General features: G+C 39.4%; 3 protein-coding genes across 3 annotated transcripts; all 3 read left to right on the plus strand.

Annotated features, from left to right (window-relative positions):
- The first annotated feature begins 13,368 nt into the window (after positions 1-13,368).
- On the plus strand, positions 13,369-14,756 carry LOC104213293 (heavy metal-associated isoprenylated plant protein 44-like). Its single transcript, XM_009762768.2, has 3 exons — positions 13,369-13,527; positions 14,049-14,121; positions 14,222-14,756. Exons 1-3 carry the CDS (start codon positions 13,516-13,518, stop codon positions 14,419-14,421), a joined length of 285 nt encoding a protein of 94 aa, XP_009761070.1. The 5' UTR covers positions 13,369-13,515; the 3' UTR covers positions 14,422-14,756.
- An 8,069-nt stretch (positions 14,757-22,825) lies between these two features.
- On the plus strand, positions 22,826-23,242 carry LOC138890609 (uncharacterized). The gene has a single exon (XM_070174010.1). It carries the CDS (start codon positions 22,826-22,828, stop codon positions 23,240-23,242), a length of 417 nt encoding a protein of 138 aa, XP_070030111.1.
- Positions 23,243-23,706: 464 nt separating this feature from the next.
- Positions 23,707-24,465, plus strand: LOC138890610 (MAR-binding filament-like protein 1). Its single transcript, XM_070174011.1, has one exon. It carries the CDS (start codon positions 23,707-23,709, stop codon positions 24,463-24,465), a length of 759 nt encoding a protein of 252 aa, XP_070030112.1.
- Positions 24,466-72,089: the final 47,624 nt, after the last annotated feature.

Consider the following 72,089-nt stretch of genomic DNA (forward strand, 5'->3'; position numbering starts at 1 on the left):
ATATATATATAGTATTCCCTTTTGTCCAACGGTCCTTAATCAGAATACCTTAATCTGCTGATTGTACTTTTAGGTCGTTCCCCTTAAATGTCACGACATATGCTTCACCGTACAAACTTTCTGATAGTTCGATCCCGACAGCAGCCGAGATACTCGTTGTTATGATGTCTTATGAATACGACCACGGCTTAGTCGATCCCTCACTATTCCTTTTAATGTTGATCCACGTGTAGTCATATTTCGACCCATACAGTATGGTTGCATTCCAACTCTCAAGTTTAGGCAAGTAATCACAAAGTCAAGAAGTATTAAGCAATAAAGCACTACATGAACAATGAGTCAATTAACTGAGAGAAAGCGTCATAGACATGCTATTCAATCTTTCACGGCATCAATTATCATTAAAACATGTAAGGAAGGTAATTTGCATGCTACGACCTAACTATGTTAGCATCAAACAAGTTAAAAGGCCTATAGGACACTCAAATTTTCTTCCCTAGATTTTCTAAAAAATAAAAAAAAATAATAAAACAAACTACCCGGTTCAAGTTACATCCCTTAAAAAAGAATCGATGGCAAAAGAAAAATCAAGGGGGATTATTATCTACTTACGACTAACTAACAATAATAAAAAAATATTTTTAGAATTCTTTTTATTGGACCTTAATCCCTCAAGAAAGTTGTCTAAGAGATTCATCGTTAGGAAAAGTTCAATTTTTTTTAAAGTTAGTTAAACTAACACAACTAAAATATCATAGAAAATCACCCAAACAATCTCATAACCCCACACTTAAAATTGTATGTTGTCCCCAATGCAAATCATAAATAACAAGAAGGTGACAGAAACTCCCCAGTAGGCCAAACGTCGAAGCATCAGCAACTCATGGGATACTCAGACTTCTCCCAAGCTTGGTCCTTCGTGCGTATACCTCACACTTAGTATCAACCATCTAGTTTACTTTTGCTTTCTTCCAATGGATTTATTTTCCATGGTCCTACAAAATAAAATAAAAAATACACTACAAAAATAACACAATTAAAAAAATAAACAAATAAAAAAACTAAATAAAAATAAAAAGCAGTAAAGTTGGGTTGACTCCCAACAAGCGCCTAATTTAATGTCGCGGCACGACGTGAATCACTTTCTGCCTTCACTTCGAACTTATGAATTGGATCCCAAGTTTTGATTCTGCTTTATGATCATGCTATTGGGATGGTGTAAATTCTTGCAAGCTAAAAATTAAATAATTCCTTATGTACTTTTTGGCTTTAAATTGAGGAGTATCATCTTGCCTAGACGGCCTTGAAAATTTCAAAATATATGGCTCGTCTACCTCTTCCCTTGTCTCCTTTCTACGCTCGTAAGGATCCATTCTCATTTCACCATCCAAACACAATGTAGAGGAGTGTTTGCAATGAGGTCCAATACGCTTAAATACCTGAACTTCGAGATGTTCAACATCCTCTACACTAATGACACTAGAGTCAAATAAATATTTTTCCTCAATGTCCTCGGTTGACTCTAGTATCACGTCTTCAACATCGACATCATCAAATTCTAGTTGGTTGGTTTGGTCGTATTCTACTCTCAACTCCTCCATTATAATGACAATTTCTGTCGCTAATTCATGCTCTTCTTGGCTACTATCCATAATGTCAGCTTGTTGTGCTTTACAAGGATCAACTAGTTGACTCACTTGAGCCTCCAAGTTGCGAAAAGTTGCCTCTTGCCTTTGTATCTCTAGTGGTTTCTCATCATATTATACCATAAAGCACTTCAACATATCCATGATCTCCATCAGGTCAGCATTCCCAGGTTCTTTGTTCCTATTAACTTCACAAGAAAAAGTAAAACCATCATCATAAGGAGTTGGGGGAGGATAAGGAAGATCAAAAGCAGAATTACCAACACTGAAACTTCCATAATTCCTAGATGTCATGTTTCTAAAATCAACAAGTAAAACAAAAATAAAAAAATCAAATACAAGAAAATAAAAATAAAAGTTCAAACTTGCAACTAGTAATATGTGCACCTACAGCTACACCATTAGTTCCCTGGCAATGGCGCCAAAATTTGATCACACCCAACTGTGCCTCCTATATAGCGGTCGTTGCAAATATAATCCGATTTACAAGTCGGGAGTCGAATTCCACAGAGAACCAAGGTTTAGCTACAAATGTTCACTATCACTAAAAAGACGAGTTTGAACAAATTCTGAAGTTATAAAGATTGAGATTTTATTTCTAACTAATTAAAGTAGAATTATTAACTAAAGATACTAAGGGGTAGAGACAAGATTAAGGAGGCCTAGAGTTATGATCCCAATTATCGGAATTCTCTCCGCTATGTTTTCTATAATTTCGCCTAAGTATTTTCTATCGATCGTGAATACTTCGGGTGTCGTAATTCTCTTCCGAGCAACTATTACAATTTACTAGACATATTCTTCTGAGCTACGCTGGCTGACACTAATTCACCGCTCACTAAGATCGCACCAAGGTTTCGTTATTCTTAATCCCACCTTTAAACCCTCCGTATTGATTCCTCACATACATTAGGAGTGATGTTGTTCAACAACTACCTAAATATGTACCCTTTTCCAAGCAATACACACTAAATAGGTACAGTCAATTGATGTCCATTCAATCAACAACAATAAACACGTAGTTGAACAAGTAGAGAAATCCAACGGCTCAATTATATAAAATGCAACAGAAAAATCATCCTTCAAAAGGTTCCATCGAACCCTTGATTAGAAAGTTTAGCTACTCATAATCATACTAACAATCATGATATAATTGAAAGCATTAAAATACAGATTAAGGAAGAACGGAAGAGAAAACTCTTGTGATTCGTTGCTTCCAAGTGTTCTCGTAGCCTTCTTGCCTCTCCAATAATATCTCTCCCCTAAGAAATAGGTTTAGAACCTTTTTTATACATGTTAGGGGCGTGTAGGGTCGAAATTACCAAGTCCTAGCCGAATTAGGACGAAATCCATCCTTATCCGTCTTGCTTGGCGCATGGCGCCTACCAGGACACCGAATTTTTCACTATTCTGCCTTTGGCATTTTGGTTGGTGCCTGGCACCAACTTGGGCACCAAACTCATACTCCCTCCAAATTGTTCTGTTTTTACTTCACTTTGCATGCAAGCTTGCCAAATCACTTCAAATTGACTCCTACACATATAAATACCATTATTAAGCTCGCGTCACAAATATTTACACCAAATTAACAAGATTGAGTTATAGTGCAAGGCAAATTACATGCAAAAACATGGATTTTTAGCCTAACATCAGTTGCGAATTATAAGTCACATTCAGTAATTGGCATTAATAAATCGCATTCATAATTACCCATTATTTATCAAAACCATTTTCGCATCCTAAATTACGTTTTGAATTATTTTTGATATTCCATTAAAAACAACAAATCTATATGGAATTAAAGCCAACCCAAAATTGCAATAAGAGAGGTTGTTAGTTCAATGTTGTGATATCCCATCTTAATTAAAAAACTAATATAAATGATAGTTAACAAAAAAAATAACGATATTTTTATAATTATAAAGCGACATACTCTTGGATAGGTGTCACTACCAGATTGTAGGGCTGTTTACGGTTTGAAGGAATACCGATCCAAACCGAAAACCAAACCAAACCGATTAAGTAAATCGATATTTTTTTTAATTTGGATTGGTTTTGGTTTTAAATTTTAAAAATCGATAATATTTGGTTTGGTTTTGGTTCTATTATAAAAAAACCGAACCAAACCGATTAATTATATACAAAATTTTATTATTTATATACAATATAATATCTTTTTCTAAATAATTTTAAATATTTTATGCAATTTAATTGTTATTTTGAATTTTGGTTTATCCTACTTATATCTTAAAAAATTGCTTAAGCCCAAAACAATAGGAATGAGTCAATTTTCTTTTCCTTAAGACACTTTAATTCTCTAACCCTGCGCACATACTTTTGCCTAACAGAGAGTTAAAAAAAATCATACCATAAAGAGTAAGAAAGCAAACTAAAATTGCAGGACTACAGTAGCTAAAGCTTGAGAAAGCAAATTTTTAGTTGTTTTTTTTTCATTCTTTTCATATAAAGAGGTAAATAAACTTTCAATTTCGAAAGAAATTTATAAAAAAGTATAAATTTAGTAAATTATTTTCAAATTATTATCTAGTGTTGTTTCACTATTATCGACTTATTATTAGCTTACTAAGAACCGAAAAACCGAATCAAACCGAACCAAATCAATAACAACCAAACCGATGGTTTGTATTTAATTTGGTTTGGTTTTGGTTTTAAAATTTTAAAAACCAATTAAATTGGTTTGATTTTGATTTTAATAAAAAACTGATCAAACCGAACCGTGAACACCCCTACCGGATTGTTGTTGCCAGCTTATTTATTCTTACATTTATAACTAATCAAACTACTTCTCTTAACTATTTACCACATTTATTAAGAGGTTGATAAATTGTGCTTAAATATTTGAGCAACACTTTCCTTATGCTTTAATTTTTTAGGATAATTAAATTGTGCATAATTTTTTGCTTTTCTTAAAGTGTCATATATAAAAATTAAAAATTAAAAGAATCATTGATTGATATGACAAAAATTGAAATAACCCGTTTGAAAATTTGATTCAATCATGGCTTGTTGCTTGACTAATATAATCTATATCTATATTATATTAAAAGGAGAGTAGTGAAGCATGAGGTTAAACCAAGTGGCAAGTTAAAAAAAAGTCACTTGGTAATTTTAAGACAACATTAGTAGTAATTTTAAGACAACTTGGTGAATTTGAATTATAAATGAAAACATAATTAATGAAGTAATAGTTCAATAAAAATTATTTTTTAATTATAATACAAATCTCTATTAGTAGTATAATTTAGTTAACATTTTTTTGTATAATTATGGTAGGGACGAATTTTAATTAATTGATCAAGCTTTGTAACTGACCTTATTTTGGTACAATATACATTAATGTATGTATCTTTAATTAAAATTTTATATATAATTCAGTTATGGTAGGTATCCTTTTTTGAGAAAGAATCAATTAAACTTTTATTTTGTATCTTACACACTAATTTTAAGTTGAAATAATAATTCTTTATTTAGTACAAGCTTTGTATCTGACCTTATTTTGGTGCAATATACATTACTGTAGGTATCTTTTATTAAAATTTTGTGTATAATTCAATTATGACAGGTATCCTTTTTTGAGAAAGAATTAATTAAAATTTTATTTTGTATCTTACACATTAATTTTAAGTTGGAATAATAATTTTTTATTTAGTACAAGCTTTGTATCTGACCTTATTTGTGAACAATATATATTACTATAAGTATCTTTAATTAAATTTTGTGTATAATTCAGTTATGGTAGGAAAAATAATTAAATAGTAATATATATATATATATATATATATATATATATATATATATATATATATATATATATATATATAATGATGAGGTTATATTAATGTTTACAATTCAGACAAATAAATATTTTATACATAAATAAATATTTCTTAAAATAATAGTAAAAATATTGCTACAACAATTAGAGTTTTTACGAGTAATATTTGAATTGAGTATTGCTAGGTTAAGTTTGAAAGTATAAGATGATTTTTGAAAATGTGGTCCAATGAAAAAAATAGAAGAATAAGATATATTTGAATTTGAGATGGGATTTTTTTTTAATATGATAAGAAAAATCATATTTAAGAATATGAGCAATAGAGTCAAAGTTACTATTGAAATAATTTTTATTTATTATTTATATTATATTAAAAAGAATGTGATAAAAGTGGATATTAAATTCAAGTAAACCAATAAAAAGCATATGACAACGTTAATAATATTAAGTATTGAATATACAATACCAAAATAAGAAACAAACAGAGAAAAAATCAAAATTTCTATCATAAAGAACAAAAAAGGATAAAACTTATTTAAATTTGATATAAATTTTTTTTTTAAGTATGATACAAAAAAGGTCATGATGTGAATAAGGCCACATAACTGAAGTTTAATAGTTTAAAAAAATTAAAAAATATCAAAATATTAATAAATTAGAGATAATGCGAGGTTATTTATATTAAGAATTAGTTTAAAAATAAAGTAAATATATAATGCTTAAAAATATTATTAATGAATTTAAACTATTTAATAATTTTGAGTATTAATTTTAAATAAAATAATTTTTTTTTCAATATTAAAAAATCATACATCGATTTATATAATAATATTAAAGGATATAAATAGATTATGATATTAAATAAAGAGGCATGTTAATGAAAGCCACATAAGAAAATAAAATACTACATATTAGGTAACTTAATAGCAATAATCAAAAATTTAAAAATATTTAATATAAGAAATAAAAGGGAAAGACAATTTGAACTTGAGATTTAGATTAAAATTAAGGTGAAAACGCTCAAACTATGGATAGGACTACAAAATTAAAATTTTACAAGATAAAAAACTAAAAATTGGATAACAAATTAAAACTAAGGAAATACAAAATAAATATCTCGTGTGGGTAATTTTATGAACGAAAATTAAAGTCTAATTTGTATCCTAATGTTAAAAGAGAAAGAAATTTAATTACACGTGATACAAAAAACAGTTATAAGACAATTTAATAGATTTAAAATATAATAAGAAAAAACTTATCTATTAATATTTTAAACTAATTCAAAGTTATAACTTAAAATAAAACGTGATATTATATATTTTGTTTATTGGTAAAATATTAATGTAAAAAACTAAATAAAAATTCATAGTAGGGAAGAGGATGTATAAAGAGGAAAATAGAGATAGTGTGAGAATATTTATACTTTGAATTAATTAAGTATAAGGAAATTAAATAATTAAATAATACTCAAAAATATTATTGAAAGATTTAAATGAAAAAAGAGTTCCAAGTAATTAAGAGGATAAAAATACAAAAATAAATTAGCTTTTAGGAATAAAAAAATTTATATTTATATATATTTATCAAAAGGGCAATAAGCAAGATATCAAGTCAATTGGTAAGCTAATAAAAGATTACATGAATATAACATTATTAAGTAATAGATAATGCAATAACTAGAAGCAAAGATTAAAGAAAAAGTTATTTTGGGTGAAAATGTAGAAGGATAAGACTTATTCAAATTTGTCGGGGTCGATAGGTGGCAGTTGGCAAGGAACTTGATCCCCCCCAAAAAAAGGGGGAAGCCGCGGTCGAACTCTTATTCTGGAAATAAGTCGGGGCCCTTTTACCAAGTCTACCAGATAGAAGATGATAGAGGGCCAACTATCGTTGCCTTGCACAAGACGGTGCCCTTTCACTTCGAGTTCCTTCCTTCGTAGTCAAATCTGATGATACGCTTTGGCGATGTTACCTACCAAATAAAAGGCCTGCTAGGTGATCGAAATCGCTCAGGTCAGTGAGGACTCACTCACTCACCTACTCCTTATCTATTTAAGACTTTCTTCTATCTACTTAATTTAAAAGGCGACCCGCCGCGCCGGGCTATAAGATAAGATAGAGTTCTTGTACTACTTGATTGACTGGTAAGAAAGAGCTTCCGTAAGAACTGGAAGACTCTTGTATGTACGGTAACCCTCTCTTCCGCTACTGGTGGACTGTTGCACAGAAAGGGCGACAGAAGCAACCTTTCTTAGCGCGCTTTTCTAGCGCTTAGCTTCTGCTAAACATAAAGTGGTAGTAAGAATTTTGTTAAATAATATGCTCAAACAAGACATATCCCAAAAATTATGTTTACTATTATTTAATATTGACCATAAAATAAAATACAAATACTAAATCAAAGGAGTTGGATTGTTACGGATAAAAAATAAAAATATAAATAAAAAGAAACATGTTATCTGGAAGTTTTAAATTTTAAGGTAATTCCAAAAACTCAAATTATAATTTGATATTTGTGTTCGCGCATCGTGCGAGTACTAATACTAGTTATATTAAAAGGAGGGTAGTGAAGCATGAGGTTAAGCCAAGTGGCATATTGAGAAAATGCCACTTGACAATTTTAAGACAACATTAAAAATTTGAATTATAAATGGAAACATATCTATATCTATATTATATTAAAAGGAGAGTAGTGAAGCATGTGATTAAGCCAAGTGGCAAGCTAAAATGAAGCCACTTGGCAATTTTAAGACAACATTAATTATTAAAAATTATAAATAAAAATATAATTAATGGAAGTAGTTTAATGAATCTTATACATAATCTAAATAGATCTTAGACAAATATAATCTATACATGTATATTTGTATCTATATGTATATCTATATTTATATCTATATATTGATCCACTCATAGCTTTTTTTCTATATTAGCTAGAAATATGGAAGTGAAAAATTAATTAAACATTAAAAAACTATAATAGAAAAAAATAAAAAATACAGAAATACGTAAATTGAGATAATCTATGACTATTTATATTTTGGAGTATGTTAAAATATAAAATAAAATTAAAATTTATTTATGATATTAAAAATTTATTGAGTATAAAAATTAAATAAAGTCAAGCAGCAAAATAAGATCTTACTCAATCTATCTATATTATATTAAAAGGAGAGTAATGAAGCATGAAGTTAAGCCAAGTGGCGTATTGAGAAAAGGCCACTTGGCACTTTTATGAAATCTATTTGTTGGATTCTATTTGTATAACATTGAAAAAAATATTATTCGATATTCTTTTGTATCTAATTATTAATTGGATAAAAAATCTGTTGGGAAAGAAAGATGAAATCGAGCTATCCGTGAACATATATTACCATATCTAGATTATATTATATATAAGTTCATGGTTTCCGTCAAAAAATTATTATTTGATGTTCTTTTGTATCTAATTAATAATTAATTTTTTTGGTGGGAATGAAATATGAAATAGAGTTGTCCGTGAATATATATAACCATATTTGGAGTAATATTACATATGACAAATATTCTGTTGAAATATGAAATTAATACTTTGAGTTAATATGGGTAAGAGAAAAAGATATGAAATATTCTGCTGACATAAAAATGGAAAGAAAAAATTCTTTCCAAAAATGTGTTATGGACCAAAGTCCAAAAATAAGTAAAAGAAAAAGATCATTGTGACATGACAATATATGATTACTCACACTTGCCATACAAAATTACAGGATCATCGATTTCTAATACTATTAAGGATTTCTTTTATGGTAGACATCCTTTTTCGAGAAAGAATCAATTATAATTTTATTTTGGATCTTAATTTTAAGTTGAAATAATAAATCTATATTTAGTACAAGCTTTGTATCTGACCTTATTTGCGAACAATATATATTAATATAGGTATCATATACATTACTATAAGTATCTTTAATTAAATTTTGTGTATAATTCAAATATGGTACGTATTCTTTTTCAAGAAAGAATTAATTAAATAAATATTTTGTCTTACGTCTATATTATGCTAAAAATAGACTGAAAAATTTAAGAAAGAATTAATTAAACTAAAATGTTCTCTTTTTAATGATCAAAGTAGAATCTTTTGGTCGTACACACAAAAAAAAAGACATAATTTTCATTAAGCAGACCAATATACTATGATTATAGGTATCTTTAATTAAATTTTGTGTATAATTCAGTTATGGTAGGTATCCTTTTTTTTAGAAAGAATCAATTAAAATTTCGTTTTGTATCTTACACATTAATTTTAAGTTGAAATAATAATTCTATATTTAGTACAAGCTTTGTATCTGACCTTATTTACGAACAATATACATTATTATAGATATTTTTAATTAAATTTTGTGTATAATTCAGTTATTGTAGGTATTCTTTTTTAAGAGAGAAATAATTAAATAAACATTTTGTATCTTACATCTATATTATATTAAAGGAAATAATATTGAAAAATAAACAAGAGGACAAAGGAAAAAGACAAGAAAAATTAAGGCTTGGTGGTTAACAAATTTTAATTAACCACAAAAAAAATGTTGAAAATTAAAATAAGCCAAAAGCTAAAAAATGAAGATCCATATCATTTTTTGCGCACTCACTCATACAAATTGATTTACACATACCTTTTTAAAAATTAGGATTTCATATACTTAAAAATTGATTTACTAGATTGTCTTTCCTTAGGAATCTTTATTTAAACAACTTTTGCTTATGTTTGGCTTCTCTACATTACTTAGGGTTTAGCTTCCACACAAACTTCTGCAAAGTATAGCTCCAAACTATAACTATATCAGCGAAATATTAATGTCCAAAATGAGTTGGAATTTAAAGGGTCGTGTTGTTAGATTATGACACATTCCAGATCGCGAGAAACTAGAAAATTCTAATTTAATTGAATTAATTATTCAAGATGAAAAGGTACATACTCTTTTACATGTTATTTTTTTCGAGTTGTGATGTATTTTCTTCAACTTATGCGCCTTACTAACTTAAATTTCTTTTCAAATTTTTTATTTTAGGGAGATCGAATTCATACAACTATTGGGATTTTCGTACTTTCAATACAAGCATTAGGAAATGTAAGGTGTCTTACGCATAATTAGGTTTTCAATTTTCCAAAATGTTAGTGACAGGGGTTTACCAGAAATTCTTGAGTTTTTACTCATATTTTTTTTGTAGTGATAAACCTCAATACTGAGGACAACTTCTGAAAAATGCACTGCAATATGTAATGAGCATTTGCTACAAAAATGTTCCCTTAGGCACGTGCTACATATCAAGCAAATTGTATAGCATCATTATTTTTTGTGGAACATTCATATCAAACAAATTGTATAGTATCATTATTTTTTATGGAACATTTATTAGGAGATGGAATGAAAGTTTTACTGGAGTCTTAAAATATTTTTAATGTTTGGTTGTAAAGATGGTATTAGCACTAACATATTAAATTTTATGGTGTAGATCGTTCTTTTTAATTATTCGCGCATCGCGCGGGTACTAATACTAGTAGAAAATAAAAGGACTAAATGGTTATTTGATAGACCCAAATTTGGTTTCTTTTCCAGGAGAGTGAAGCAAATCTAACTCTTCACCATATTAACTCATTTCCACCCATCCTTCTTGTATGAAAGATAATTTCGCACTCAATATTAAATGTTGAGTATCAAATTGCACTTTCCTTGTTTGTATTTGTCACTACTCTATACTTAAACAAGTTTAATCCAACTAAGCCATATGTTATACTAATTTTTAATGCTCGTTAATTATATATTCATTGCATTGTTTCTTCTTAATTGTCATCCAAGTTAACATTTGAACTGAGCTATATACGATTATAAATTAAAATTTACAAATTACAATTATGGCTCTTAAAAGTTGTCAAACGAAGACTAATATGTTTGTTTCAAGATTGCTTGACCATAAAAACGAAAGGAAAGCAAATGAAGAGACAAGAAATCAAATCTTCAATTAAAAATGAGATTGAAAACGTATTTCATATTGAACAAAGCAAATGTTGAAATTCCCGAGGACATGGAATGTGATCAAGAAAGGGAAAAAAAAAAAACAAAGCTCATTGACCAAAAGAAATGAATTTTAAAACAAAAAAACCCAGAGATCAAGATTGGATTCCTATTTATAGAGTTAATTCCAAACAATCCTCACAAATTTACTTGATACTCCCTCTGGTCCAAAATAAGTGATTTTTTGGATGTTTTCACACATATTAAGAAATTCACCTTTTAACATTAATTTAGCAATGAAATTGACCATATTAACCTTTACTATTTCACATAAATACTCCTAACACATATTCCAACATTATTTACTCCAAGGACAATACAGGAAAAAAGTAATTAATTCATTCTTGAAATCTGGAAAAATCACTTATTTTGGACCATAAGAAAAATGCCAAAAAATCACTTATTTTGGACCGAAGGGAGTATTGAAAGACACAATGGGATCTTCCATTTTCCTGCACATATAACTTTTGTCCTGTCGCATTATGTCCAAACATGACCAATGGACATATTGTCTTTTCAAAGTCATGATGTTTAAGGTAGAACAATCACATGTTTTAAATTAAATAAGATTGATCTTGTTCGAAACTATGAACATGAATACTTCGATATTCCATTATTCCCATTACGTACATTTATTGTTTTGTAATCCAAACTAAAGTTGTGTATAATATTATGCAATCAAACTTGTCTCTTGTAGTTTATTTCCGAAGATCCGCTTGGCAGCTTTCATTTCCTCTTTTTTTTCTCTCCCCACAAAGAGAAATCACTGGTTAATTAAGAAAGATACTAACTCATAGTATTTCGTTTGCTTCGGTTCTATTATTTTTCTGGTTGTTGTCATTACTGATGTGATTGTGCTTTTCTTGAGCCGACAGTCTACCGAAAACAATATCTTTACCTTCACAAGATAAGATTAAGATTTGTATATATACTAGCATTCCTATACCCTACTCGTAGGAATACACGAATATGTTATTTTTATAACTCCCATTTCCAACCGAGAGGGGTTGCTCTGATGGTAAGCAACCCCCACTTCCAACCGAGAGGTTGTGAGTTCGAGTCTTCCCAAGAGCAAGGTGGGAAGTTCTTGGAGGGAAGGATGCCGGGGGTCTATTTGGAAACAGTCTCTCTACCCTAGGGTAGGGGTAAGGTCTGCGTACACACTACCCTCCCCAGACCCCACTAAGTGGGATTATATTGGGTTGTTGTTGTTGTTGTAACTCACATAACAAATTCTAAAGACAAAACCAAAAAAAGAGAGAAAGAGGAAAAGATAAGTTGGACTCGTCAAAGGCCAATCATTGGGAATGCTTCTTAACGCCCACATTGCTTTAGTGTAGGCAGATCAGAGGGGAGCTTTGAACTTCGAGCTTTTACTGCCATGTCATTTAATTTGTCGTATAATAATATTAGTAACAGTAGAAATTAAAAGCCTTGATGTGGAACTCGATTATACGAAAAAATTTATTTTGTGTCTCGTACAACTGACGCTAGTTGTATGAGGTAATTTTTTTGTCTCACAGTTTTATGGACCCAGATTTTTGTGGACCCAGAAGTATAAGATTGGGGTCCAAAAATTTGTAAGACAAAAAAGAGCCTCATACAACTAGTGTAAGTTGTACGAGACACAAAATAAAACTTGTCCGATTATACCAAGTGTGTGTGTATATCACATTTCTTGTTTCTTGGTTTTCCTTGTTTGAATCCTCATCGTTAACTTGCAATCTACTGATCCTTTTGATAAAGCAAATCAAAGAAAGCAGTTCATTCCCATCACCAAGATTCACTTTGCTCTATGTTTATTCCCTTCCCCCAACTTTTTCTTTCTTCCTTATTCACACATATATATAAGTTGCCTCTTGCAATGTCTTTTATCCATTATTATTCCTTTTACCATTTTCTAGCATACATATTCCTCATTGTGTCATCGATCAATATATATCATCCTTTCCTCTTTGTTACTTGTCTGTCCATTTATTTGCTTAATTAGCCACTCGATTGGTCCATCACCTCTCATACCATGAACATGGAGGTTTGTACACTAGCATATCTTTTTCCTCCTTTCTCTTTACATTGGATAGGTTGTTGTTATTGGTTTTAGATCATCAACAATAACAACAACCCGGTATAATCCCACTTAGTGGGGTCTGGGCAGGGTAGTGTGTACGCAGACCTTACCCCTACCTTGAGGTAGAGAGGCTGTTTCCAAATAGACCCTCGGCATCCTTTCCTCCAAGAACTCCCCACCTTGCTCTTGGGGAGACTCGAACTCACAACCTCTTGGTTGGAAGTGGAGGTTGCTTAGATGAACACATAAATATGAAGCGATCAACGTTGATTAACTTGTTTGGAATATTTGATACGTATATAGTTATGTATTGTTGCGTGTTTGATTATTTCTTGATAACAACAGCCAATACGTGTTATTTTATAATCATAAATTGTTCTCTTATTTTTTGCCACTTGTAACAATTGATCTAGCTAGTTCTTCATTTGATGCTATAATAAACTAATTAATTTGCATGAATATCTGGGTTTTTTCCCTTTTGCCAGACAGTTGAATTGAAAGTAGATATGGTTGGAATACATGAGAAAAGACTGCGTAAATGCCTGTCAAAATTAAGAGGTAATTAATCATTAATTATTCAGTTCATTAATTTCTCTCTTGATCAAATTTCCTACTATAAGGCAATTCAAATTGATATATCTGTGGGGAAAAATTCCAGGAATAGAGAAAGTGGAAGTGGATGGTAACAGTCAAAAAGTTGTGGTGATAGGGTATGCTCACAAGAACAAAATACTAAAAGCAATAAGACGAGGTGGTCTTAAAGCAGATTTCTGGTCTGCTCAAAATGAACTTCTTCAGGCTTACGCTGCTTCTGCTTCTTACTCTTCTTTTAGATTTAACAACTTCTCCTTCTTCTAGCTACCTATCATTTACACAATATTGCTCGGACTTTTCAAAAATGTTGCTGACGTAACATGTTGGATCCTCTAAATGTAATATTTACACAATATTACTCGGACTCTTTAAAAATGTTGCGGAGTGCAACATATCCGAACCTCCAAATATATTTTTAGAGAATTCGATAAAGGAACGATAATATTTTTGGAGAGTGCTAGCAACATAGATGTGTTGTTTTGTTCTTCTTCAATACTTACCATTTTGTTCTTTCTTTCTTTCTTTCTTTATATGTTCTTCCCCTTGGAAGCAGTGTATACAAAAATGAAATGGAAGAGTTTTGAATTTCTTTTGAGCAATGATGGAGCAGTTTTCAAGTATTTTATGTAATGGTCAATTAATCGTCTTTGGATTGCATTTAAGCAATAATATGTACTTCGTTTCGTTGTGTAAAAGTAAAAAAGATAAAGAAAGAATCTCGGGTCGTCAGAAAATAAAGAAAAAAGAATAAGAAATACCCCCCAATATAAAGTTTTTTTTTTGATTTCTCGTTCGGTGTTCGGTGTCCCGTACCCACATTGAAGCCCGACTATATCCGAATTCACGCCGCATAAGGCTCGAACTCTATACCTCTGGTTAAGTGAAGAGCAGTCTCATCCACTGCATCACATCCTTCGGTGGTACCCCAATATAGAGTGATTATATAAGAAAGAATAGAAATTGGTTGAACTCATGCTTTTTGGACGACAGATAAAATTGAATTTTTGCAAGTGGCGTTAACATCTAAAGAAGCAAATAAATGAATGGCATTAACAAGATTAATATTTATAAAACATAACTAACATTAGTATAATTGTCCTCGACAAGTTTTCTAAATTATGGCTGAATCCAATATTTTCTCCCTAAAATTGCTAATTTGGGAATGGGCATCGGTTGGTTCGGTTGATTGTGAATTTATTTATTCGGCATATCGGTTATCGGTTTTAAATATGCTAAACTGATAACCGAATCGATAAGATATCGGTTATCGGGTATCGTTTAGTCGGTTATCGATCCTTATCTGTTTACCCAATAAAAATAAAAAATATCCAAAAATTTCATATTTTATTATAGAAATTGTGATCATATTGTTAAGAGAAAGGAACTGAATATTTGCTCCTAAGAAAAGAGGGATTAAATTGCAACTTTAGAAAAAGAAAACTTTCCTTACATTTGAAAATCCTAATGAATGATCTAATTTTCAAAGTTATAAGTTAGTAGGAGTAAGGAACAAGACATTCAACAATCTAATCTTACTAACTTTCTCGCTGTGGGCGGGCATAATTCACATGAAAATAATAAAATCCTATTCTTATAAATACTCAAGAATTAGTGTTACAAAAGAAACAAATAGAAAAACTAAAAATCTATTGAACAATTAATTCTTTTAAAGTTTAGAACTAAAAATTTTTAATTGAAGAATTAAAATGAGAAATTCAGAAAAGTTTAAAACTTACTCTAAGAATTAGGGTTTGAAGATGAAGAGTAACTGCATAGAGATATTGAGAGAATGAAACAATGAAGCCATAAGGTGGCTTTATATACATAGTGAGTAAAATTATAATTTTGTTAAACCTTATTGGGCCATCGGTTAAACCATTAATAAAATTGGGCAAACTGAAACCTGAACCGATAACTTAATAGTCAAATAACATTAAATCGTTATCGAACTATTTACCCAATAACTCAATATCGATAACCAATAGTATTTTATCGGTTCGTGCTATCGGTTATACCCCTATAGCGTGGGGTAACCCCTTTTTAAAGTGGTATTTAGCTTTATTAAGTATTTTTAATGTGTGCAAAAATAGCCACTACTCTATTAAAATTAATATGAAAAGACGGTTTTACCCTATTTTATGAGTGTTGTGTAAATATTAAGGGCATTTTGTTCTAATATTTACACAACACTCATGAAGTTAAGGATATGATGTCTTAAAGTTTAACAACAGAAGGTGCAAATACAGGACATTTTGTCCTTAATATTTATACAACACTCATAAAGTTAAGGATACCACGTCCTTAATATTTACACAATAAGAAGTTAAGGACACTATGTCCTTAGCATTTACACTATATGTATGAAGTTAAGGATATGATGTCCTAAATATTTACACAGCACTCATGAAGTTAAGGACATCATGTCCTTAACATTTACACTGCACATATGAAGTTAAAGACATGATGTCCTAAAGTTTAAAACAGAAGGTGCTAATTCATGACACTTTGTCCTTAATATTTATACAACATTCATAAAGCTAAGGACACCATGTCTAGCATAGGGGTATTTTCGTCCGGGCAGGTAAAAATTATCAAAGCACTGGCTAAAGAGTAAATACATTTTAAATAGTGGTTTAAGAGTAAATACAGTTCTAATTAGCGGCTAACTGTGTGCTTCCCCCGATATATGCCCAGCCCTAATATGGTACAATAATATTATTCTTAGCCATAATATATATTAATTTTCAACGACACAGTTAATTACATATGCTTATTAGTTTAAGCGTTTAGGTTGCTTTAATATCAAAACTAGATCCGTTCAATTGTGATAGCTTCCTCCAGAAGAAATCTTAGATAGAGAAACTCTAACCCTTCTCTAAAAATACCTACATGGACACAACCACCACACCGCCAATTATACCACTGGACAAGAATAGTCAAATTAATGTAGAAGAAACAACACCACATTCCTATAAGGAAAAGCTACTTGACAAGCAGGCAAAAAGCCAAATGGAGTACTATGATGAGAATCACCCCAGTCATCAAAGATGATAAAGGAAAAAATATTGAAGGCTCAATCGTCTTCTCACAAGACAACAAGAACCACCTATATTAACCATGGCGCTTCTCAGTTATCATAAAGGTCTTTGGTCATAGAATGTCTTACCATTACCTTCGATCTAAACTAATTGATCTATAAAAATCATCCGAACAGTTAATCTTGATTGTCCTAGGATGGGACTTCTTCATTGTCAAATTCGGTCTAGAGGAAAATATGGGTAAGGCACTACACCTAGGGCCATGGTTCATCTCTGGGAATTTCCTATCAGTACGTAAATGGGAACCAAAATTTGTCCCACAAAAAACTACTCTCTCTCTTCCACATCCATATGGATTGTCCTACCCCAACTACCAACATAATTTTACTACAAAGAAATATTAAAACAATTTGGTAGGAAACTAGGCAAATTACTCAAAATTGATTCATGCACCTCTTCCACGTTGAGAGGAAGATATTCATGCATCTATGTCCAAGTACCTTAGAAACCCCAGTGGAAACATCAGTAATCATTAGTGACCGTAAGCAAGCAGTGAGTTATGAATGTGAAGGCACATTATGTATAACATTTGGAAGAATTAGTCCCATAACAAAAAGTTGTAATTTTAAAAAATTCCAACCATCGCTGTCACAAGAAGCCCCTGAAAATTCAGGGATAACACCAAGGAAGGGGAGGACAATAGATGGAAGATAGTCATCTTCCCTAGACGAAAGAAAAAAAGTCAACAAACGATGAAGGGAAGGAACAACGGAAACGAAAACAATCAGCCTCATGCACTAAAATCACAAAAGATCTAGGTAAAAATGTTCGATGCAAACTCTGGTAAGTTTCTGGAAACCAAAAATTTTAAATATAATTCTAAGTCCAATAATATGCAGTCCAAAAATTACAATAGGCCTAGTGGCCCTGTAAATAAATTAAATACCATCCCCACTCCCTAGTATCCCAACACATGAGGCCCCAGCCCAAGTACATCGCCAAATGCAAGACGGGAATTGGTCCTGATGGAGTTGACACCAAAAATCCAACTGAGCCCGTTAATGATGCCTACAAGGAAGCCCCTATCAATAGCCTAACCTCAGGCGCATACACTACTAAAATTGTGGCCTTGGGCCACCAAGCCAATACCAAATCAATTGGGGTCCATACCCAATCGGAAGCACCCAGCCCAAATAATTACCCTTACCTAAATACCTATGTGTCCCCTACTCCTCTCCTAGCAGAGTACTCTAATGGGGAAAACTCACCACACTCCATGAACACTCAAGTGCCTCACTTGAGAACCCACCCAATCTCAGGTGAAATGACACCTTCCGTCTACTCAAACAGATACCACATTAATTTTGAATCCATTTCTCCAGGTGTATTACCCGATGACCTTTCTACTGACCTAGATTTGACATCAAACTACGCCATTATGAGTCAGCTCATTAACATAACCCCCACCATTACCCAAAGAAGTAAACAAAAAAGCATAAAAATGGAAAAAAACCAGCTGCCACCCACCATTTTGATGTCGATTCCACTGCCACCGAACCACTCACCGACATCATGGCTGGAAGTGGTGCTTCAAGGACAAGGACTAGCCTACAATTTTACCCTGGAAAATCAACCAGTAACCCTAATTGTCCAAAACCCTGCACATCTGGCGAGGGTAACGGTGGAAGTCCTCAATAGGGCCTTGGCAGCCTTTGGCCCATGCCTATGGCAGGCGATGACAAGCAATGGTAACATGAAACCCAATCTGGACCCACTAATGCTCAACAATCTAATCTCCCAAGCGTTCCAATCAATCCCCTTCTTCCTAGGACCGAGAATGGAGGACCCAACAACGTCTCTAGTATTTGTGAGAGTCGAGCCCCAAACCTATCAAAATCCATCTCCTTCTGCTCCAGTAGAGAAGAACCAGTCACCACCGTTGGGAAACATCACAAGGGAAATCAACAAATCCCTAGACCTCCTGAAAAGCCCTCCGGAAATGGAAGGAACAACTTACGACCCCTTATGAATTGACTCTCTCCTATTGGACTCAGTCAGAACAATTGAGTTCAGTGTAGAGAGCGGCGAAGTGCTTGTGCTGCTATGTCCTAGAGCCATGACCAAGTATGGTCTGAGCCTAGTCTCTCACCACACCCAGGGTGTGACCGAACCACTCCTCAATTTGACCCTAGTCCTAAGCATGAAGAAAATGAACCCAAAGAGACTAACAAGGTTTCCTCAGGGAATGAAGAAGCCTTACAGAAACCAGTCCCCCAACCGCTAACCACCCCTGATGAACTACATCATATGGAATGTTAGGAGTGGAAATAGTGTGGGGTTCAGAAGACACTGCATCGACATGGTTCAGCTTCACAAGCCAGCTCTGCTGGTTTTATTAGAAACCAAGATGGCTGATCATAAAAAACTAACGGAGGAGCTACATTATGATATACTTATCCAGTCTCCGGCAGTTGGCTTGTCTGGTGGGATAGTAATGATATGGAAAGAAGACTGTGTCACTGTAGATGAGGTGTCCACTACCCCTCAGGGCATCCATGCCATGGTAAAGGTACTCCCATCTCACACCACTTGGTTATTTCAGCTATTTATACTAGCAACATTTTAGCTGATAGGAAATTGTTATGGGAAAGTCTGGTTACTATCTCTAAAAGCAATATTGAGAACTGGTTTGTAGGTGGAGACTTCAATGAAGTCTTAAAAGCTAGGGATAAATTTGGGGGTAACCCCATTAACTCAAGTCGTAGTAATCTATTTTGGAACTACCTTAATGAATGCAAACTAGTTGACTTAGGTTACAAAGGCAGTAAATTTACTTGGACTAACAAAAGATACAAAATTAGGAGTAGTTTATAGATAGGTGCTTTGCTAACGATTGCTGGATTTTCTAGTCCCCAGAGGCTACTATTAATCATCTCCCTAGGACCCACTCAGATCACTGCCCTGTTCAAATAATGCTAAAGGGGTACTCCTTCAATAATTCCAACAGACCTTTCAGATTTGAATCAATATGGACTTGCCACCCCTCCTTCCATTGTATCATTAATGAGTTCTTTACTAATAACTCCCCCAATCCAATCAACTGAAACATTTCAAAGAATTGTGACCCAATGGAGCATGCACACATTTGGCAACATCTTCCACAAAAAGAGAAGGATCCTAGCCAAAATTTCTAGAATCCAAAATTTACCAAATTACCATTTCAGCAATTACCTACTAAACTTAGAAAGTAACCTGACCAGAGAGCTTGACTCCATCCTCAAGAATAAAGAAGACTTCTAGAAACTCAAGTCAAGAGTTAATTGGCTAACTGAAGGTGATGCTAACACTAGATTCTTCCATACCTCCACTCTTAATAGGAGAAGAAGAAACATGATCATATCCTTCAAAGAGGAAAGTGGAAACTGGCTCTATGACCAAGGCGACATTAAGGCCTCTATAATACACTTCTTCAAGCGCCTCTTCACTTCCTCACACACTCAAGATCCCATTTCCACTACCAGTCATATGGACATGACCAATATCCTATCAGACTGTCAAAGAGACAGCTTGGATAGGTCCCTTGAGGTTAGTGAAATCAAAATGGTCATCTTCTCCTTTAAACCTTTCAAGGCACCAAGCCCGAATGTGCTCCACCTTTATTTTACCAAAGGTACTGGAGCATTGTGGGGAACTCAATAATTGATTTATGCAAACAATGCCTCAACACTCACTCCAAGGATGAGACCATGAATCAAACTCTCCTTTGTCTCATTCCCAAGTGTCCCCAAGCCACCATGCTCAAAAACTTCAGACCAATAGGGCTTTGTAACACCATCTACAAGACCTTCACTAAGATCATTGTCAATAGGATCAAGCCCTTTTTATATGCTGTAATTGGCCCTAGCCAGACTAGTTTCCTATCAAATAGAAGATCATATGATAATGCAATCATTGTTTAAGAATATATACTCATTTGGGGAAATGAAAGGAGCCAGGCTCATATGATTCTCAAAATTGACTTAGACAAGGCTTTTGACAGGCTGGAGTGGTCCTTTATTATGGACATATTGCATGCCTTCAACTTCCCTCCTGGGCTAACTAAGTTAATCTTTTCCTGCATTAGCTCATCTAACATCTCCATCCTAGTGAATAGGGGCAAAATATATACCTTCAAGCCCTATAGAGGCATTAGACAAGAGGACCCAATCTCCCCTTACCTGTTCATTCTGTGTATGGAAAGGCTCTCCAGGTCAATTGATAAAGTTGTCCAGGACAAAGAATGTGATGGGTTTTTACTTAACCTTATGTTTTGATGATCTAACAAACTTGTCGTGAAGAACCAGATAGAGAAACTGCTCCACAGGATACACATCTCATATGAACTGGTCGAAGCCTGAACATTAGCAAATGGATGAATGACCACATGGAGGAACACAACAGGGACCTGATGACCTAGTCCCTTAGGGTTCTCCGACAAAAGCACAAGTCAGTAATTGTACGCAATCAATATAAAGAGGAACACAATAGGGACCTGCTCCCTTAGGGTTCTCTGACCAAAGTACAAGTCAAGTGCACAGCCAGAATGCAGCAGCAGAAAGTGACCATCTGGCGAACACAACTAGGACCTGGTCCTAGTGTATGTCCAGACAGAAGTATTGGGACCTGGTCCGTTGGTATGTCCTGACATAAAGCACAAAGTCCAGCTGGAACGCAACTGCCTAGAAGTGGTTGTGCAGACAGTACAACAGTCACTTCTCACTGAGAAGAAGTACACAAAGAGTTGACATCACTATCTATTGTGATATCTTTTGTGATAAAACAACTTGGTGCAAGACACACCATCACTTGTGCATTCAGTGATATTCTATCAAGAAGAAGAATCATCGATCCGGCATTGAAATCACTGGTGTGTCAATAACAAGAAGACAACTCCACTAAGGATCAGTTTCTAAACGAAGTCTTATGTATATCCATAGTTGAGTTGTAATCTTGTTAATTGTTCTACATTGTAATTCCTAGTTTGCTTTCTTAGAAGCGTTGTTTTAGGAACAAACAAAATTCGTAAACTTTAAAGTTTATGTTGTGACTAGAAATAGTCATAAGTTAAATCCTCTGTAACTAGGAGAGTTAGAGAGTGGCTTGTGGTGGTTGCATCACAAGTTAGTTTAAAGTCTTTGCAATAGGGTTTTTGCAAAGTGGCTTGTAATAGGTAGATTACAAGTTAGTTGAGTTAAAAGCCTATAAGAGTAGGTCGTGGTTTTTTGATCTACATGTGTGGGATTTTTCCACGTAGAAAAATCTCTTGCCTTCTTTACTTTCAGCCTTTACAACATTCTACGTATCAGTCTCATACGGGACCAGGTACTCTATAGTTTGGTGGACTCATATAAGCTATCAATTGGTATCAGAGTGGGTTCCTCCTATCAGGCTAACACCTAGGAAGGATTCTAAATGGCTGCTCCACAAAGCTTTGAAGAAGGACAATCAACCTATAGACCTCCCATATTCAATGGTCAATACTATGGATGGTGGAAGACTTGGATGCATGATTTCATAATAGCTGAAGATTCAAAAGTGTGGGACATCATTTGTGATGGTCCACATGTTCCCATGAAGAAACTTGAAGAAACATGACCATTGGTGCCCAAAGGGAGAAGAGAGTACAGCGACATAATAGAAAAGATGTAGAAAAGAACTATCGTGCCAAGAAAAGCTTGATGTGTGGCATAGGACCTGATGAGTACAACAAAGTATCAGCCTCTGATACTGCCAAAAAAATATGGGAAGCCTTACAAACTACACACCAAGGAACCACTCAAGTCAAACAATACAAGATCGACATGCTCACCGCTGAATACGAGCACTTCAGGATGAAGGGTGATGAGTCCATACAAGATATGCACATCAGATTCACCTCCATCATAAATGAGCTTCACTCACTTGGAGATGTCATTCCCAGAAACAAGCTTGTAAGGAAAATTCTCAATGTTCTACCTGGGTCTTGGGAAAGTAAGCTAAATGCCATCACAGAACCTAAAGATCTATAGAGTCTGACCATGGATGAGTTGATTGGTAATCTGAAAATATACGAGATGAAAAGAAAGAAAGACAGTGAAAGAAGAGAGCCTAAGAAGGAAAAGAACCTGGTGCTTAAGGCTGAAAGGAGTGATTCAAGTGATGAAGAGAGTGACATGGCATATCTTACTAAGAGATTTCAAAAAATGGTTCGAAGAAATAGTGGCATACCAAAGTGGGACAGTTCAAGCAAAACAAGGAACAACGATCTCTGTCACAGATATGGAAAGCCAAGGCATTTCATCAAAGACTGCCCTCTCGCGAAACAGGAGCAGTACAAGCAAAATCCTGACAAAGCTGGAAAAAGGAACCTGATTCCAGAGAAAAGATTCAATCAAAAAAGTGTTGCAGACAATATCGTTAAGCAGCTCTTGCTGCTTGGGGAGACTCCTCAAGTGAATCCAAAAGGGAATCAGATGCAGAAAATAGTTCCATGATGGCAGTGGAAACTGAAGCAATGAAGTACGATTCACTGTTCGTGCTGATGGCTCAGTCAGATGATGACTATGAAGAAGATGAAGACGATGAGGTAAACTTCAGGGATGTTCAGAGAAATATGAAATCCTATTCCTCTAAGAAACTAAGGTCTTTATCAAATGTCCTAATTGACGCTTATTATAGTGTTGTAAATGATAAGGAGATCTTGACTGTAGAACTATGGGAGGCCGAACAATCTAGAGATGATCTAGTGGTCTGTGTAGTTGACTTAAATGAAACCATAACTAATCTTGAACTAGAGAAGGAGGCCCTAAATGAAAAAAGAACCAGTGTGGAGAATGAGAGAAACGATTTGATGGTAGTAGTAGTTGATCAAAAAGAAACAATAGAAGGTTTTAGCAATGAGAAACATTCCTTAGAAGAAAGAATTGCCTCCACTGAAGAGGAAAGAGATGACCTTCTAGTGATATGCGCTGATCTAGAGGAAACCATTGAGGGACATAATAGAGAACATAGGAATATAAGTCTTGGGAAAGGGAAGGAAGTAGCCAGTGAGTCGCACATCTTGCTGGAAAAAGAGTTAACTGCTGTAAAAACTAGTCTTTGCAGTGAACTCGAGAGGAATCAACAACTCCAATTTGAGTTGGAGAAAGTAAGAAATGATCTTGAGAAATCCTTGAAGTGGACTTGGTCCTCAAATGTTGTTACTACTATATATCTAAACAATAGTGGGAACAAGCATGGCATCGGGTTCTAAAGGGAGAAAACTCCTTACAATCCACACAACAAGTATGTCATCGTACCTGATAACTGGCTATGTACCCACTGTGGAAACAATGGGCATTTTAAAGAAAATTGTCAGGCCAGGGTTCAGTCTGCTCAGAAGAACAAAGCGTTTACTGAGAGAGAGACTAATAGCAAAGGACCAGGTACCACTTGCAAAAAGCGTATGTTGCCTGTATATACTAGGAAAGCCCTTATTAATCCTTTTTATAGTAACAAAGGACCCAAACTAGTTTGGGTTCCTAAATCTAACCCGTGATTTGCATGAGCAGGGAACAGTGAGAGGAAGCGGGCTGCTATGGATCATGGACAATGGATACGTAAAGCATGCAGCTAAAAACAACATGAATCTCTTCTCATTGACAGCCCTGCAAGAAGGGAATGTATCCTTAAGAAGGAAGTAAAGGGTACATTCTCAAGTGAATGAAAAGGTAGATAAGTTCTTTTGGCACTCAAGTGGGAATGTGCGCTATGTGAATGGCCTAAAGAGTGCAGTCACCAATCTGATAACTCGCCAAGTGGTCTCAGCTGACAAAGGAAACAAGAACATCCACTCCAACTAAGTGTGAATTCCCACAAGCTGGTGGTATGAGATAAGTAAAGTCACAACCTTGGCACGAAGGATTGGTATATGCAAACCTCTCACCTTCGAATAAATTAACTTAGCAGGACCTGGCCTATGGTTTGTCAGCTCAAGTGTCCCCAGACATGAGTTCACAAAAGGAATAAGGAGGGGGAGAAAGGATCAAGCACAATTTCCCAACAATCAAGGACTTCACAGTAAAGTGAACTGAAAGAAAGAACTGAACAGACAAGAATACCATGTCCTCGACAATAGGAAGGATTAGCCAGGAAAGCTCAATGAAAAGAGATGAGCAAAGGAATTCCTCAGGAATAAAATCCACGAAACAAGGCCAGAATGTCTCCAACAAAGGGCACACTGAATGATAGGGGGTGCTCATGGGGTCTACAACAAGACACTTCCTCTTGCCAAGAAAGAAATGATGACAAAATGAGTAAGATGAAGGGGACTAGTGAAATGCAATGCAACATCATTCTCCATGCCTTACAAAGAACCTGGTACGTCACTCCTTACCACTGAAGCTGAGAGAGGATCAAGGATGCAGCTCATGGCATGGCACAAGTAGCATAACACAAAGTGTGGGAAATCAAATTAATCTCCACATCTCCCTCTTTAATCAAAGTCAATCATTCTTTTATTCTAAGAGTTAGATAAACATGTTTTCTTTCTCTCTTCGCTCCTGAATAGAATCCAAAGTGCAAGTCCGTAAGAATCCTACTTGTAGGGTGTCCACAACGGAGTTGAAATGCCTTAGAGGAACTCAGGACCTGGTCTTGTGTTACCCCTCAGGTGACAGTTTTATTAATCTTGTTGGGGTATGAAAATGTTATCTATGCAGGTTTTTCTATGGAAAAGGAAAACACTTTTGGAATGGTTCTCTTATCATGATACATCCCTCATCCCTTGGGAAACAATGAAGATGAACTCAAATGGCTTCATCAACAATTGAAGAAGGTCTTCAAATCAAAAAAAAGGAAGAAGATCAAGCATATTGAAGAAACATAAGACACAATTCCAAAAATCTGCATCAAAGCCTCGAGTAGAGAACTCTGGATCAATCAAAAGTGAATATGGAGTTACAAGGGCCAAATAAAGAACCTGATCCTCCATCAGTTGGCTACGTAAGACAACACCAGGTAAAGACAGCTGAAGTGTTTTCTGACCAAGCCTAGCTCACATCAATACCGTTGCAGGTAAACACGCATATTGATCATAGAAGCTAAAGGCACAGGTGTGAAAGGTGAAGAGAGAGGAGCTACCAAAAACTTATTCAAAATTTGTTCTGGCATCAGGTTCATGCACCTCATGTTAGTAGTAATGTGCTTAAATTCTGGATGTCCTCATCAAACAAAATTTCTACAAAACTAATTCATCTGCCACATCATCTGTTTGTTCAAACGTCTGAGTGTCATGTCTTGTCCGTCACATCCTTTCATTCTCTCTACACGGTAACACTTTCCCACAAACCTGCCGCCGATTTCAGAATTATTCAGAGCCAATTTCGCTCTCCACTTATCATTAGCCCTTCCTCCAATAAAAATTTCTTTCTCTCTCACGGCAAGTCATGAACCTTCATCCCCTTTATAGAGCTAGGATCATCTTCTCATCTTTCTTTTTTTCTCTTTGCTCGTCTACCAAGCTTTCATCTAATGGCGATTAAAAAATCACCTCATTCTTCCACCATTAACACCGCTCCCACTTCACTATCACCTCTGAAACCATTCCGTGAACACCACTATTTCACGTCTTCTACCACCTTATCTACTCTTGATTCCTCCTCTACTCCTAGAGTTTTCGCATTTTTGATAAATCCTGTCTACCATTATTTTGGGAATCCTATGACAAGTCAAGCCTACAATCTCATCAAAGACCACACATGAAGTTTTACTCCTCAAATGTCAGGAGCCTCTAAAGATGATCCTGATCAGTATCTGAACTCTTCCATGTTGGACTCAACGACTCTCAATGAGTCACCAGAAAAAGAAGCAGCTCATAGCATCATGGCTATAGATGTTGAGAGATTGATGAATGAAGGAGAATATCTCTCGTCTGAATACTAGGGGGAAGAAATTCCATTCCTAGAAGATGTAAGAACCACAACACTCCTCGAGTCCTTAGCTCATGAGATATCCACAGAAAAGCCTTCTGATGAACCTGATTCTCTTCCATGCGAACTCACTTCTGAACCTCCTGTTCACTCCAAGCTGTTAGAATCTTCCTCCAAATCTCCCATCACCAGGTCACTGCACAAAGAAAGCCTTGAATCTTCACTGCTGAAAAGTAAGAGGAGTGTCATGATAAGGAAAAAGAGGAAAATGAATCCAAAGAATTTCATCAAGAGTGTGTTAGTAAACCGAATAGACATGGATGCTTCCATGGAACCTAGTTCCTTAGTACAAAAATACATGACAGTTGAGGGAACTATTGAGGAACTGAAAGGGTCATTCATGAAGAACAACAACAAGTTTAAACGGAGTCAAACAAAGCTAGCAGTGTTTGAAAACAGTACTATGGTGATGGCAAGCTGGAAAGGAAAGTTTGATGAAGGGTCTAGCTAACAAAAAGGGGAAATTACTGTAAAGGAACCTGGTTCAACATGGTCCATGACCTGTGATGGTGTTCTGTGGCAACAGAACTTAAGAACTCAAAAAGTGTTGTGGGGATGTACTTTTGATCTAGCAATCTCGGAGATGTCCGGCATGAGACAAATTCTGGAGATTGTGGAATTTCAACAATGGGAACACTTGTTTGAAGGGAGCAAGCCTATGGTGTACGAGGATGCAATACAAACCTTCTATGCATCTCTTTTCACAGTTGAGGGGGATCACATCTGTGCACTCGTAAATGGAGTGGACATTGTACTTGACGCTTCAACATTGGGAAGGATTCTCAAAATTCTGTGTGAAGGTGTGTCCTTAGTTAAGGATGTCTATGGAATAAAGTTTCAGAGAGCCATCATGAAAGAGCAAGCCATTCAATAGGGGGAACAGGTCTATAAGAAGGTGTTGCTTCCTGAGTACCAGCTTCTCTTTGAACTGGTTAATAAAGTTCTCTTACCCCGCTCTAAAAGACGTTCCATTGCCACAAAGTCAGATTTGGTTCTGATGTAAGCGCTTGATGAGTTTGTACCAATCAACTTACCAACAATCATGATAGATCACATGCAGAAGGTGGAAAATTTTAAGGGTGGCAATCATGGGTTACCTTATGGCTTTCTCATCACTCAAGTGTTCAGATTTTATAAAGTTCCCTTGGGAAATCCTAGAGTGGGCACACGCAAGCAAACCTTTTCTAAAACCACTCTAGAAGAATGTGAATGCATATAAAAAGTTGGTGTAAGCATCTCGACCATTTCTCAGCTAATAAATGCCCAAAATGTAGCCTATGAGGAAATACGAAGGCTGAGGGCTCGAAATGCCATTCTAGAAACTCAGCTTAGCCAAGCAGCTAAGGGACCTGCTTCTGTACATGAGGAGGTTGCCCAACTAAGAAAGGAAAATGATAGACTTAGAGCTAAACTACTTGAAGAACAACTGGCTACAAATGCTAGACTGGACCTGGCTCAAAACTATTGTTGTCTCTTTCTCCAAGCTTCCCTCCTCTAGTGTTCCCTAGGATCCTCTTAGTGTCAAGATATTTTTGCTCCAACATCCTGTGGTTGCTGTTTTACTTGTGTTTACTTGTTTTTTTTTGTGATGGCATGTTGAACTTAACCATTACTGCTCCTGACTTGCGTAGTCCAATGTAAACATTAATGAAACAGCTCCTCTTTCCTTGCATGTACAACACTGTGTTCCTCTGGCTTCTCTTTTCTGTCATGTTGTGTGCACATATGTGTCATGAGCTAGCTGTGTTAGACTTCTTTATGCTTATTACCTGCTTGTTCTCTTCTTCATAGTTGTTCTTTTTAATGATCCCAAAGGGGGAAATAAGGATAAGGTGGGATAACATGGTTACATGGTTGACGAAGATCTTTGATTAAGGGGGAACTTCTTCTGGTTAGAGCTGAGATTAAGGGAGAATTTGATTAAGGGGGAACTTCGTCTAGTTATCCCTATCTAGTTCTGCTCTAAACAAATACTGTCCATGCTTAAGTTTGTCATCATCAAAAAGGGAGAAATTGAAGGGTTTTTACTTAACCTTATGTTTTGATGATCTAACAAACTTATCGTGAAGAACTAGATAGAGAACCTGCTCCACAGGATACACATCTCATATGAACTAGTCGAAGCCTGAACATCAGCAAATGGATGAATGACCACATGGAGAAACACAACAGGGACCTGATGACCTGATCCCTTAGGGTTCTCTAACAAAAGCACAAGTTAGTAACTGTATGCAATCAATATAAAGAAGAACACAATATGGACCTACTCCCTTAGGGTTCTCTGACCAAAGTACAAGTCAAGTGCACAGCCGGAATGCAGCAGAAGAAAGTGACCATCTGGCAACTGTTACAGAAAGAGGGACACAACTAGGACATGGTCCTAGTGTATGTCCTGACAGAAGTATTAGGACCTGGTCCATCGGTATGTCTTGACATAAAGTACAAAGTCTAGATGGAATGCAATTGCCTAGAAGTGGCTGTGCAGACAATGCAGTAGTCACTTCTCACTGAGAAGAAGTACACCAAGAGTTGACACCACTATCTATTGTGATATCTTTTGTGATAAAACAACTTGGTGCAAGACAGACCATTACTTGTGCATTCAGTGATATTCTCTCAAGAAGAAAAAGCATCGATCCGGCATTAAAATCACTGGTGTGTCAAGAATAAGAAGACAACTCCACTAAGGATTAGTTTCTAAATGAAGTCTTATGTATATCCATAGTTGAGTTGTAATCTTGTTAATTGTTCTACAATGTAATTCCTAGTTTGCTTTCTTAGAAGCGCTATTTTAGGAACAAACAAAATTCGTAAACTTTAGAGTTTATGTTGTGACTAGAAATAGTCATAAGTTAAATCCTCTGTAACTAGGAGAGTTAAAGAGTGGCTTATGGTGGTTGCATCACAAGTTAGTTTAAAGTCTTTGTAATAGGGCTTTTGCAAAGTGGTTTGTAATAGGTAGATTACAAGTTAGTTGAGTTAAAAGCCTACAAGAGTAGGTCGTGGTTTTTTGATCCCCTTGTGTGGGATTTTTCAACGTAGAAAAATCTCTTGCCTTCTTTACTTTCAGCCTTTATAGTATTCTCCGTATCAGTCTCATACGGGATCATGTACTCTATAGTTTGTTGGACTCATATAAGCTATCAATTGGTATCAGAGCGGGTTCCTCCTATCAGGCTAACACCTAGTAAGGATCCTAAATGGCTGCTCCACCAAGCTTTGAAGAAGGACAATTAACCTATAGACCTCCCAGATTCAATGGTCAATACTATGGATGGTTGAAGACTCGGATGCATGATTTCATAATGGCTTAAGATTCAGAACTGTGGGACATCATTTGTGATGGTCCACATTTTCCCATAAAGAAACTTGAAGAAATAGGACCATTGGTGCCCAAAGGGAGAAGAAAGTACGTCGACATAACAGAAAGGCTATAGAAAAGAACTATCGTGCCAAGAAAAGCTTGATGTGTGGCATAGGACCTGATGAGTACAACAGAGTATCAACCTGTAATACTGCCAAAGAAATATGGGAAGCCTTACAAACTACACACGAAGGAACCACTCAAGTCAAACAATACAAGATCGACATGCTCACCACTGAATACGAGCTCTTCAGGATGAAGGATGATGAGTCCATACAAGATATGCACACCAATTTCACCTCCATAATAAATGAGCTTCACTCACTTGGAGATGTCATTCCCAGAAACAAGCTTGTAAGGAAAATTCTCACTGTTCTACCTGGGTCTTGGGAAAGTAAGGTAAATACCATCACAGAAGCTAAAAATCTACAGAGTCTGACCATGGATGAGTTGATTGATAATATGAAAACATACGAGATGAAAAGAAAGAAAAATAGTGAAAGAAGAGAGCCTAAAAAGGAAAAGAACCTGGTGCTTAAGGCTGAAAGGAGTGATTCAAGTGATGAAGAGAGTGACATGGCATATCTTACTAAGAGATTTCAAAAAATGGTTCGAAGAAATGGTGGCATACCAAAGTGGGGCAGTTCAAGCAAAACTACGGAACAACGTTCTCTATCACAGATATGGAAAGCCAAGGCATTTCATCAAAGACTTCCCTCTCGCGAAATAGGAGCAGTACAAGCAAAATCCTGACAAAGCTGGAAAAAGGAACCTAATTCCAGAGAAAAGATTCAATCGAAAAAGTGTTGCAGACAATATCGTTAAGCAGGCTTTGCTGCTTAGGGAGACTCCTCAAGTGAATCCGAAAGGGAATAAGATGCAGAAAATAGCTCCATGATGGCAGTGGAAACTGAAGCGACGAAGTACGATTCACTGTTCGCGTTGATGGTTCAGTCAGATGATGACGATGAAGACGATGAGGTAAACTTCAGGGATGTTCAGAGAAATCTGAAATCCTATTCCTCTAAGAAACTAAGGTCTTTATCAAATGTCCTAATTGATGCTTATTATAGTCTTGTAAATGATAAGGAGATCTTGACTGTAGAACTAGGGGAGGCCGAACAATCTAGAGATGATCTAGTGGTCTATGTAGTAGACTTAAATGAAACCATAGCTAATCTTGAACTAGAGAAGGAGCCCCTAAATGAAAAAATAACCAGTGTGGAGAATGAGAGAAACGATTTGATGGTAGTAGTTGTTGATCTAAAAGAAACAATAGAAAGTTTTAACAATGAGAAACATTCCTTAGAAGAAAAAATTGCCTCCACTAAAGAGGAAGGAGATGACCTTCTAGTGATATGCGCTAATCTAGAGGAAACCATTGAAGGAAGTAGCTAGTGAGTCGCACATCTTGCTGGAAAAAGGAGTTAACTGCTGTAAAAACTAGTCTTTGTAGTGAAGTCGAGAGGAATCAACAACTCCAATCTGAGTTGGAGAAAGTAAGAAATGATCTTGAGAAATCCTTGAAGTGGACCTGGTCCTCAAATGTTGTTACTACTATGTATCTAAATAATAGTGGGAACAAGCAGGGCATCGGGTTCCAAAGGGAGAAAACTCCTTACAACCCACACATCAAGTATGTCATTGTACCTGATAACTAGCTATGCACCTACTGTGGAAACAATGAGCATTTTAAAGAAAATTGTTAGGCCAGGGTTCAGTCTGCTCAAAAGAACAAAGCGTTTACTGAGAGAGTGACTACTAGCAAAGGACCAGGTACCACTTGCAAAAAGCATATGCTGCCTGCGTGGACTAGGAAAGCCCTCATTCATCCTTTTTATAGTAACAAGGGACCTAAACTAGTTTGGGTTCCTAAATCTAACCCTAGATTTGCATGAGCAGGGAACAGTGAGAGGAAAAAGCATATGCTGCCTGCGTGGACTAGGAAAGCCCTCATTCATCCTTTTTATAGTAACAAGGGACCTAAACTAGTTTGGGTTCCTAAATCTAACCCTAGATTTGCATGAGCAGGGAACAATGAGAGGAAGCGGGCTGCTATAGATCATGGACAATGGATACGTAAAGCATGCAGCTAAAAATAACATGAATCTCTTCTCACTGACAACCCTATAGGAAGGGAATGTATCCTTAAGAAGGAAGTAAAGGGTACATTCTCAAGTGAATGAAAAGGTAGATAAGTTCTTTTGGCAGTCAAGTGGGAATGTGCGCTATGTGAATGGCCTAAAGAGTGCAGTCACTAATCTGATAACTCGCAAAGTGGTCTCAGCTAACAAAGGAAACAAGAACATCCACTCCAACTAAGTGTGTATTCCCACAAGCTGGTGGTATGAGATGAGTAAAGTCACAACCTTGGCACGAAGGATTGGTATATGCAAACCTCTCACCTCCGAATAAATTAACTCAGCAGGACCTGGCCTATGGTTTGTCAGCTCAAGTGTCCCCAGACATGAGTTCACAAAAGGAAGAAGGAGGGGGAGAAAGGATCAAACACAATTTCCCAACAATCAAGGACTTCACAGTAAAGTGAACTAAAAGAAAGAACTGAACAGACAAGAATACCATGTCCTCGACAACAGGAAGGATTATCCAGGAACGCTCAATGAAAAGGGATGAGCAAAGGAATTCCTCTGGAATACAATCCACGAAACAAGGCCAGAATGTCTCCAACAAAGGGCACACTGAATAATAGGGGGTGCTCACGGGGTCTACAACAAGACACTTCCTCTTGCCAAGAAAGAAACGATGACACAATGAGTAAGATGAAGGGGACTGGCGAAATGCAATGCAACATCATTCTCCATGTCTTACAAAGAACCTGGTACGTCACTCCTTACCACTGAAGCTGAGAGAGGATCAAGGATGCAGCTCATGGCATGGCACAAGTAGCATAACACAAAGTGTGGGAAATCAAATTAATCTCCACATCTCCCTCTTTAATCAAAGTCAATCATTCTTTTATTCTAAGAGTTAGATAAACATGTTTTCTTTCTCTCTTCGCTCCTAAATAGAATCCAAAGTGCAAGTCCGTAAGAATCCTACTTGTAGGGTGTCCACAATGGAGTTGAAATACCTTAGAGGAACTCAGGACCTAGTCCTGTGTTACCCCTCAGGTGACAGTTTTATTAATCTTATTGGGGTATGAAAATGGTATCTATGCAGGTTTTTCTATGGAAAAGGAAAACACTTTTGGAAAGGTTCTCTTATCATGATACATCCCTCATACCTTGGGAAACAATGAAGCTGAACTCAAATGGCTTCATCAACAACTGAAGAAGGTCTTCAAATCAAAAAAAGGGAAGAAGATCAAGCTTATTGTAGAAACAGAAGACACAATTCCAAAAATCTGCATCAAAGCCTCGAGTAGAGAACTCTGGATCAATCAAAAGTGAATATGGAGTTACAAGGGCCAAATGAAGAACCTGATCCTCCATCAGTTGGCTATGTAAGACAGCACCAGGTAAAGACAGCTAAAGTGTTTTCTAACCAAGCCTAGCTCACATCAATACCGTTGCAGGTAAACACACATATCGATCATAGAAGCTAAAGGCATAGGTGTGAAAGGTGAAGAGAGAGGAGCTACCAAAAACTTATTCAAAATTTGTTCTGGCATCAGGTTCATGCACCTCATGTTAGTAGTAATGTGCTTAAATTTTGCATGTCCTCACCAAACAAAATTTTTACAAAACTAATTCATCTGCCACATTATCTGATTGTTCAAACGTCTGAGTGTCATGTCTTGTCCATCACATCCTTTCATCCTCTCTGCACGGTAACACTTTCCCACAAACCTGCCGCCGATTTCAGAATTATTCAAAACCTATTTCACTCTCCACACATCATTAGCCCTTCCTCCAATAAAAATTTCTTTCTCTCTCACGGCAAGTCATGAACCTTCATCCCCTTTGTAGAGCTAGGATCCTTTTCTCATCTTTCTTTTTCTCTTCTTTGCTCGTCTACCAAGCTTTCATCTAATGGCGATTAAAAAATCACCTCATTCTTCCACCATTAACACCGCTCCCACTTCACTATCACCTCTGAAACCATTCCCTGAACACCACTGTTTCACGTCTTCTACCACCTTATCTACTCTTTATTCCTCCTCTACTCCTAGAGTTTTCGCATTTTTGATAAATCCTGTCTACCATTATTTTGGGAATTCTATGACTAGTCAATCCTACGATCTCATCAAAGACCACACAGGAAGTTTTACTCCTAAAATGTCAGAAGCCCCTGAGGATGATCCTGATTAGTATCTGAACTCTTCCATGTCGGACTCAGCGACTCTCAAGGAGTCATCAGAAAAGGAAGCAGCTCATAGCATCATGGCTATAGCTACTGAGAGATTGATGAATGAAGGAGAATATCTCTCGTCTGAATATTAGGGGGAAGAAATTCCATTCCAAGAATATGTAAGAACCACAGCACTCCTCGAGTCTTTAGCTCATGAGATATCCTCAGAAAAGCCATCTGATGAACCTGATTCTCTTCCATGCAAACTCACTTCTGAACCTCCTGTTCACTCCAAGCTGTTAGAGTCTTCCTCCAAATCTCCCATCACCAGGTCATTGCAGGAAGAAAGCCTTGAATCTTCACTGCAGAAAAGTAAGAGGAGTGTCAAGACAAGGAAAAAGAGGAAAATGACTCCAAAGGATTTCATCAAGAGTGTGTCAGTAAACCGAATAGACATGGATACTTCCAGGGAACCTGGGTCCTTAGTACAAAAATCCATGATAGTTGAGGGAACTATTGAGGAACTGAAAGGGTCATTCATGAAGAACAACAGCAAGTTTAAACGAAGTCAAACAAAGCTAGCAGTGTTTGAAAACAGTACTATGGTGATGGCAAACTGGAAAGGAAAGTTTGATGAAGGGTCTAGCAAACAAAAAGGGGAAACTACTGTAAAGGAACCTGGTTCAACAAGGTCTATGATCTGTGATGGTGTTCTGTGGCAGCAGAAATTAAGAACTCAAAAAGTGTTGTGGGGACGTACTTTTGATCCAACAATCTTAGAGATGGCCGGCATGAGACAAATTCTGAAGATTGTGGAATTTCAACAATGGGAATACTTGTTTGAAGGGAGCATGCCTATGGTGTATGAGGATGCAATACAAACCTTCTATGCATCTCTTTTCACAGTTGAGGGGGATCACATCTGTGCACTCGTAAATGGAGCAGACATTGTACTCAACGCTTCAACATTGGGAAGGATTCTCAGAATTCTGTGTGAAGGTGTGTCCTCAGTTAAGGATGTCTATGGAATAAACTTTCAGAGAGCCATCATGAAAGAGAAAGCCATTCAATAGGGGGAACAGGTCCATAAGAAGGTGTTGCTTCCTGAGTACCAGCTTCTCTTTGAACTGGTTAATAAAGTTCTCTTACCCCGCTCTGAGAGACGTTCCATTGCCACAAAGTCAGATTTTGTCCTGATGGAAGTGCTTGATGAGTTTGTACCAATCAACTTACCAACAATCATGATAGATCACATGCAGAAGGTGGCAAATTTTAAGGGTGGCAATCATGGGTTACCTTATGGCTTTCTCATCACTCAAGTGTTCGGATTCTATAAAGTTCCCTTGGGAAATCCTAGAGTGGGCACACGCAAGAAAACCTTTTCTAAGACCACTCCAGAAGAATGTGAATGCATATAAAAAGTTGGTGGAAGCATCTCGACCATTTCTCAGCTGATAAACGTCCAAAACGTAGCCTATGAGGAAATACGAAGGCCGAGGGCTCAAAATGCCACTCTGGAAACTCAGCTTAGCCAAGCAGCTAAGGGACCTGATTCTATACATGAGGAGATTGTCCAATTGAGAAAGTAAAATGATAGACTTAGAGCTCAACTACTTGAAGAACAACTGGCTGTAAATGCTAGAATTGACCTGGTTCTCAAAACCATTGTTGTCTCTTCCGCCAAGCTTCCCTCCTCTAGTGTTCCCTAGGATCCTCTTAGTGTCAAGATATTTTTTCTCCAACATCCTGTGGCTACTATTTTACTTGTGTTTACTTGTTTTTTTTTGTGATGGCATGTTGAACTTAACCATTACTGCTCCTGACTTGCGCAGTCCAATGTAAACATTAATGAAATAGCTCCCCTTTCCTTGCATGTACAACACTGTGTTCCTCTGGCTTCTATTTTCTGTCATGTTGTGTGCACATATGTGGCATGAGCTAGCTGTGTTAGACTTCTTTATGCTTATTACCTTCTTGTGCTCTTCTTCATAGTTGTTCTTTTTAATGATGCCAAAAGGGGGAAATAAGGATAAGGTGGGATAACATGGTTACATGGTTGACGAAGATCTTTGATTAAGGGGGAACTTCTTCTGGTTATATCTGAGATTAAGGGGGAATTTGATTAAGGGGAAACTTCGTCTAGTTATCCCTATCTGGTTCTGCTCTAAACAAATACTATCCATTCTTAAGTTTGTCATCATCAAAAAGGGAGAAATTGATGGGTTTTTACTTAACCTTATGTTTTGATGATCTAACAAACTTGTCGTGAAGAACTAGAGAGAGAACCTGCTCCACAGGATACACATCTCATATGAACTAGTCGAAGCCTGAACATCAGCAAATGGATGAATGACCACATGGAGGAACACAACAAGGACCTGATGACCTGGTCCCTTAGGGTTCTCTGACAAAAGCACAAGTTAGTAACTGTATGCAATCAATATAAAAAGGAACACAACAGGGACCTGCTCCCTTAGGGTTCTCTGACCAATGTGCAAGTCAAGTGCACAGCCGGAATGCAGCAGAAGAAAGTGACCATCTGGCAACTGTTACAGAAAGAGGAACACAACTAGGACCTGGTTCTAGTGTATGTCCTGACAGAAGTATTAGGACCTGGTCGATTGGTATGTCCTGACATAAAGCACAAAGTCCAGCTGGAACGCAACTGCCCAGAAGTGGTTGTGCAGACAGTGCAACAGTCACTTCTCACTGAGAAGAATTACACCAAGAGTTGACACCACCATCTATTGTGATATATTTTGTGATAAAACAACCTGGTGCAAGTCACACCATCACTTGTGCACTCAGTGATATTCTCTCAAGAAGAAGCATCGATCCGGCATTGAAATCACTGGTGTGTCAAGAACAAGAAGACAACTCCACTAAGGATCAGTTTCTAAATGAAGTCTTATGTATATCCATAGTTGAGTTGTAATCTTGTTAATTGTTCGACATTGTAATTCCTAGTTTGCTTTCTTAGAAGCGTTGTTTTAGGAACAAACAAAATTCATAAACTTTAGAGTTTATGTTGTGACTAGAAAAAATCATAAGTTAAATCCTCTATAACTAGGAGAGTTAGAGAGTGACTTGTGGTGGTTGCATCACAAGTTAGTTTAAAGTCTTTGCAATAGGGTTTTTGTAAAGTGGCTTATAATAGGTAGATTACAAGTTAGTTGAGTTAAAAGCCTATAAGAGTAGGTCGTGGTTTTTTGATCCCCTTGTGTGGGATTTTTCTACGTAGAAAATCTCTTGCCTTCTTTACTTTCAGCCTTTACAACATTCTACGTATCAGTCTCATACGGGACCAGGTACTCTATAGTTTGGTAGACTCATATAAGCTATCACAATGGATCCCAAACCAGCCAGCAATTAGGAACATGATTGAGGGCCCTCTAACCCCTAATGACATAGCTGCCAAAGTGGACTCTGTCTACAATTCTAGGAACTACGATTTCTCTTTCATCTCTATAGACATTCCTGAGAACGTCACTAACCTGGTCAATCAACTTTCATCCCTACCAACTCTGCCAAGGAAGACATGCTAATGTGGGGGTTAACTCCAAGTAGGCCCTTCACCACCAAATGAACATATACCTTCCTTAGCGGTAATAAAGAGTTTTTGTGGAAAGGAGAGGAACACAACTTCACTTGGATATGGAAGTTAAAAGTTCCTAAAAAATCAAAAACTTTACATGGTTCCTTGCTCAAGATAGGTTGCCTACTGGAGCTTTTCTGCACAGAATTGAAGTTAATTATAACCCTCAATGCTGTTTTTGCTCAGCAAGTCCTGAAACCAGTGACCACATCTTCTTTGAATGCCCCAATGCAACCCACTTCTGGCATTAAATATTATCCAAGGGATCTATTGAAAGTCAACAGTTGAATCCCATATTCTCAGCTTTACAATGGCCATTAACATGGAATAAGCTAAAGAATCTCTATTTCAACAACATTATTCCTTAGGAGAATATTATCCCTTTTTGTTTTTGGCACATCTGGCTAGCAAGAAACCATAATCTTTTTAATAATAAAAGAGATAACATCAATGCTAATAATACCATCTCCAAAGCAATAGAGTACTACATGTTGGCACAAAATGGTGCTATCAGGAGGCCATTCCATACCAACGTTAAATGGAAACCCCTAGGAGGGGTCACTATAAACTCAACATGTTTGGGGCTGCCAAGGGCAACCCAGGCATTGGGAGAATTGGTGGAGTCATCAGAAATCACAGTAGGAATTGGATTATGGGGTATATGGAATATATACCACATACCACCAATACCATGGCAGAATTAAAATCACTACTAAAGGGCCTCGAACTAGCAGAACAAAATCGCTGGATTCCTATAGAAATAAATACTGACTCGGCTAAAGTAATAAAAATACTACTCACAAGCAACACAACTTGCGATCCTATGATTTGTGAATACAGGTTATTAATGCAAATGATGGACAAGGTGATGGTGAGGTAAAGCTACAGAGAACAGAATAGGGTGGCCGATGCACTGGTAAAAGAGGCAGCAAATTCAAGTTTTTTGGGTAGAATTACCACACTAGCAATTCCTCCGATGTTTGCAAATGATATATTTTGGGTAGACATCCTAGGGACTGAAGTACTTATGAGTTTTTGGGCATGTAATATTGATACAATTGAATAAAATATTACCGTCTTAGGGGAAATGTAATACCCCAATTTAGACAGTACTCTGCAATGTAATTCCTAGTTTTTTGTTATTTATATAATATATTCCCCTTTAACCAAAAAAAAAATCCATTCAAATCTAGGAATCAATAGTTCTAGGATTGCAATTTTTTAATGGGTGAAAATTAACTTTTCATTTATAGTTCTATGATAGATAATGACTTCCAAAAAATGAGGTTTCTCCTATACAAAGTAATGTGTTAACATAACACATTTATTAAAGGCTTTAAAAAGTTCAAGTGATTAATTATTATTCAGTACTCATATGCATGAGTGAATTTTTATATTTATTAATACATGATAATTACTAAATTAATTATATAAGCGATTATCATCATATGAAAAACTTTTTTTCGTTTCTATAAGTCATTCTCTATTGAAAAATTACAAATAAAAAAGTAAAATTTTACAATAACTAATAATGTACTCAAAAACAGAAATGAGGAATTAAATCATTAGTGGCTTATGGCCAAATGCGGTTTATGTTGTAAACATTACACGCCCTATTTGGTCTCCCCCATTTAACTTATACCCTAATTTTGACAACTTCAGATCCTGCTGTCACACCTCCTTTTTCCGCGTCCGCGGGGCGCAGGGGAGTTTTTCCAATTAAAGGACAATCGAAATGGGATTGGTTTATTAATTTCAGAGTCGCCACTTGGGAGATTTAGGGTGTCCCAAGTCACCAATTTTAATCCCGAATCGAGGAAAAGAATGACTCCATATTACAGTCTGCGCACCAGAAATCCGGATAAGGAATTCTGTTAACCCGGGAGAAGGTGTTAGGCATTCCCGAGTTCCGTGGTTCTAGCACGGTCGCTCAACTGTCATATTCGGCTTATTTATCTGATTTTAAATACCATTATGAACCAATGTGCCAATTTTAACTTTTTACCGCTTTATTGTTATTATTTCAAAAGGATGTGAACATCGCTTAAAACATGTCCTTGGACTGCGTCACATGAAATGCACCCACAATCTGGAACATATTTTATTTGATGTTTTGGGATTTGGATCTGGGTCGCATGAAATGCACACCCCAAGTTTTAAGAAAGTAGATTATTAAACACGCACCTAAAGAGACTATCGTGTTATTATTTTGGGAAGGGCCGTGAAATTTGCTAAACGGCCCGTCCCGGAATCTAAGTATTTAATATATACATTTAGAGGGCCCCGCAGCTTCTACATTTTTGTTTGTCGAGGCTCGTCTCATTTTTATTTTAAAGGATAAACCTATAATGACTATATTTCCTATTAAGTTCGTCTCTAAAATAAAAGAAAATCTCTTAATTATTTACATGCTTGCAGATTATTTACAGCAGGATCCGAAATGCTTTTACAGAATAAGGAAACATGACCATGCATACGGACAGCTGATCGAACATTATGGGCCCAAATCCAGCTCATGCGGGATGGGCCAGACCTGGGCCACTGTTTATCCGAGGCGGGTCTGTTTGGTCTGTTTTGACCTGGGCTCGACCTTCATAAGGTTGAGGGGCGCGGACTTGTGCTAATTGTTATAAGGGTGTGGCTTGATAATTATAACGAGGCAGTTTATCAAAAGAGAATGAAAATTAACTAAGGCGGATAGTTTTATTCTTTGACATGCATTAAAAGAGAATGCTAATTACAAAACACAACTGATTTTCAAGACATAGCCTAGTATACTGCCAATCCCTTTGTCTGTTAACCTAACCAACATATGATATCAAACCATACTACATTTTTTGTATTCACTATATGAAAGGGCCAACTCCAATACCCAAACAAGATTGTAAACCATTACACACTACATAATCATCTATATAGCAACTACATGTGGACATAGATGTCTTCAAATCTTCCCTTTTGTATTCATGCTCGACTTTCAAATTACATGGACAGTATTAGTTGTGTACCTGGTATAGAGGAACAAAAGAAGAAGGAAAAGGATCAGCTGAATAGTACACAGCAAACAACAGCACAGCAGATTCACAGCAACAACACAGCAACAACACAGCAACAACGACCAGCCAACAATGATGAAGCTCAGCAGGGAGTCGAGCAACAAATAAACAGTCCCAGAAAAATAGAGTAGGAAATAACAGCCCAGAATGTTGAATGTAACAGCAACAGAAATCCAATGATCACAAGAAAGCTTGGCAAACGACAGAAAAAGCAAAGCCACAAAGACAACCTGATCAAACTGGACTCTTACACAGTTTCTTCTAGACAATACTCATTCACAATGTTCTGAAATTTATTCCTGTTTTTCCTTTTTCAGTTTTCTTAACTCACAGAATCTCTCAAGACTCAAAAATGAACTCCCTTTTTCTAATGGAAGGTCTGCCTCTTTTATAGCCTAACCTTAACACTTTACAGTCTTTTTGCAACTCAAAATTCCCCATCCCTGTTGTTTTTTCACTCACCTCTTTTAAATAAACAAAACTCCCATCAAATTCCTGACAGCCCCTCTCTCTTTTTTGTTAAAATGTACTAATCACTTGTTTATTTAAACAAAGTATGGGCAGTGGGAATATAATCTGACAGCACATGCTGTCCAATTATTTTAATTCCTTAAAGCTAACCATACACATGCTGCCCACAGTCCAAACCAAATGGCATTGTGTTTTAAAACCAAAGTCTGAATCTGCCATTATAACCTTTCCCCTAGATGTTCTTTTAATTTAATTTGAACAAAATCAACAGGCAATACAATTCAGTTCCTAATGAGACTCAAATACGATCACAGCAGAAATAAGCAATACGAATCAAGTTGTTACCATTAACGATTGAAACTAATTGACGACATATATCGACTCGACTATATTAATCGTAACACATAACAATCAATCGTTCATATAAACAACACGTATAGAGTCCCGAATGACTTCAGACAAATTTGTTCAAACACTGGGAACTTATATGAATTAAACTCGCTTGACGATTAATCTAATTGATGAGCACGTATATCACAGGGTATATTCAGAACACAAACAGAAGACAATTGACCAAATAAAAGGCCTTTAACATAGATGGAAGAAATCCGAATGGAAAATAACAAAAGAAAATAACCAATCATACACAACGAAACATGCTGACAACTTAACTAGCAGTTGAATAAAACAAAAAGGGAAAAGAAAACTTACCAAAAAAAATGTCCCAACAAAACTGAACCAAATCTGACTCAACATTGAATTTTTGAGGCCGAACAAACTTTAATCAGGGTGTTCTCACATGAGAACACCTTGATTAAGGTCTATTAGACCTCAAACCCCCCGTTAAGGCTAGCCGGATTCCCCACGTGCATGTGTTCTAAAGTCTGGATTTTCAGATCTGGATTTTTGGGAGTTGTGGGTAGATTCGGACCAAACCAAGCTTGGTTTGGTCACGAGGAAGGTCAGGGGGTGTCTGGTATGAAGATGGGGTGGTTTGGCATAGATCCGGGTTCGACTCAAATCTTCAAAATGAAGATTCGAGACGAACGAAAGTGATTCGAGGCTAGGGAGTAACAGATCCATGTTCAGGAGAGTGAGGGGGTCTTAGGGTGTTCGGGAGGTGGCCACCGGCGTTCATGCCGCCGGGTTTTGGTGGAAGGGGAACTAAGGCGGCTTGCTAGGGTTTGGGGGTTTCAGGCTGGGGAAGGAGACGAGTGAGGGGTGGGGTTCGGATAGGGGGTGCGGGGTGAAGGGTCAAGTTTATATATGGAAGGGGAAGAGAGATTGGAGCCGTTAGATCAAGTGATCTGAACGGCTTAGATCTATTGGTGGGTAACAGGACGGGGTCGTTTGGTATGGGAACGGGGTCGTTTTGGTTTAGGTGAGGGGTTGGGTTGAACCGGCTAAATAGGTCGGGTCCTGAGGGAAGCCAGGGACCGTTGGATCAATGAGGTTGGACGGCTCAGATCAACTTGCCTGAAACGGCGTCGTTGAGGTGAGTTGGACAGCCTGATCTGGACCGTTCCTTTGAATCAGATCAACGGCTTCAAATGGGGACGCCGATACGACGTCGTTTGAGTCCGTGCTTGGGCAGGCTGGATTTGGACTGGATCAGTGTTGGTTTGGGCCTGTTTTTGTTCCATTTATTTTGGGCCCAACCGATTTTCTTCTTTTTTTGTTTTTCTAGTTTCATTTTTCTTTTGAAACAAAAAAAATAAAATAAAATAATAGACAATAAAATAATGAAATTAAAACTAAACAACAATGGAACATTTTAACACAATTATCACCAAATATTCAAGTAAGTTAACTAAAAGCCTAGAACGAACGATGCACACATATGTATATATATATTTTTTTGAATTTTCTTTTACTGACACATATTTTTGTATTTTTGTTTGGTAATGACTAGATGTAAAATGGACAGACCCATAAATGACTAACAACACATGTCACGGAAAACTCGAAAAATTGTACAGCGAAATCATTTGTCACTATTTTTATTTTCTTTTGGAGCGATTGCTCGTAAAGCAAAAATCACGTGCTTACAGCTGCCCCTCTTTGCCCGAAGACACGAAGGGTTTTCGCGCAAAGATAAAGCGAGCGATTTTTGCCCGTCCGAATACTCCGTGTGAAGCATTTTTTGAAAAAGCTTTGACCGAACCTTTGCTTCAGAGGTTTCCTACATATCCTGGGCTGAACAGGAATCAGGTCAATGTAGTTCGGGAAATCTTTGGTAGCTGGGACTACCGTGTGACTGTAGTGTTTGCTGTTGTTGTGCGCTGTTGTATGCTGCTGTAGGATGCTACGGCTCAACCGATCTCCCTATTACATTGCTCTAAAAGGAAAACAAGAAGCTAAGCTAAACTGAGGATCCTGGAATCTTATCCATCTTCAACTTGTTCTTGTTGCCTTGCTTTCTTGTCGGCTAATGCTTTCCTCTGATGCCTTTATCTTGTGACTTTGGGAGATGATGTTGGTCCTTTGCTGACGTTTGAATGCCAGTTTTCATCACTTTGCTTGATCCGCTGGGGATACGGCTTTCTTCTTTAAATCTTCCAATGGTTTCTTCAGTGGTATGTTTCTTCATCAGCATCGTCATACTGGGCATGCTACGACGTTCCCAAACTGCTTCTTTTGAGATGCGTTCCTTTTTCCTTTTGAATTGCGCGCTTGCCTCTGCAGTTGTCTGCTTCTTGGTTCTCGCATTATACTGGTGGGCGACCTAGAACTTAAATGTATTCCCGCATTATACTGGTGGGCGACCTAGAACTTAAAAGTATTCCCGCATTATACTGGTGGGCGACCTAGAACTTAAATGTATTCTCGCATTATACTGGTGGGCGACCTAGAACTTAAAAGTATTCCCGCATTATACTGGTGGGCGACCTAGAACTTGAAAGTATTCCCGCATTATACTGGTGGGCGACCTAGAACTTAAATGTATTCCCGCATTATACTGGTGGGCGACCTAGAACTTAAAAGTATTCCCGCATTATACTGGTGGGCGACCTAGAACTTAAAAGTATTCCCGCATTATACTGGTGGGCGACCTAGAACTTAAAAGTATTCCCGCATTATACTGGTGGGCGACCTAGAACTTAAAAGTATTCCCGCATTATACTGGTGGGCGACCTAGAACTTAAATGTATTCCCGCATTATACTGGTGGGCGACCTAGAACTTAAAAGTATTCCCGCATTATACTGGTGGGCGACCTAGAACTTAAATGTATTCCCGCATTATACTGGTGGGCGACCTAGAACTTAAAAGTATTCCCGCATTATACTGGTGGGCGACCTAGAACTTAAAAGTATTCCCGCATTATACTGGTGGGCGACCTAGAACTTAAAAGTATTCCCGCATTATACTGGTGGGCGACCTAGAACTTAAAAGTATTCCCGCATTATACTGGTGGGCGACCTAGAACTTAAATGTATTCCCGCATTATACTGGTGGGCGACCTAGAACTTAAAAGTATTCCCGCATTATACTGGTGGGCGACCTAGAACTTAAAAGTATTCCCGCATTATACTGGTGGGCGACCTAGAACTTAAATGTATTCCCGCATTATACTGGTGGGCGACCTAGAACTTGAATGTATTCCCGCATTATACTGGTGGGCGACCTAGAACTTGAATGTATTCCCGCATTATACTGGTGGGCGACCTAGAACTTAAAAGTATTCCCGCATTATACTGGTGGGCGACCTAGAACTTAAATGTATTCCCGCATTATACTGGGAGGCGACCTAGAACTTAAATGTATTCCCGCATTATACTGGTGGGCGACCTAGAACTTAAAAGTATTCCCGCATTATACTGGTGGTCGACCTAGAACATAAAAGTATTCCCGCATTATACTGGTGGGCGACCTAGAACTTAAATGTATTCCCGCATTATACTGGTGGGCGACCTAGAACTTAAATGTATTCCCACATTATACTGGTGGGCGATCTAGAACTTAAAAGTATTCCCGCATTATACTGGTGGGCGACCTAGAACTTAAATGTATTCCCGCATTATACTGGTGGGCGACCTAGAACTTAAAAGTATTCCCGCATTATACTGGTGGGCGACCTAGAACTTAAATGTATTCCCGCATTATACTGGTGGGCGACCTAGAACTTAAATGTATTCCCGCATTATACTGGTGGGCGACCTAGAACTTAAAAGTATTCCCGCATTATACTGGTGGGCGACCTAGAACTTAAAAGTATTCCCGCATTATACTGGTGGGCGACCTAGAACTTAAATGTATTCCCGCATTATACTGGTGGGCGACCTAGAACTTAAAAGTATTCCCGCATTATACTGGTGGGCGACCTAGAACTTAAATGTATTCCCGCATTATACTGGTGGGCGACCTAGAACTTAAAATTATTCCCGCATTATACTGGTGGGCGACCTAGAACTTAAATGTATTCCCGCATTATACTGGTGGGCGACCTAGAACTTAAAAGTATTCCCGCATTATACTGGTGGGCGACCTAGAACTTAAAAGTATTCCCGCATTATACTGGTGGGCGACCTAGAACTTAAAAGTATTCCCGCATTATACTGGTGGGCGACCTAGAACTTAAAAGTATTCCCGCATTATACTGGTGGGCGACCTAGAACTTAAATGTATTCCCGCATTATACTGGTGGGCGACCTAGAACTTAAAAGTATTCCCGCATTATACTGGTGGGCGACCTAGAACTTAAAAGTATTCCCGCATTATACTGGTGGGCGACCTAGAACTTAAAAGTATTCCCGCATTATACTGGTGGGCGACCTAGAACTTAAAAGTATTCCCGCATTATACTGGTGGGCGACCTAGAACTTAAAAGTATTCCCGCATTATACTGGTGGGCGACCTAGAACTTAAATGTATTCCCGCATTATACTGGTGGGCGACCTAGAACTTAAAAGTATTCCCGCATTATACTGGTGGGCGACCTAGAACTTAAAAGTATTCCCGCATTATACTGGTGGGCGACCTAGAACTTAAATGTATTCTCGCATTATACTGGTGGGCGACCTAGAACTTAAATGTATTCCCGCATTATACTGGTGGGCGACCTAGAACTTAAATGTATTCCCGCATTATACGGGTGGGCGACCTAGAACTTAAATGTATTCCCGCATTATACTGGTGGGCGACCTAGAACTTAAAAGTATTCCCGCATTATACTGGGTGGGCGACCTAGAACTTAAATATATTCCCGCATTATACTGGTGGGCGACCTAGAACTTAAAAGTATTAAAATTGCTTCCCCGTTCTTCCGAGAAAATTTTCGACAATCGGCAGAAAATTTTCTGCCCCGGTTTTGGTGACTTCCTTGGCGTTGCATCTCGCTGTCCTCATCAATCCTTTGTTTTCCTGCAGCAGACAAAAGGATTTAATTAGTTTTTATCGTGGTGGTAGAGGGTGCCTTTCTGGCGGACGATTTTCCTTTCTTCCCCTTTTCTTGCTCTTTGTCCCCATAATTGGTTGGCGGGCAAAGTTGCCTGTTGGGGGTCTCTAGCCTGCTGGGGATTGGTTTTCGATTTATCCCCTTCTCTGCTTTCTCTTTAAACACATGATGTGGGAGTCTGCTTCTAATTCCCGAAACCACTCCCTTTTGGAGCTTACTTCTTCCAAAATTTCCGGGCACAATCCCTACATTGCCTGGGACCGGCCTTTAAGACTGTTTATATTATCCTGCATTGGATGAATTCCCCTTCGGTTTCTGGTAGTAAGCTTTGAAAAACCCTTTCAAGACACATTTTTAGGAAAAGAAATAAAAGATATGGGAAGGAGAAAACCTTTCTGAACCAATATTTTGTGGGAGGAGACAACCAAAAGAACTTATCTGGAGGACACAACTGGTCCCTGTGATCATGGCGTGCACCATAGATTCCCGACCCAGTCTATCTGTATCAATCGATTTGCCGGATGGTTTGACTTTCTGGGGATGATAAAGGAGTGTTCATTTCGTTTCGAATGTGGCAGCTTTGCTGATCTGTCTTGTCGCCTCATAGTGCCCTTCGAGGGGTTTTCACTAATGAGACTCTCTCTTTTCTCTCATCTCCCGGCGCCTTATGGTGCCTGTGAAGGTTTTCACCAATAAGACTCTCTCATTTCATATCCCTCATCTTACATCGCCTCTCGGTGCCTGTGAAGGTTTTCACCGATAAGACTCTCTCATTTTATTTCTTTCGAGGAATCGGGGCGTTGTAGATACGACCCTCTCTTCTGGAGATTCCTTCGACTATCAATTCATTTCCAGTCTTACGATCCTCTTCTTTGCTGGGGGATTGGTGTATTATTCTCGGTCTTATTTGCCTGACTTGACATCTCTTGAACATTGATCGGGAGGTCTTTGGGACGTTGATGTTGGTTTTGGTGTGGAGTTAAAGAAAGGCTATGAAAAATGAAAATAATTTGATGGGTGATGTGCTACAACTTTTGGAATCAAACCTTTGTTGGAATTTTAAAACATAACTTCTGCCCCAGTTTTCTTGCTTGGGGAATTTATTTTTTACTCTTATGTTGTGCTATGTGCGTTACGCACGCTGTGCATATTATGCACACTATGTACATTATGCATCCTATATTTATTATGATGCATACTATGACCGAGCCGTGAGGCGCCTACGTATCCTCTTTGAGGAATCAGGTCAAACGTAGTTCCCACCGTTTTGTATTTCTTTATGATTTCATCTTCTTCTTTTTTTTTTCTTTTTTTTTCTTCTTTTTTTTTCATTTTCTTTCTCTTTTCTTTTTCTCTTTTCCCATGTCTTTTCCATTAGTGATTCCAAAAGAGGGGTATGAAAGAATTACTTAGGCTCGAAGGGGGGAGCAAAGGTTAAAAGTGTTTGGATAGAAGAAAAAAATTGCCTCCGTCATCTCATTATTCAACAAATGCCAAATACAAACAAATAAACCAAAAATTGCCATAATTAAAGAAATTACGCATAATATCTCTTGACTGCATCTGAATTGATAGCCATGTCGACACATCTACCTTCGACATCTGTCAAACACAAAGCACCGTTGGACAATACTCTGGTCACGATATAAGGCCCTTGCCAATTTGGGGCGAATTTGCCTTTTGCCTCGACCTGATGTGGGAGGATCTTCTTTAATACCAACTGCCCTACTTCAAACTTCCTGGGGCGCACCTTCTTATTATACGCTCTTGCCATTCTCTTCTGGTACAGCTGACCATGGCATACTGCTGCCAATCTTTTCTCATCTATCAGGCTCAAATGTTCCAATCGAGCTTTTACCCATTCATCATCATCAATCCCGGCTTCAGCGACAATTCGGAGGGATGGAATTTCGACCTCCGTTGGTATCACGGCCTCAGTTCCATACACCAACAAATAAGGAGTTGTGCCTATGGAGGTCCGGACGGTAGTGCGGTACCCCAACAAAGCAAAGGGTAATTTCTCGTGCCATTGTCTGGACCCTTCCACCATTTTTCGTAGTATCTTCTTGATATTCTTATTGGCTGCTTCGACTGCTCCATTCGCCTTGGGACGATATGGGGTGGAATTGCGGTGTGTAATCTTGAATTGTTGGCACACCTCTCTCATCAGGCTGCTATTAAGATTCGCACCGTTATCCGTAATGATCACTTTTGGGATCCCAAATCTGCAGATGATATGGGAGTGAACAAAGTCCACCACCGCCTTCTTGGTTACTGATTTGAAGGTTTTAGCCTCAACCCATTTGGTGAAGTAATCAATGGTCACTAGAATGAACCTGCGACCGTTGGACGCTGCTGGCTCGATGGGCCCAATGACATCCATGCCCCATGCCACAAACGGCCAGGGTGCTGACATCGTATGTAACTCTGTTGGCGGAGAATGAATCAAATCTCCATGTATCTGGCACTGATGGCATTTCCTCACAAAAGTGATACAGTCGTGTTCCATGGTGAGCCAATAACACCCTGTTCGAAGGATCTTTCTTGCCAATACATATCCGCTCATGTGTGGCCCACAAACTCCAGCATGTACCTCTGCCATAACCGTCGTTGCTTGACTGGCATCTATGCATCTCAACAATCCCAAATCCGGGGTTCTTTTGTACAATACTCCTCCACTGAGGAAGAAACCATTCGACAAACGCCGAAGGGCTCTTTTTTGGTCTCCAGAGGCATGTTCTGGATATATCCCCATTCTGAGGTATTCCTTGATATCATGAAACCAGGGTTCGCCATCTGCTTCTTCTTCTATGGCATTGCAGTAGGCGTGCTGATCACGGACCTGGATGTGTAGAGGATCAACATACATTTTGTCAGGGTGGTGCAACATTGATGCTAAGGTGGCCAAGGCATCCGCAACCTCATTGTGAACTCTCGGGATGTGTTTGAACTTCACCGATCGAAATTGCTTGCTCAGATCATGCAAGCATTGTCGGTATGGTATGAGCTTTAGATCTCGTGTTTCCCATTCACCCTGAATTTGATGTACCAAGAGGTCCGAGTCTCCCAAGACCAAGACGTCTTGGACATCCATGTCAGCAGCCAAGCGCAGACCCAGAATGCAAGCCTCATACTCGGCCATATTGTTGGTGCAATAGAAGCGTAGTTGAGCCGTAACAGGATAATGCCGTCCTGTTTCAGAAATGAGTACTGCTCCTATTCCAACCCCTTTCGCGTTTGCAGCTCCATCGAAGAAAAGCTTCCAACCCGGTTCCTCAGGTAATTCCAAATCAATCGTATGCATCACCTCTTCGTCAGGAAAATACGTTCTTAAGGGCTCGTATTTTTCATCAACGGGATTCTCCGCCAAATGGTCTGCCAGTGCCTGGGCTTTCATGGCCGTCCTCGTTACGTAGATGATATCAAATTCTGTGAGCAGAATTTGCCATTTTGCCAACCTTCCCGTGGGCATAGGTTTCTGAAAGATGTACTTCAATGGGTCCAAGCGGGATATGAGATAAGTAGTATATGAAGACAGGTAGTGCTTCAACTTCTGAGCTACCCAAGTCAGGGCGCAACATGTTTTCTCGAGTTGAGTGTACTTGACCTCATGCACTGTGAATTTCTTGCTAAGATAGTAGATGGCCTGCTCCTTCCTTCCTGTGTCGTCATGTTGCCCCAATACACAACCAAATGAATTTTCCAGGACCGTTAGATAAAGAATCAAAGGCTTCCCTGGCTTAGGCGGGACCAATACGGGTGGATTAGACAGATACCCTTTGATTTGGTCGAAGGCCTCCTGACACTCTGCTGTCCAACCTACCGCAGCATCCTTTCTCAGCAACCGAAATATGGGCTCACAAGTTGCTGTGAGTTGAGCGATGAACCTGCTGATGTAATTGAGTCTACCCAGCAAACTCATTACCTCTGTTTTGTTCCTTGGCGGTGGCAAATCTCGAATGGATTCAATTTTGGATGGGTCTAACTCAATCCCCCGTCGACTGACGATGAATCCCAGCAACTTTCCTGATGGAACCCCGAATGCGCATTTGGCCGGGTTAAGCTTGATATCATACCTGCGGAGTCTTTGGAAAAATCTCCTCAGGCCTGCTACATGGTCCTCCTGACGCCAAGATTTGATGATCACATCATCGACGTACACCTCTATTTCTTTGTGTATCATGTCATGAAACACAGCAGTCATTGCTCGCATGTACGTTGCCCCAGCGTTCTTTAACCCGAACGGCATTACCCGATAGCAGTAGGTTCCCCATGGCGTAATAAACGCTGTCTTCTCAGCATCCTCTTCGTCCATTAGGATCTGATGATAACCCGCATAGCAATCCACAAAGGATCCGATCTCGCGCCCAGCGCAATTATCGATCAGGATATGAATGTTGGGTAACGGAAAATTGTCCTTGGGACTTGCTTTGTTGAGGTTGCGGTAGTCGACGCACACCCTGATTTTTCCATCCTTCTTTGGGACTGGTACCACATTGGCCAACCACTCGGGATACCGAGTGACCCGAATGACCTTCGATTGCAACTGCTTGATCACTTCTTCTTTGATCTTTACACTCATTTCTGTTTTAAATTTCCTTAGTTTTTGCTTGACCGGAGGGTATGCCGGGTCAGTGGGTAATTTGTGAACCACTAAATTGGTGCTTAATCCAGGCATATCATCATATGACCATGCAAAAACATCTTTGAATTCCCTGAGAGTTTTGATCAATTCTGCTCTGACATTCGGCTCAATGTGGATGCTAATTTTGGTCTCTTGGACGTTATCAGCGTCTCCTAAATTCACAGCCTCGGTGTCATTTAGGTTAGGCTTGGGTTTCTCTTCAAATTGGCACAGTTCTCTGTTTATTTCTTCGAAGGCTTCACCTTCGTCACATTCAGATTCATCGTCACAAACGACCTTTTGCATCATTGAGTCGGTTTCAGATTGATTTATTAGACTAGGTCGAAGATCCGCTGTGCATGCCATGTCATTAGAACCAGTAAAAAGAGAACTGTTCAGAAAGAAAAAGAACAAAACAAGAAATTAAAATGGGACAAAAGAAAAGAACTTTATTAAATTTGCGGGATAAAAAGGGTTCACACTTTTACAAAACGAAAGTAAAATTGGGATTACACCCTTGAATAATCCGATCAAACAAACAAACAAACAAAACATTAATCAAAGCCTACTACCAAGACTCCCCTCGGACAGGAAGAGGAGTAACCGTCCAATTGTTGGTCTTGGCCTCAGGCCCCACAAATTGTATCTCTGCTCGGCTGGAACCTTCTCCAGCTTCCACCATACTGACATCCGCGAATGGCCTCTCAAAACTCTGATTCAGGTATTCATTTATACCGATCAAAGGTCCTCGAATCTTTGGGATCGCTGGCCCCTTGGCACTTGCTTTGACAAAAGACCTTGAGAGGCGTGGCACTGGTTTAGGCAGAAACCAGACCCTCTTCTTCATTCTTCGCGCCTCCTTCCTGTCTGCTGCGGTTGGTTTGAACCCCAACCCGAAGGTTTCCAGATTCTTAGGAAGGGAAACAGGTTGGACTATCCCTTGAAGTTCAACTCCCAGGCCTTTTCCCGGCACAAATCCATTACCCAGCATTTCTGATACCATCATGACTGTTGCGGCAGCTACCCTAGGGTGCGGGATGATTTCTCCTTCAGAAATTTTGTTGGCCGATCCTGTATCGAGAATCTGGTAGACCCAAGGACCTTTGTCATCAGCGGTCTCTATGAAAGGTACGATGGTTCCGCCCATGGTGCATGTTGTATCCTCGCCGTGCAACACGACCTCTTGTCTTTCCCACTCGAACTTCACTGTCTGATGTAGGGTGGAAGGCACCGCTTTAGCTGCATGAATCCAGGGTCGTCCTAACAGCAGGTTATAAGAAACTGTGGCATCTAACACCTGGAATTCCATGGTAAATAGGACTGGCCCAATGGTTAGTTCAAGTACAACATCCCCCACAGTGGCTGTTCCGTTTCCGTCAAACCCCCGGACACAGATGCTATTCTCCCGGATTCTTCCACGGTCAATCTTTAACTGGTCCAGGGTGGATAATGGACAAATATTGGCGCTTGAGCCGTTATCCACCAATACTCGGGTTACCACCGAGTCTTCACATTTGACAGCTAGGTATAGAGCTTTATTGTGCTCCGTTCCTTCCACCGGCAGGTCATCATCTGAGAATGTCACTCTGTTCACCTCGAAAATCTTGCTGGCAATGGTTTCCAGGTGGTTTACAGAAATCTCACTGGGTACATGGGCCTCGTTCAATATCTTTAACAGGGCCCGACGATGTTCCTCGGAATGGAGGAGTAATGACAATAGTGAGATCTGGGCCGGTGTTTTTCTCAGCTGCTCAACCACAGAATAGTCTTGTACTTTCATCTTCCTCAGGAATTCTTCAGCCTCTTCTTCTGACACTGGCTTCTTGGTTGCCACTGGGTTGGTTTTTCTTAACTCCACCGGAGCAAAACATCGACCTGATCGAGTCAGCCCTTGCGCTTCACAACTGACTTCTTCCACCTGTTTTCCTTGGTACGTCACCACTGCCTTTTCATATTTCCAGGGCACAGCCCTGCTGTCAATCATCGGCAGTTGGACCACCGGCTTTATGGTCACCCGTTCTCTACATACCCCTTTCAACATGACTGCCGGTGTGGGCAGGATCCCTGGTATTACCAACTTGCTTGGCTCGGGTTTGCTTGCTATGACGGACGGGCTCTTCCCCAATATTACTACCGGCTTGACGCCTTCACCCTGCGGCTGTATACTCATTCCTCCACTGGTTAAGACTTCTCTCGGGGCGGCTTGGATCATCATCACTGTTTGTGAGGGTTTTCTTAATTCTCCTCCCTCACACACCAACTCAATCATGTGAGTTTCGTGGTGCGCTGGCAGTGGGTTTTGGTTGATGTTAGGAGCCTCCGGTGTCTGGACCTCGATCTTATTGGTGTCAATAAGATCCTGTATGGCATGCCTTAACTTCCAGCACTTCTCGGTATCGTGCCCGAGCATCCCTGAACAGTATTCACAACTGATTGATCGATCTACATTCTGAGGTGGGGGATTTGGTTCCCGAGTCTGGACAGGACTAACCAAACCCAATTGCCGCAGCTTGTGGAACACAGCGGTGTAGGTTTCTCCCAGTTCGGTGAAGGTTCTTTGCTTCCGCAACCTGTCATTCCTAGCATCTGGATTTCCCCGGAAACCTGCCCCTGAAGGGTTTCTATATGCCCTTGGTGGAGGGTAGGTGTTTTGTGGTGGTGCATATATGTTCTGGGGAGCCGGTGCGCGCCATTGTGGGCGAACCGGAGGCTGAGTGTATACCTGGGCTTGGTGTACGGAACAATGTGGTTCTCGAGGTGGATAGAAATTTTGTGGTGGGTTGTATGGGTAGTTTGACCTGTGAGGCCTGGGTTGGTTGTAGTGCGGCCTGCCAGCCCTGGACCAACTGCCTGCCTCGATCGTGGCAACCTCTTCTTTCTTTCTTCTTAGCGCACCTCCCGTGCCGCTTTGAATAGCCTGGGTTGTGGCCTTAAGTGCCGAATAGTTTAAGATCTTGTCCGATCTCAAACCTTCTTCTATCATGACCCCTATTTTGACCACCTCGTTGAAAGATTTTCCAACCGTTGTCACCAAGTGACCAAAGTAGGTTGGATCCAATGTTTGCAAAAAATAGTCCACCATCTCTCCCTCTCTCATGGGAGGATCGACTCTAGCTGCTTGTTCTCTCCAGCGGAACCCGAACTCGCGAAAACTTTCCCCGGGTTTCTTCCCAGTTCTCAATAACGTGAGACGGTCAGGGACTATCTCCAGATTGTATTGGAAATGACCTGCAAAAGCCTGCGCCAGGTCATCCCACGTGTACCACCTGCTGAAATCCTGCCTGGTATACCATTCCAGTGCAGATCCGCTCAGACTTTGGCCGAAATAAGCTATCAAAAGCTCATCCTTGCCTCCTGCCCCTCTCATTTTGCTACAGAATCCCCGCAAATGTGCCATGGGATCACCGTGTCCTTCATATAAATCAAACTTGGGCATCTTGAACCCAGCCGGGAGTTGGACATCTGGGAAAGGGCACAGATCTTTGTATGCCACGCTGACTTGATTGCCCAGCCCGTGCAAGTTCCTGAAGGATTGCTCCAGGCTTTTGAACTTTCTCAACACTTCATCCTGTTCAGGGGCCTTAACCGGTTTCTCAACCTCTGCCGGTACTTCCAAATGGGGATTGTAAGCCTGTGGTTCGGGTGCATGGAATGTAGGCTCAGGGGATAGTATTGTGTATCGTGAGCCTGAAACAATGGCTCACTAGTCGTTCGCTGTAAAGGGGATGATGTAGGTCCCACAAAAATGGGAATATTAGGTGTTGGGAGAGGTTGATGGGGTGGTGGAGCTTGGGAATCATGAGGGCTTCTTTCCTGATGATAGAGGGGATTTGGGCGGCTTGTGGAAGGGCCAGAGTGAGGGTACTCCGGCATGTGTCCCAGTGTCTCAGGGCTCTTTTGTGTTTTGGCCAAGGCTAGCTGCATTGCATGCATCTCTAGTCCCATCCTTTCAATCTTTTCCATTGCCTCTTTTAGCAACTGGCTCATCGGCCTTTCTTCCTCATTACTATTATCTGAAGTAGTCATGCTTGTTGCTACCGGTCCTTTGGATCTGGTTTGGTATGAATGTGTTGCCAGAATTCTTTAACAACTAATTGTCTGGTATCAGACAACAACAAACTTTGTTAGTGTTAGAGCTTAACAGATTTGATTATAACACATAGAGGATGCAATGCACCTAGGCAGTTAACTGTTTCTACATGCTTTGCTTCAAACAACATGCGTCATCCCGGTTTGCTCATTCGTCTCTATTCGTCTCTTTAAAGTATTTTGCGAAACCCTGCGTTTTATTTTATTTACATTTTCTTTTCTTTATTTATTAAAAGCGGTCGAATCTTATGGGGATTGCCTACGTATCACGTCCCCGCGTGAATCAGACCAGGCGTAGTTCTGCCTTAAAGTAAAGAAACACACAATTCTTGTGAAATCATTAAATTCATTCGCAAAATTTTGCTATTACAAATTTCATCAAGCAAGGAATAGCAATAGTACAGACTCCATGGTCTTAAACTCGGTTTAATGAAAAGAAAACAACATGTGGAAAAACCACCAAAGCCAAATAAACAGGACTTGACCAAAACTAATTCTCCAATTTAAGGGGCCGCGAGGCATCATCCGGCCTTTTCGCGGCTCTAGGTGTAAGGTCTCTTTGCAGGCTCTTCAACTCGTTCATAATCCGGCGGACGCAGCCCATGATGGAAACAAGGAGGGTCTTCCGAGGTGTTCGCTCACATGCCAAGCATTTCATGTAGATGTAATGCCCTATTTCATCAATCCTTGCTTGAATGTTATCTCTTTCACTGAGAAACTGCCTGATTTGTTGGTTCTTTAACCCCAGTGCTTGAGCATTGTTGGCGAGTCGATCCTGAAATAACTCCATTTGTCTTTCCATGCAGGCTATTACATCGTAGCACTGTCTTCTGTCGGCCTGGGCGTCTCGTGCTTGTTTGACGATCCGATCATGTAGAGTGGAGCTCGTCTCCCTTAATATTCTGATGCTCATTTCATAATCCCTTATGACCTGTTGCAAACGCTGCTTCCGGGCCATTGCGTACTTTGCCCATCTGACCTTCATCCTTGTTATGCAAGCTTTTGATTGTTCTAATTCTTCTTGACTTTGGATGACCTGATTTCTCAAACTTGCTATCAATCTTTCATCAGAGCGACGCTTCTGTTGGTCAACGTTACTCTTACTGGCTTGGCGAAGGCGGGCCTTCAAGGTTTGGTTTTCTTGGGCTAACTTGTTTCTTTCAGCCTGCTCCGAGGCGACTTGCACATTGTTCTCAAATACAAGCCTTTCAACTTGTTGCTTTAGCTTCCCGATTTCGACCCGGTAACCTTTCTCCCTTTTTAACCATCCCCATTGCTCTTGTGAATCATTGGTGAAGTGTTGGACGTGGGCCCTTTTAGCAGGTCTTTGCCGAGTCTGAAACCTTCTTTCGAACCAAGCATCGTACTTTGGGTCTACCTCACCTTTAGCTAGCTCTCGTACCATGGTTTTTGGCTCCAAGAATCTACATTCATGCCACAGTTTTCTAATCTTCCCCTCGGGGAATATGACCCCCGGGCTTAATTCCAGGGCATGCTTGCTCAGGTTTTCATCATTAGGGACTACTTGAAACCTGCCCAGTTGTCGTAATACCCGATGAGGGGCATATGGCTGGATGTTGCAAAGCCCCATTAAGAGAACATGACATTCTTCAGCCGACATGTAGATAACCTCAGTATCAGTTAACCAACCAAATGCCCATTCAATTTGGTTAGCTGTTGTTGACCTTAACCGTGTAAACCATTCCTCGACACCTTCAGGAAATCTGGCGCTTGTCATGCGCTTCTTGAATCCGCTGATACAATTCCTCTCAGTTAACCCGTGGTTCATGTATCCTACTCGGTGATGGAGGTGTTCCTGTATCCATAGCTGAAGTAACAGGTTGCAACCTTGGAAGAACTTGCCTCCTTCTCGGCATATAGTCAGAGCCCGGTAGATTTCGGACAAAATCAAAGGAACCACAGTACTATTGGTTCTTTTGATTGCCACGTCGGCCATCCCTACCAGACCTATCTCTATCTTTTTGTCCTTCCTTGGGCAGACCATGACTCCCAAGAATGCTGTGATAAAAGCCAAAGTACGTCTTGCTTCCCATTTGTTTCTGTTCCCGCCGTGAGTTAGCCCAAGGTTCGGTTCCTCGAAACCCTGCGGGGTCCCGTACCGCTGATACAAGAAATGGAGATCACAACACCCTCTCGATAAATCGTCATGTTGTACCTTCCGACTAATGCTTAGTAGATCCAGAAACGCATGCGGGGACACTGGCCTTGGCGAAAGCAAATATTGCCCTCTTAACTTCTCATTCAGTCCCGCATATCCGGCAACTTCCTCAAGTGTCGGTGAAAGTTCAAAGTCAACAAAACGGAATACATTGCAGGTGGGGTCCCAAAATGGTATTAGAGCTTCAAGAATATCTGTCCTCGGCTCAACACCCAACAAATTTACAAAACCTCCCAATATTCTTCCTATTACCCCTTTGCTATCGGCTTCCAAGTCATTCCACCACATGTGGAGTTGTAGAGGGACCTCGCTGAGGGCTGAGAATGGTTCATTTTGCTCTGTGTTCATCCTGCACATTTATTAGGGTGACCTTTTAGGTGAAAACAAAAACCTTTATTTTGACTCTAACCAAAAATCTTTGGACAAAAACGAAAAATTTATTTATATACATGTGTATACATATATTTTGGTAAAATGGAAAAAGAGTTGGACCCGATGAGGGTTGCCTACGTATCTCACATCCGGTGAGAATCAAACCGACGTAGTTCGGGTGATAAACTAACTGGTTTATTTATTTCTATATATATATATATATATATATATATATATATATATATATATATATTTTTTTTTTTGTGTAAAAATTTCTCAACATTCAAAACCGGTCATCATGCATGTTTGAAGCAAATAAATGCACAAGCAGTGAGTAGGATGCATCAGGATGGCCTTTTCTATTTCAGGTTGCTATTCCTAGACGGACCCAACCCCTGTGTTGAGTCCCCTAAGTCAAATGCACATGATGCAAATAAACGTTCCTACTAGGGATCCGGCATGTGGCTTTGTTATACTAGGTTCAGAACCTGGGTGTTTGTTCTAGACCTGGCTTACCCGAGCGGACAGCTCGAGCCGAGGGGGGGCAGCGTACCGGGAATACAGAAGCTTCACCGGCTTAGCAACTTGTCCGAACCTCGTTCTAAATTGGGATTTGACACTATACAGAAAAGAAGTCGTACGAAGTACACCCTTCTTCATGATTCAGAAGACTCAAAAAGGATATGGGTTTCGGCACAGTTTATATACAGTCCAAAAATATCAAAGCGGTAAAAGCAACATTTAGCACATTAGGCTCAAAACATGTAAAAAATCAGATAAAGCCAAATATAACAATTTATCTAAGCTCGAATTTCTAACCCTGAACCAGTGGTTCTGGACAATCGAAACGGGATTCGTTTATTTATTTCAGAGTCGCCACTTGGGAGATTTAGGGTGTCCCAAGTCACCAATTTTAATCCCGAATCGAGGAAAAGAATGACTCCATATTACAGTCTGCGCACCAGAAATCCGGATAAGGAATTCTGTTAACCCGGGAGAAGGTGTTAGGCATTCCCGAGTTCCGTGGTTCTAGCACGGTCGCTCAACTGTCATATTCGGCTTATTTATCTGATTTTAAATACCATTATGAACCAATGTGCCAATTTTAACTTTTTACCGCTTTATTGTTATTATTTCAAAAGGATGTGAACATCGCTTAAAACATGTCCTTGGACTGCGTCACATGAAATGCACCCACAATCTGGAACATATTTTATTTGATGTTTTGGGATTTGGATCTGGGTCGCATGAAATGCACACCCCAAGTTTTAAGAAAGTAGATTATTAAACACGCACCTAAAGAGACTATCGTGTTATTATTTTGGGAAGGGCCGTGAAATTTGCTAAACGGCCCGTCCCGGAATCTAAGTATTTAATATATACATTTAGAGGGCCCCGCAGCTTCTACATTTTTGTTTGTCGAGGCTCGTCTCATTTTTATTTTAAAGGATAAACCTATAATGACTATATTTCCTATTAAGTTCGTCTCTAAAATAAAAGAAAATCTCTTAATTATTTACATGCTTGCAGATTATTTACAGCAGGATCCGAAATGCTTTTACAGAATAAGGAAACATGACCATGCATACGGACAGCTGATCGAACATTATGGGCCCAAATCCAGCTCATGCGGGATGGGCCAGACCTGGGCCACTGTTTATCCGAGGCGGGTCTGTTTGGTCTGTTTTGACCTGGGCTCGACCTTCATAAGGTTGAGGGGCGCGGACTTGTGCTAATTGTTATAAGGGTGTGGCTTGATAATTATAACGAGGCAGTTTATCAAAAGAGAATGAAAATTAACTAAGGCGGATAGTTTTATTCTTTGACATGCATTAAAAGAGAATGCTAATTACAAAACACAACTAATTTTCAAGACATAGCCTAGTATACTGCCAATCCCTTTGTCTGTTAACCTAACCAACATATGATATCAAACCATACTACATTTTTTGTATTCACTATATGAAAGGACCAACTCCAATACCCAAACAAGATTGTAAACCATTACACACTACATAATCATCTATATAGCAACTACATGTGGACATAGATGTCTTCAAATCTTCCCTTTTGTATTCATGCTCGACTTTCAAATTACATGGACAGTATTAGTTGTGTACCTGGTATAGAGGAACAAAAGAAGAAGGAAAAGGATCAGCTGAATAGTACACAGCAAACAACAGCACAGCAGATTCACAGCAACAACACAGCAACAACACAGCAACAACGACCAGCCAACAATGATGAAGCTCAGCAGGGAGTCGAGCAACAAATAAACAATCCCAGAAAAACAGAGTAGGAAATAACAGCCCAGAATGTTGAATGTAACAGCAACAGAAATCCAATGATCACAAGAAAGCTTGGCAAACGACAGAAAAAGCAAAGCCACAAAGACAACCTGATCAAACTGGACTCTTACACAGTTTCTTCTAGACAATACTCATTCACAATGTTCTGAAATTTATTCCTGTTTTTCCTTTTTCAGTTTTCTTAACTCACAGAATCTCTCAAGACTCAAAAATGAACTCCCTTTTTCTAATGGAAGGTCTGCCTCTTTTATAGCCTAACCTTAATACTTTACAGTCTTTTTGACAACTCAAAATTCCCCCTCCCTGTTGTTTTTCCACTCACCTCTTTTAAATAAACAAAACTCCCATCAAATTCCTGACAGCCCCTCTCTCTTTTGTTGTTAAAATGTACTAATCACTTGTTTATTTAACCAAAGTATGGGCAGTAGGAATATAATCTGACAGCACATGCTGTCCAATTATTTTAATTCCTTAAAGCTAACCATACACATGCTGCCCACGGTCTAAACCAAATGGCATCGTGTTTTAAAATCAAAGTCTGAATCTGCCATTATAACCTTTCCCCTAGATGTTCTTTAATTCGATTTGAACAAAATCAATAGGCAATACAATTCAGTTCCTAATGGGACTCAAATACGATCACAGCAGAAATAAGCAATACGAATCAAGTTGTTACCATTAACGATTGAAACTAATTGACGACATATATCGACTCGACTATATTAATCGTAACACATAACAATCAATCGTTCATATAAACAACACGTATAGAGTCCCGAATGACTTCAGACAAATTTGTTCAAACACTGGGAACTTATATGAATTAAACTCGCTTGACGATTAATCTAATTGATGAGCACGTATATCACAGGGTATATTCAGAACACAAACAGAAGACAATTGACCAAATAAAAGGCCTTTAACATAGATGGAAGAAATCCGAATGGAAAATAACAAAAGAAAATAACCAATCATACACAACGAAACATGCTGACAACTTAACTAGCAGTTGAATAAAACAAAAAGGGAAAAGAAAACTTACCAAAAAAAATGTCCCAACAAAACTGAACCAAATCTGACTCAACATTGAACTTTTGAGGCCGAACAAACTTTAATCAGGGTGTTCTCACATGAGAACACCTTGATTAAGGTCTATTAGACCTCAAACCCCCCGTTAAGGCTTGCCGGATTCCCCACGTGCATGTGTTCTAAAGTCTGGATTTTCAGATCTGGATTTTTGGGAGTTGTGGGTAGATTCGGACCAAACCAAGCTTGGTTTGGTCACGAGGAAGGTCAGGGGGGTGTCTGGTATGAAGATGGGGTGGTTTGGCATAGATCCGGGTTCGACTCAAATCTTCAAAATGAAGATTCGAGACGAACGAAAGTGATTCGAGGCTAGGGAGTAACAGATCCATGTTCAGGAGAGTGAGGGGGTCTTAGGGTGTTCGGGAGGTGGCCACCGGCGTTCATGCCGCCGGGTTTTGGTGGAAGGGGAACTAAGGCGGCTTGCTAGGGTTTGGGGGTTTCAGGCTGGGGAAGGAGACGAGTGAGGGGTGGGGTTCGGATAGGGGGTGCGGGGTGAAGGGTCAAGTTTATATATGGAAGGGGAAGAGAGATTGGAGCCGTTAGATCAAGTGATCTGAACGGCTTAGATCTATTGGTGGGTAACAGGACGGGGTCGTTTGGTATGGGAACGGGGTCGTTTTGGTTTAGGTGAGGGGTTGGGTTGAACCGGCTAAATAGGTCGGGTCCTGAGGGAAGCCAGGGACCGTTGGATCAATGAGGTTGGACGGCTCAGATCAACTTGCCTGAAACGGCGTCGTTGAGGTGAGTTGGACAGCCTGATCTGGACCGTTCCTTTGAATCAGATCAACGGCTTCAAATGGGGACGCCGATACGACGTCGTTTGAGTCCGTGCTTGGGCAGGCTGGATTTGGACTGGATCAGTGTTGGTTTGGGCCTGTTTTTGTTCCATTTATTTTGGGCCCAACCGATTTTCTTCTTTTTTTGTTTTTCTAGTTTCATTTTTCTTTTGAAACAAAAAAAAATAAAATAAAATAATAGACAATAAAATAATGAAATTAAAACTAAACAACAATGGAACATTTTAACACAATTATCACCAAATATTCAAGTAAGTTAACTAAAAGCCTAGAACGAACGATGCACACATATGTATATATATATTTTTTTGAATTTTCTTTTACTGACACATATTTTTGTATTTTTGTTTGGTAATGACTAGATGTAAAATGGACAGACCCATAAATGACTAACAACACATGTCACGGAAAACTCGAAAAATTGTACAGCGAAATCATTTGTCACTATTTTTATTTTCTTTTGGAGCGATTGCTCGTAAAGCAAAAATCACGTGCTTACAGCTGCCCCTCTTTGCCCGAAGACACGAAGGGTTTTCGCGCAAAGATAAAGCGAGCGATTTTTGCCCGTCCGAATACTCCGTGTGAAGCATTTTTTGAAAAAGCTTTGACCGAACCTTTGCTTCAGAGGTTTCCTACATATCCTGGGCTGAACAGGAATCAGGTCAATGTAGTTCGGGAAATCTTTGGTAGCTGGGACTACCGTGTGACTGTAGTGTTTGCTGTTGTTGTGCGCTGTTGTATGCTGCTGTAGGATGCTACGGCTCAACCGATCTCCCTATTACATTGCTCTAAAAGGAAAACAAGAAGCTAAGCTAAACTGAGGATCCTGGAATCTTATCCATCTTCAACTTGTTCTTGTTGCCTTGCTTTCTTGTCGGCTAATGCTTTCCTCTGATGCCTTTATCTTGTGACTTTGGGAGATGATGTTGGTCCTTTGCTGACGTTTGAATGCCAGTTTTCATCACTTTGCTTGATCCGCTGGGGATACGGCTTTCTTCTTTAAATCTTCCAATGGTTTCTTCAGTGGTATGTTTCTTCATCAGCATCGTCATACTGGGCATGCTACGACGTTCCCAAACTGCTTCTTTTGAGATGCGTTCCTTTTTCCTTTTGAATTGCGCGCTTGCCTCTGCAGTTGTCTGCTTCTTGGTGCTGGGATTTTATTATTTCCCGTTCGGGGCTCTCTGTTGTACCCTTCCGTCTTCAGGTGGGGTGACTGATTCCAAAATCTAGAGCTAAAGAGTATTCCCGCATTATACTGGTGGGCGACCTAGAACTTAAATGTATTCCCGCATTATACTGGTGGGCGACCTAGAACTTAAAAGTATTCCCGCATTATACTGGTGGGCGACCTAGAACTTGAAAGTATTCTCGCATTATACTGGTGGGCGACCTAGAACTTAAATGTATTCCCGCATTATACTGGTGGGCGACCTAGAACTTAAAAGTATTCCCGCATTATACTGGTGGGCGACCTAGAACTTAAAAGTATTCCCGCATTATACTGGTGGGCGACCTAGAACTTAAAAGTATTCCCGCATTATACTGGTGGGCGACCTAGAACTTAAAAGTATTCCCGCATTATACTGGTGGGCGACCTAGAACTTAAATGTATTCCCGCATTATACTGGTGGGCGACCTAGAACTTAAAAGTATTCCCGCATTATACTGGTGGGCGACCTAGAACTTAAATGTATTCCCGCATTATACTGGTGGGCGACCTAGAACTTAAAAGTATTCCCGCATTATACTGGTGGGCGACCTAGAACTTAAAAGTATTCCCGCATTATACTGGTGGGCGACCTAGAACTTAAAAGTATTCCCGCATTATACTGGTGGGCGACCTAGAACTTAAAAGTATTCCCGCATTATACTGGTGGGCGACCTAGAACTTAAATGTATTCCCGCATTATACTGGTGGGCGACCTAGAACTTAAAAGTATTCCCGCATTATACTGGTGGGCGACCTAGAACTTAAAAGTATTCCCGCATTATACTGGTGGGCGACCTAGAACTTAAATGTATTCCCGCATTATACTGGTGGGCGACCTAGAACTTGAATGTATTCCCGCATTATACTGGTGGGCGACCTAGAACTTGAATGTATTCCCGCATTATACTGGTGGGCGACCTAGAACTTAAAAGTATTCCCGCATTATACTGGTGGGCGACCTAGAACTTAAATGTATTCCCGCATTATACTGGTAGGCGACCTAGAACTTAAATGTATTCCCGCATTATACTGGTGGGCGACCTAGAACTTAAAAGTATTCCCGCATTATACTGGTGGGCGACCTAGAACATAAAAGTATTCCCGCATTATACTGGTGGGCGACCTAGAACTTAAATGTATTCCCGCATTATACTGGTGGGCGACCTAGAACTTAAATGTATTCCCGCATTATACTGGTGGGCGACCTAGAACTTAAAGTATTCCCGCATTATACTGGTGGGCGACCTAGAACTTAAATGTATTCCCGCATTATACTGGTGGGCGACCTAGAACTTAAAAGTATTCCCGCATTATACTGGTGGGCGACCTAGAACTTAAATGTATTCCCGCATTATACTGGTGGGCGACCTAGAACTTAAATGTATTCCCGCATTATACTGGTGGGCGACCTAGAACTTAAAAGTATTCCCGCATTATACTGGTGGGCGACCTAGAACTTAAATGTATTCCCGCATTATACTGGTGGGCGACCTAGAACTTAAATGTATTCCCGCATTATACTGGTGGGCGACCTAGAACTTAAAAGTATTCCCGCATTATACTGGTGGGCGACCTAGAACTTAAATGTATTCCCGCATTATACTGGTGGGCGACCTAGAACTTAAAATTATTCCCGCATTATACTGGTGGGCGACCTAGAACTTAAATGTATTCCCGCATTATACTGGTGGGCGACCTAGAACTTAAAAGTATTCCCGCATTATACTGGTGGGCGACCTAGAACTTAAAAGTATTCCCGCATTATACTGGTGGGCGACCTAGAACTTAAAAGTATTCCCGCATTATACTGGTGGGCGACCTAGAACTTAAAAGTATTCCCGCATTATACTGGTGGGCGACCTAGAACTTAAATGTATTCCCGCATTATACTGGTGGGCGACCTAGAACTTAAAAGTATTCCCGCATTATACTGGTGGGCGACCTAGAACTTAAAAGTATTCCCGCATTATACTGGTGGGCGACCTAGAACTTAAAAGTATTCCCGCATTATACTGGTGGGCGACCTAGAACTTAAAAGTATTCCCGCATTATACTGGTGGGCGACCTAGAACTTAAAAGTATTCCCGCATTATACTGGTGGGCGACCTAGAACTTAAATGTATTCCCACATTATACTGGTGGGCGACCTAGAACTTAAAAGTATTCCCGCATTATACTGGTGGGCGACCTAGAACTTAAAAGTATTCCCGCATTATACTGGTGGGCGACCTAGAACTTAAATGTATTCTCGCATTATACTGGTGGGCGACCTAGAACTTAAATGTATTCCCGTATTATACTGGTGGGCGACCTAGAACTTAAATGTATTCCCGCATTATACGGGTGGGCGACCTAGAACTTAAATGTATTCCCGCATTATACTGGTGGGCGACCTAGAACTTAAAAGTATTCCCGCATTATACTGGTGGGCGACCTAGAACTTAAATATATTCCCGCATTATACTGGTGGGCGACCTAGAACTTAAAAGTATTAAAATTGCTTCCCCGTTCTTCCGAGAAAATTTTCGACAATCGGCAGAAAATTTTCTGCCCCGGTTTTGGTGACTTCCTTGGCGTTGCATCTCGCTGTCCTCATCAATCCTTTGTTTTCCTGCAGCAGACAAAAGGATTTAATTAGTTTTTATCGTGGTGGTAGAGGGTGCCTTTCTGGCGGACGATTTTCCTTTCTTCCCCTTTTCTTGCTCTTTGTCCCCATAATTGGTTGGCGGGCAAAGTTGCCTGTTGGGGGTCTCTAGCCTGCTGGGGATTGGTTTTCGATTTATCCCCTTCTCTGCTTTCTCTTTAAACACATGATGTGGGAGTCTGCTTCTAATTCCCGAAACCACTCCCTTTTGGAGCTTACTTCTTCCAAAATTTCCGGGCACAATCCCTGCATTGCCTGGGACCGGCCTTTAAGACTGTTTATATTATCCTGCATTGGATGAATTCCCCTTCGGTTTCTGGTAGTAAGCTTTGAAAAACCCTTTCAAGACACATTTTTAGGAAAAGAAATAAAAGATATGGGAAGGAGAAAACCTTTCTGAACCAATATTTTGTGGGAGGAGACAACCAAAAGAACTTATCTGGAGGACACAACTGGTCCCTGTGATCATGGCGTGCACCATAGATTCCCGACCCAGTCTATCTGTATCAATCGATTTGCCGGATGGTTTGACTTTCTGGGGATGATAAAGGAGTGTTCATTTCGTTTCGAATGTGGCAGCTTTGCTGATCTGTCTTGTCGCCTCATAGTGCCCTTCGAGGGGTTTTCACTAATGAGACTCTCTCTTTTCTCTCATCTCCCGGCGCCTTATGGTGCCTGTGAAGGTTTTCACCAATAAGACTCTCTCATTTCATATCCCTCATCTTACATCGCCTCTCGGTGCCTGTGAAGGTTTTCACCGATAAGACTCTCTCATTTTATTTCTTTCGAGGAATCGGGGCGTTGTAGATACGACCCTCTCTTCTGGAGATTCCTTCGACTATCAATTCATTTCCAGTCTTACGATCCTCTTCTTTGCTGGGGGATTGGTGTATTATTCTCGGTCTTATTTGCCTGACTTGACATCTCTTGAACATTGATCGGGAGGTCTTTGGGACGTTGATGTTGGTTTTGGTGTGGAGTTAAAGAAAGGCTATGAAAAATGAAAATAATTTGATGGGTGATGTGCTACAACTTTTGGAATCAAACCTTTGTTGGAATTTTAAAACATAACTTCTGCCCCAGTTTTCTTGCTTGGGGAATTTATTTTTTACTCTTATGTTGTGCTATGTGCGTTACGCACGCTGTGCATATTATGCACACTATGTACATTATGCATCCTATATTTATTATGATGCATACTATGACCGAGCCGTGAGGCGCCTACGTATCCTCTTTGAGGAATCAGGTCAAACGTAGTTCCCACCGTTTTGTATTTCTTTATGATTTCATCTTCTTCTTTTTTTTCATTTTCTTTTCTTTTTTTTTCATTTTCTTTCTCTTTTCTTTTTCTCTTTTCCCATGTCTTTTCCATTAGTGATTCCAAAAGAGGGGTATGAAAGAATTACTTAGGCTCGAAGGGGGGAGCAAAGGTTAAAAGTGTTTGGATAGAAGAAAAAAATTGCCTCCGTCATCTCATTATTCAACAAATGCCAAATACAAACAAATAAACCAAAAATTGCCATAATTAAAGAAATTACGCATAATATCTCTTGACTGCATCTGAATTGATAGCCATGTCGACACATCTACCTTCGACATCTGTCAAACACAAAGCACCGTTGGACAATACTCTGGTCACGATATAAGGCCCTTGCCAATTTGGGGCGAATTTGCCTTTTGCCTCGACCTGATGTGGGAGGATCTTCTTTAATACCAACTGCCCTACTTCAAACTTCCTGGGGCGCACCTTCTTATTATACGCTCTTGCCATTCTCTTCTGGTACAGTTGACCATGGCACACTGCTGCCAATCTTTTCTCATCTATCAGGCTCAACTGTTCCAATCGAGCTTTTACCCATTCATCATCATCAATCCCGGCTTCAGCGACAATTCGGAGGGATGGAATTTCGACCTCCGTTGGTATCACGGCCTCAGTTCCATACACCAACAAATAAGGAGTTGTGCCTATGGAGGTCCGGACGGTAGTGCGGTACCCCAACAAAGCAAAGGGTAATTTCTCGTGCCATTGTCTGGACCCTTCCACCATTTTTCGTAGTATCTTCTTGATATTCTTATTGGCTGCTTCGACTGCTCCATTCGCCTTGGGACGATATGGGGTGGAATTGCGGTGTGTAATCTTGAATTGTTGGCACACCTCTCTCATCAGGCTGCTATTAAGATTCGCACCGTTATCCGTAATGATCACTTTTGGGATCCCAAATCTGCAGATGATATGGGAGTGAACAAAGTCCACCACCGCCTTCTTGGTTACTGATTTGAAGGTTTTAGCCTCAACCCATTTGGTGAAGTAATCAATGGTCACTAGAATGAACCTGCGACCGTTGGACGCTGCTGGCTCGATGGGCCCAATGACATCCATGCCCCATGCCACAAACGGCCAGGGTGCTGACATCGTATGTAACTCTGTTGGCGGAGAATGAATCAAATCTCCATGTATCTGGCACTGATGGCATTTCCTCACAAAAGTGATACAGTCGTGTTCCATGGTGAGCCAATAACACCCTGTTCGAAGGATCTTTCTTGCCAATACATATCCGCTCATGTGTGGCCCACAAACTCCAGCATGTACCTCTGCCATAACCGTCGTTGCTTGACTGGCATCTATGCATCTCAACAATCCCAAATCCGGGGTTCTTTTGTACAATACTCCTCCACTGAGGAAGAAACCATTCGACAAACGCCGAAGGGCTCTTTTTTGGTCTCCAGAGGCATGTTCTGGATATATCCCCATTCTGAGGTATTCCTTGATATCATGAAACCAGGGTTCGCCATCTGCTTCTTCTTCTATGGCATTGCAGTAGGCGTGCTGATCACGGACCTGGATGTGTAGAGGATCAACATACATTTTGTCAGGGTGGTGCAACATTGATGCTAAGGTGGCCAAGGCATCCGCAACCTCATTGTGAACTCTCGGGATGTGTTTGAACTTCACCGATCGAAATTGCTTGCTCAGATCATGCAAGCATTGTCGGTATGGTATGAGCTTTAGATCTCGTGTTTCCCATTCACCCTGAATTTGATGTACCAAGAGGTCCGAGTCTCCCAAGACCAAGACGTCTTGGACATCCATGTCAGCAGCCAAGCGCAGACCCAGAATGCAAGCCTCATACTCGGCCATATTGTTGGTGCAATAGAAGCGTAGTTGAGCCGTAACAGGATAATGCCGTCCTGTTTCAGAAATGAGTACTGCTCCTATTCCAACCCCTTTCGCGTTTGCAGCTCCATCGAAGAAAAGCTTCCAACCCGGTTCCTCAGGTAATTCCAAATCAATCGTATGCATCACCTCTTCGTCAGGAAAATACGTTCTTAAGGGCTCGTATTTTTCATCAACGGGATTCTCCGCCAAATGGTCTGCCAGTGCCTGGGCTTTCATGGCCGTCCTCGTTACGTAGATGATATCAAATTCTGTGAGCAGAATTTGCCATTTTGCCAACCTTCCCGTGGGCATAGGTTTCTGAAAGATGTACTTCAATGGGTCCAAGCGGGATATGAGATAAGTAGTATATGAAGACAGGTAGTGCTTCAACTTCTGAGCTACCCAAGTCAGGGCGCAACATGTTTTCTCGAGTTGAGTGTACTTGACCTCATGCACTGTGAATTTCTTGCTAAGATAGTAGATGGCCTGCTCCTTCCTTCCTGTGTCGTCATGTTGCCCCAATACACAACCAAATGAATTTTCCAGGACCGTTAGATAAAGAATCAAAGGCTTCCCTGGCTTAGGCGGGACCAATACGGGTGGATTAGACAGATACCCTTTGATTTGGTCGAAGGCCTCCTGACACTCTGCTGTCCAACCTACCGCAGCATCCTTTCTCAGCAACCGAAATATGGGCTCACAAGTTGCTGTGAGTTGAGCGATGAACCTGCTGATGTAATTGAGTCTACCCAGCAAACTCATTACCTCTGTTTTGTTCCTTGGCGGTGGCAAATCTCGAATGGATTCAATTTTGGATGGGTCTAACTCAATCCCCCGTCGACTGACGATGAATCCCAGCAACTTTCCTGATGGAACCCCGAATGCGCATTTGGCCGGGTTAAGCTTGATATCATACCTGCGGAGTCTTTGGAAAAATCTCCTCAGGCCTGCTACATGGTCCTCCTGACGCCAAGATTTGATGATCACATCATCGACGTACACCTCGATTTCCTTGTGTATCATATCATGAAACACAGCAGTCATTGCTCGCATGTACGTTGCCCCAGCGTTCTTTAACCCGAACGGCATTACCCGATAGCAGTAGGTTCCCCATGGCGTAATAAACGCTGTCTTCTCGGCATCCTCTTCGTCCATTAGGATCTGATGATAACCTGCATAACAATCCACAAAGGATCCGATCTCGCGCCCAGCGCAATTGTCGATCAGGATATGAATGTTGGGTAACGGAAAATTGTCCTTGGGACTTGCTTTGTTGAGGTTGCAGTAGTCGACGCACACCCTGATTTTTCCATCCTTCTTTGGGACTGGTACCACATTGGCCAACCACTCGGGATACCGAGTGACCCGAATGACCTTCGATTGCAACTGCTTGATCACTTCTTCTTTGATCTTTACACTCATTTCTGTTTTAAATTTCCTTAGTTTTTGCTTGACCGGAGGGTATGCCGGGTCAGTGGGTAATTTGTGAACCACTAAATTGGTGCTTAATCCAGGCATATCATCATATGACCATGCAAAAACATCTTTGAATTCCCTGAGAGTTTTGATCAATTCTGCTCTGACATTCGGCTCAATGTGGATGCTAATTTTGGTCTCTTGGACGTTATCAGCGTCTCCTAAATTCACAGCCTCGGTGTCATTTAGGTTAGGCTTGGGTTTCTCTTCAAATTGGCACAGTTCTCTGTTTATTTCTTCGAAGGCTTCACCTTCGTCACATTCAGATTCATCGTCACAAACGACCTTTTGCATCATTGAGTCGGTTTCAGATTGATTTATTAGACTAGGTCGAAGATCCGCTGTGCATGCCATGTCATTAGAACCAGTAAAAAGAGAACTGTTCAGAAAGAAAAAGAACAAAACAAGAAATTAAAATGGGACAAAAGAAAAGAACTTTATTAAATTTGCGGGATAAAAAGGGTTCACACTTTTACAAAACGAAAGTAAAATTGGGATTACACCCTTGAATAATCCGATCAAACAAACAAACAAACAAAACATTAATCAAAGCCTACTACCAAGACTCCCCTCGGACAGGAAGAGGAGTAACCGTCCAATTGTTGGTCTTGGCCTCAGGCCCCACAAATTGTATCTCTGCTCGGCTGGAACCTTCTCCAGCTTCCACCATACTGACATCCGCGAATGGCCTCTCAAAACTCTGATTCAGGTATTCATTTATACCGATCAAAGGTCCTCGAATCTTTGGGATCGCTGGCCCCTTGGCACTTGCTTTGACAAAAGACCTTGAGAGGCGTGGCACTGGTTTAGGCAGAAACCAGACCCTCT

Source organism: Nicotiana sylvestris, chromosome 4 (genome assembly GCF_000393655.2).
Source record: "Nicotiana sylvestris chromosome 4, ASM39365v2, whole genome shotgun sequence".
NCBI classification, from domain to species: domain Eukaryota; kingdom Viridiplantae; phylum Streptophyta; class Magnoliopsida; order Solanales; family Solanaceae; genus Nicotiana; species Nicotiana sylvestris.

Excerpts from the sequence above, each read along its gene's own strand:
- LOC104213293 (XM_009762768.2), top strand. Across the intron at positions 14,122-14,221 it reads ATGCCTGTCAAAATTAAGAG|GAATAGAGAAAGTGGAAGTG; the intron begins GTAATTAATCAT and ends GAAAAATTCCAG.
- LOC138890609 (XM_070174010.1), top strand. The coding sequence starts at position 22,826 with ATGACCATTGGTGCCCAAAGGGAGAAGAGAGTACAGCGACATAATAGA.
- LOC138890610 (XM_070174011.1), top strand. The coding sequence starts at position 23,707 with ATGGCAGTGGAAACTGAAGCAATGAAGTACGATTCACTGTTCGTGCTG.